The sequence below is a fragment of the Hippopotamus amphibius genome, chromosome 3 (genome assembly GCF_030028045.1).
Source record: "Hippopotamus amphibius kiboko isolate mHipAmp2 chromosome 3, mHipAmp2.hap2, whole genome shotgun sequence".
NCBI lineage: Eukaryota > Metazoa > Chordata > Mammalia > Artiodactyla > Hippopotamidae > Hippopotamus > Hippopotamus amphibius.
In genome coordinates, this window is record NC_080188.1 from 57,206,351 (window position 1) to 57,278,439 (window position 72,089).

Sequence of the window (72,089 nt, forward strand, 5' to 3'; positions counted from 1 at the left end):
TAAACAAAAAATCTTCCTATTTTCAGTTAAACATAAAGATCTTTTCTTTAAGGAGAAAAATATGCCAGCCAACCTACTAAATCAATTTTGTATTTGAAAGATTGAGAATAAACAATTATATAGTTTTGAAAAGATTCTATAAAAGCAATCAAACAATGAAAAACAAAGTTACAAACACTATAAAGAAAGAAGTTCCTGTTCATAATAGGTACATGCAACATATTTTGAATCAATAAACAGCAACTTTCTGATCTTGGTACTTGGTAGCATATATGATAATTTATTATTTTGATTTGCTAGAATATTACTACACTAATATATGGTTTTAAGAAAACACTGTAGAGAAGTTTGATTGCCACTTGTTTATTCCACATAAAGGAGAAAAGGGGGGGGGGCCTTCCCTGGTTGCGCAGTGGTTAAGACTCCATGTTCCCAATGCAGGGGGCCTGGGTTCGATCCCTGGTCAGGGAACTAGATCCCACATGCATGCCACAGCTGGGGAGCCCACATGCTGCAAATGAGGAGCCTGCTTGCCATAACTAGGACCCGGCACAACCAAATAAATATTTAAAAAAAAAAAGAGAGAGAGAGAGAGAAGGAGACAGAGTCAATGACATCCCAACACAATTTCTTTAGAAGCCTGATATGAGAAACCACAGAAAACACTCTTAACCACTAAGACATGCATTAGATTCTAAATGCATTTTCTATCATATAACACATGGAGAAAAAAGGAACAAAATTCTCAAGTTTACCATTTGCAAGAGTAGCTTATGCAATTTCAACAATCTCTTATCTAGGCATTTAACAGCATTGTAAGTTTAAAATGCATTTAGGAATTAAGAGAATGAATAATATTCAGAGTACTAAGTTTATTTGAACATTTAAAAATAAATTAGTTACACAGAATATAGTGAAATTAGTCAAAAAACAATATCAAGTAATTTGTTTTGAAATTGGCAGTACAACAATAAAAGCAGTGGCTTTCATAACTATATGGGAGAATCACACAAAAGCAACTAGAAATATTTCTTAAAGAAATATGCAAATTTTTACTTTTTTTTTTTTTTTTTTTTTTCATTTAGAATTTAGAATTTTAGCTCTATTTTACATCTTTCTGGTAGGTGATATTAACATCTGGAGTTAAAGGCACAGGCCTCACAATTAAGTAGCCATCTTCTTTGAATATTTCATCCTTCTTTTCCTATGAATATAATCACCTTTCAGTTGCATGATTCCTTCAGCCTGATTGATTCCACTATTAATCTTTTCACACCACTGTCAGGTCCTTCAGGGCTATGCTTCTGACTGCCCACACATAATGAAACAGCCAGCCACGTGTTCCACTTACGTCACTTTACCTCCCTTATGAGTACTTATATGTTATGGGTAGCTAGGGTACCAACTTAGTAATGTTAGATGACTACTGTACAGATAAAACCAGTAATGGAAATGGAACACCTTAATGCTATACACATGACAAAGGCAGAAACATGTTAAAGAAAAAAACATTTTAAATAATCTTAGAAACAAAAAAGATCCCCTCCCCCACAGAAATAAATATAACACACTAGTAGCCATACCTAGACAAGCATTATAATAAAAGGACTCCATTAGACATGAGAAATAGCTGAAGCCAAGTTTTGAGCCTTATTCTCCACATCCAGCCAGTTGTAGCCAGTCCAGTGAGTGCTACAAGTTAAGTGCTTTTGGGACTGACTGAAATACAGTTACAGTTGTATAAGAGAACACTAGTTCAGATCCAGCAATGACTTATGGACTTGCCCACAGGCTGACAGCAAAAAATGGCATAATTTGGGAACATTTAAATCTGCTTCATGAAAGACCTTTATCTGCTAGCTGACCCCTCTTACACTGTTTTCTTCTTATTTTTTTTTTTTTTGATCTAACATACCCAAGGCACTGGCTTCTGTCATGTGGCTTTTTGCCTTACTGTACTGACAAGCCTAGGCTGCCATTTAATAAGGACCATCACAGCTACCAGGCAATGAACTTCAGGGCTGGACAGATGGAGTAGTGTTCTTCACTGCCCCAGCTTCCTTGTGAACAAGATGACTGACAGCAGTAAACTTTTTACTGAATTCTAAGGCATGACTAAAGGAAAATTTAGGAAGGCCTAAAAAAGAGGTACCAAACTGCACTGCAAATACAAAATAGAATATTTTAATATTCTTCATAAATATTTATAAAAATATATACATATAATAAGTCACTTTATAATTCTGGTAAAACCATGAAGAGCTGTTAGATCGGCAGGTGTATCAATATCCTGGCTTCAATGTAATGTAAAGAAATATTTTCAATTAAAGTTCAATAAATACTGGAGAGAATTAAATATAACAAGAAAAAGAGTTTCAATCTTTCTCTGTTTTTACAATATCTTTTATTGGTAATGATGAGCTTGAAGTAATCAACAGTTCAACTAGTCTATAAAGAAAGGGTTTTTGTAAAAATGCATTCATGTTCTGATAATAAATAAATCCAGATTCTGTACAGTTTAGAAAAATTATGATGGTGGAAAATAGCAAAACAGAAAGATAATAAATGTTGGGTTCAAAATGAAATGATTAAGTCAAAGGAGGATGTTAAACATATTTTCGGAGTCCCCTCATCAGGGAGTCACGTGATGGACATCACTCCCTCTCAAGGTCTCTCAAATGGGCACCAGAATAATGCTGACTCTAAAGCCTTCTCTAATATCTCCTCTGGTTCAATTTTTGATTATGAAACAAATCCTTTCTGCATGAGATGAAAAAATAAAAGTGTAGATTTGTTCAGATGGAGTTAGTTCAGTTAGATCTTTTGGTGTCCTAACAAATCAAACTGAAATTAAGGGCTTCATATAGCATTCCTGTAAGCTTCTGAAAACACAGCCAAGGGGCACTCAGAAGAATTAAACATTTTTCCTTTTTCTTCAAATATCCAAGGAATTGAAAAATCAACACCTAGAAAAAAGCAAGGCATAAATTCATCAGCACCAAGTAGAAAAGATCTTCAAATGGAGCAGATCTGTTATGTGTCCTGATATCCTTGTGTTGATGAATAGGTTCCAATCTCCCCTCTAGGAAAAATCCACTGCCTAAGGTTAACACCTTTAGGCAAAAGGTAAAGCTCAGCAAATGACTTCATTTTACATTTTGACTCATCCACATTTAAAAAAAAAAAAAAAAAAGGAATTTCAAGGTTTTGGTAGTCCTTTAAACATATTTTTTTTGGAGGAAGTATAGTTTCAGGTTAGGGTGTTTTCCTTCCCTCCCTAGTTCATTATTTGTTAAAGTGGGAAGCATCGGCTTTAACTTTATTACTAGCAGTTCTTCAGCTACCATTTCAAAAGTTGCACTTAGTCACAACAGTTTACATTTAAATGAGACTCTAGTAGTAGTTAAAACTGTTCAAAGGTGGCCATTTCAAAATCCTGGTTGTCTTTCTTGCCTACCAGATATGACTAAATTGGTGGCTGGAACTCAAGTCACATACAGTCGACCACATTACTGGATCCATGACCTACATCTCGAATTTGGTTAGTTAAACAGGCACACACAGCTACACCTGCTCCAGCTCTGCAGTGAGATACAGATCCAACAAGCTCCCACCTGAAAAGATAGAGGAGAAAGGATGTTATCCTAAAACAAATCATGATTTACTTTACTCAAAAGACAAAACAAAAAGTCCCTATTATGGGACTGGTTTTGAAAGATAGTAAGCTATCCCCAAAGTTTTCTATTAACTACATGTAGCAACATTTTAGCACTCTGGAATAATCTGTTACTGGAAGATCCCACCAAAGCATAAAGGAAATAAAATTACCTATTCAGCACTGGATCAAACGCCTCCACTGTATTTAAGTATGCACTGCCATTATGACCACCGACTGCAAAGATTCTGCCCATCACTGCTGCGATCCCCACTCCACCCCTGGGAGTGGTGAGGGCCGCTACATAATCCCACTTGTTGCTTCGAGGATCATACCGCTCAACTGAACTCAGAGGAGAATTATCATCAAAACCTCCTATACAGAGAAAGTTTTTAAAATAGTATCACGTTTCACAGACTTTAACCATTAAATCTCAATCCAATAGCTTCTAAAAACCAATCTTTCCAAAACATTTTAGAAAACTCCATCTATCACTACTACCAACTCCTATTACACATTTTATATAATTCAAGATAATTTAAATAGTATTTTCCTCAATATTAGGATTAAAAACCTTAAAGTGAGAAAAACTAAAGTCCCTATATTTAAGCAGATAATTTAGGAGGGAAAAAAACCCCACGGACATTCATAGAATTTTCCCTTAGCCTCCTAGAGGCAAGTAACAACGTACTGAGATTCCGTCTCATGTATATATTAGATTTTATATGTATATATTAATTTAAACAGTAAGAAGGCTTGAGAATAGAATAAACTAAATTACTTAATCGATTTAGATATAAATCAGTTTTCCAACTGTTTCCCTTAGTACCATAATTGTAATCATAATTACAGAGATGGTGGACTATGATTGAATTTTTACCAATTTTTGCCAAAACTACATCTTCATGCCACATATTCCAGATGCTGACAGTCCTCTCTATAGATCATCTTAACAATGTTACTTACTATGTTTCTGAGTCTTAAACATAGAGACTGCTATTTTAACAGTTCTATTTCCTTTAAAAATAAACATATCTTTTTAGGCTCCATCTCAGTCTACATGAGTAATAGGTCTCCCTGATGACTAAGCCTATTTTCCTGAGGACAGGAAGTGTTGATATTATGACCAGTCTATTTAGAAACAAGATCAGGTTAAAAAAAAAATCAACAAAGTCAACTTCTCTAATGAGTTTAATTTTATTAAATCAACTGAGGTAAAACTCACTGATCTTAGTTCATAATTTAATGAATTTTAACAAATGTAATAGTATCATCATCACCACAACCATGATATAAAACATTTTTTCACTATAACAAAGGCTCTAGTTTTAATTATTGCTAAGGCTAATGTAGAAGATTAAGTTTTTAATACAGGGTAGTTACATTTTTCATGGCCCTCTTTTTCAATGGCTCCCTATCACTTTCCTAGGGAATGCATATAAATTCTGAACAAAGAACTCAAAGCAGAGGAATAGAAAAGGGAGGATACAATTAGCTTCCTGTACATACAGGTTACCTTCAAAGTTTTCTTATTCAAATCAGTTGTACCTGTTTTAAGTAGGACTTGAATGACCAAGAAGGTTTTTAAGGTTCAACCTGAGTCAGTCTTATTTTTACCATGTCTGTTCTACTTATAAAGGCCCAGAAGATTTAACAAGTAACAGCAACAATGACACTCCTACTGAGATATAACACACGTCAATGCCTATGCTACCTAGGCAGCTGAAAGAGGTAGCAATGGTGTAATATAACAACTCTGGGTCGTCACAGACCCTGTTTCAAATTCCAGCTTCATCAACTTATTTAGGCATGTGACTATGAGTAAATTATTCACTCTCTCAGTCTCTCACTACCTCAAAGAGCTGCTGTGATGATGAGGCTAGACTGAAAAGGTAAATTATGCTATTTCTCTTCTTTAACACACATAAGCACTGAAATATTCACTATTACTTCTATTACTTGCAGATATTTAAGTGCTAACAATACACCACTCTCATATCAAGAACTCTAAGTTTTGTAACACCAATTTATATCAACATGAGAAAGTGTGACATATGCTAGTGACAACCTCTCCAAACTCACCTCCTCTTGTAAAGGAAGGGATTACTAATTGCAATATAGCTACCCATTTACTGATATAAAGTACCAGACAGAGTTTGAGATGCTTAACATACATTAACTCGGATTCTTAAAATAATTCTTAAAAATGAGCATTATTATTCCTATTTCACTGCCCTTTAAAAGCCTTGCTACTGGAAATGTGCTGAGTGGACCAGAAATAGCACTGATTATCACTTGGGAGCTGTTAGGAATAAGAATCTGGGCCCCTCCCTTGCAATTTAACAGTATCTCCTTATTATTCACATGCATATTAAAGTCTGAGAAACTACTGCTCTATGGTTTCCTCCAACTCTATTATACAGTAAGTCAAAAAGCAGTATAGACATGATAACCGCCATCATGCATATGAAATATCCATTGGCTTGCTTAAAATAGTCAACACAATTCCCTTGAAATGAAAATGAGAAAAACATGTCTTAAATCTTTACAGATTTATAATAGCAAAGCACATTCAATCTGTGTCCTTACATTAAAAAATATACATATCTTATTTAAATTTAACCCCCTACCTTAGGTATACTTGCAACTCCTAGGTAAAAATATGGAGGCAGAGTTTTAAACATGAAAGATGAAGATATAAACAAAGAAGCATGAATATGAGCCTTAAGAATTCAAAAGCAAATCTCAGGACTGATTCCACTTGAGCCTAAATGCAATGTAATTTGTGTTACTGACACTATTGTATATCCTATAAAAAAAATTAAACTAGAGAAATATCCACTCACCAACAACGTATAAGCAACCATGGAGCTCACTAACTCCATTGCCTGCTCTTCGCTGACCCATTTCTTTAACTTCTATCCATTTATCGAGATGTGGATCATACCTCTCCACACTAGATAGAGAAGCTACTCCATCATTGCCACCTACTGCATAAACATGGTTCTAAATAAAGAAAAATAATAAAAACACATGACATTAGATTTTGAACTGATTTATATGTTGTCCTAATGGTAGACCAGAATGTGCAAGAGAGCAGTATTTTATGAAATAATCTGGTGTGTGATCAATATCTGCATACTGGAGATATGAATATACCAGACCTTCCCTTATTTGGTTAGGGATGTGATGTGATGCAATGCAATCCAGTGAGCAAGCTGCCACATAACTCACCACAAGAGCCACAGAGCCAACTCCTCCACGGGGAGTATTCATGGGTGCCACTGTACTCCACTGATCAGATTCTATGTCGTATCTCTCCACATCATTGAAGCAAGTGTTGTCATCTAACCCTCCAATTGCATAAATTGGACCTCCCAAGGAGGCCAAGGCAATTCCTCGCCTACAGAAACAATAAAACACTCTTTAGCATTCCGATCTGTCTCCAGAAAAAAAGGTAGCAAAAAAATTGTGCTAATGCACCCATTTATCACATTAAACATCAATGTGGCTTTTTCTCATTATTTTTAGATTTATCAAAGCTTCTGAATAGATGGCTACAGGGTTGTCAAATTGTGCGAGTCTATGCGAACAGGGCCTGCTGGAGTTTTTATTATGCATAGCCTACACAGGCTACTTTAAACGTCAATGAAATAATAAAGGAAAACCCAGCAAAAATACTACAAATGGAGTCCAAAACATTCAATTAGTAAAACACTCAGTTCCATAATTGAGAGGCTGATGAATTGACAGAGATGGTTTGCTACAGAGGTCAGAAGTCAATCTCATTACTAAATTCATGTAATTGCAGACCACATTTTGTTGCAGTGTTTCACTGTATCATACAAAAGAACATCAACTTTATATTACAGGCTTCACACCACATTGCTTTACTTCTCAAGGGCATCTACTTATCTTCTTGGAACAGAAGAGACTTAGCCCATGTTAAAAGCTAATTCATCATAATGGTGATTGGAAAAAATTATATCAATTTCTTAAAAAACACACTGCAGCAAAAGCTGAACTATTCTAAACCTTATCTGTCACTGACTTGGTATGTTCTTTGTATAAAGTGTATTGTTTAAACCTCTACTACCTTGCTTCATGTGTCACCCATTTGAGAAAGTGGTAGACATAGCTGACATTCATGAGTCAATACAGGTAATGCACTGAACAGTGACTGGCCGATATTCAGTGCTATGTATTAGCTATTACTATTTCTGGAGAGAGCTGCTGCTCTACTGAGATTCTAACACTCAGTTTACCAAAAGAGTATCCTAGGAAAGAATTCTTGAGGATAATGTTGTCACTCATTTTGTCTCCTTAACTTCTTTTCCCTTGAGTGTAAAGCAGTGACTTACAAAATACTGTGGTTATAAAAGCTTTCAGGTGTGGCTGAACTCACGTGTGTGCACGCTAGACTACACGGGTATTACACCATGGCAGAAGTGAGTGTGCCATACAGCTCCCTGCTCCCTCCACCCCCTCAACCACAAGAGCATAAGATAGTATTGGTTATTTCCTACTCCTCAAAACTCTCTTCTTTTGATTTTTGTGATATCACGTTTGAGTTTCCTCCTACATTACATATCTGGCTGGTACTTTTCAGCTTCCTTTATCAGTGCCTTCTCCACTGAATTATGCCTTCTTGTCACTGAATTATGAAGTTTCCTAAAGCCTCTTATCACCCTATACTCTCTTTATAGACAATTTCATTCCTTCCATGGATTTATGATAACTCTAATATATATTTCCAGACATACATCCAACTTCTACTTCAAATTTGTGTGTCTGGATCTTCAACCTTAACTTTAATCTGAAGTGAAACTTACTGTCTACCTCCCTGTGCTAGGCAGATCTTAAGATGTCTCCCACCACAATGTTCACCCTCTAGTTTTACTCCTATGATTCTGCTATGTCACATGGCAAAATGGAGATTACCTGAATGAGCCTAATCTAATCACATAAGCCCTATAAAAGCAGAGAGGCTTCTCCAGCTGGTAGCAGAAGACAGGTCAGAAACTCAAAGAATGAGGTAGATTCTGCAAGTCACTACTTGTTTCAAGATGGAGGGGAACACTTGGAAAGGACCTCAGAATGGTTTCTAGGAGCTGAGAGTGACTCCCGGCCTGCAGCCAGTAAAAACAAGAAACTCGGTCCTTCAGTCACAAAGAACTGAGTTCTGTCAATAACCTAAATGACCATAAAAGTAGTTTCTTCCCCAGAGCCTCCATTAGAGCCTACAGCTTACACCTTGATTTTGGTCTTGTGAGACCCTAAGTGTTTCGAAAACTCAGTTAAAATTGCTGGACTTCTGACCTACGGAACTGTGAGCTAATTAATGGATGCTGTTCTAAGCTGCTAAGTTTGTCATAATTGGTTACAAATAGAAAACTAATATACCCATTATAAGACAAACAAAAATTGTATCCTGTACAGTCTTTTTCCTAATGCAGAAAATGACACCACTATCCATATTCAGCTGTTTAAGTTAGAAACTGAAGGGTCATCTTTGCCCCTACCTTATTTTCTTTTTACCTCCCACATCTAATTATCATAAAATCTTGTTGATTGTACACTTCTGAACTCTCTCAAATACATCCTCTTTCCTCTATCTCAACTTCCACCACTTTAGTCCAAGCCACCATTATTTCTTTGACTGAAAATATTACAATAACCCTTTTGGTTTCCAACTGTTTTCACTCTGGTCCTCCTCAAATACCTTCTCCATTTCATAGCAGAGGATCTTTGAAAAGAGAAATCTGATTCTTTCACTCCCCTGCTATCAAAAAAAAAAAGTGTGTATGTGTATTTCAAAGCCCACCAGATTAAACAACCTTGACAAACCACTTAATCAGTCTAAACTCTTCTGTTCCTTCAGATCTTAGGTTAAGTGGGACGTCATTAAGATCTCCACTCTCAAGCATCCTTTACTTATGCTGGTGCTAACATTGTTACCCTTGTAATTGTCTTTATTTGTATCTTGCCTTTTAGAATGTAAGCTCTATGGAGGCAGGGATGCTGGCTGTCTTATTTATTGCTGCATCTTCAGCATGTGATATCTTGCAATGGGCACTTAACCAGTTTTTGGTGAATAAATAAATCAACCCCTGGAGATGCTCTGTTAGGATGATGGATTTCAATAAAATCATATCATAGCTTGAACTGACATCAGTATTCATTTTTGTGAAAAGATGAAAAGGGGAAAAAAAAAATAAAGAAAACCAGGTATTTAACATGTGAATATTATTTTGGAATGCAAACTGAAACAATGTTTTGGGGGGATACAAATTATAAAAGCAAATAACATAAGAAAATAATTGCATTTCTATTATTTTTTTACACAGTTGGAAAGCTATTGTAGTGCTTAAGGCATATTTTAGAAGATTAAAGAAATTCAACTGCTATTTTGTTAGACAAGTTTCACTCAATTCTCAACTAAAAACCAGCTTAGCATGATAAAGAGGCAAGAGTATAAAGATTAAAAATGTACTTAAGGATTTTCTCCCCCCATTTTAATTCATGTGCTAGAATTTAAACTATTTATTTGTTGTTACCATGTAGCATAAACCAAGCCCCACTAAAGTACTAAAAGGTCATTTACAGATAAGTAGCATATTTTAAGACTAGGTTTTTCCACTAAGATTCTTTCTCCTCATGAGTGAAAAAAGGGCCAAAAATCTCTTCTCAACCAAACTCTCTTCACACTTCTTAATTTTTCATATTTTCAATACACAAGAAAACTCAGTTAAAAACATTATGTTAAATTAATCAAGAATAAAAAATTAGAGGGCAATGTATCCCCACATGCAAAATTATCTTAAGCTGAGAACCACTAGTACACAGGAACACAACTATTTTTGAAACTTTTCTGAAAATCTAAAATTATTTCAAAATAAAAAGTTAAATAAATGCTCAGGTATAAGTCAAAACTATAACAATCATTATCATACTCAAAGACACGACTGTTCTAATTTTTAGGAAAATTTTAGAAGTTATAACAAAGCATCACATTGGATGCTTTAACAAAATGTATTTAAGAAGGTATTTAAAGTTTCTAAAAATGTAAAGTAAAAAATTAGCCCTTTCAGTTATAGGAAGCTTTATTTTCCACCAACAAATCAAAATAAATGTCCATGATGATCTACCTCTTTGTGTTCATTGATGCCTTCATCATCCATTTATTAGTAAGAGGATCAAACATCTCCATACTACCTAAATGTTCATTTCCATCATGTCCACCCACTGCATACACTTTACCTGTCAAGCAGAGAAGTACTTTCATTTGATTCCAAATAAATTTATATATAATCAATATATAATTAAAATAGCACAAAAAATTAGCTGTCAACCAGTATTCTTCTATTCAACATTATGATCAATGTCACTTCACTAGTCAAATGAAAATAAATGTAAGCTTTTACTTAATAAAATGCCTGAAACATGTTTTACAAGAAATTATTTAAATGCTCAAACACTATCCTGCCCTTAGGTTTCCCAACTGTTTATTACTTAGTAGATGAAATCACTAATCATCCTTGCAAAGGATGTTTAATAAAATGGAAAAAATGCTCTTATATAAAGAAAATGTAATGTCTTAATATATCAAACTTTTCCAAATGAAACAAAAATTGGAACTATTAACACACGAAAATGTTAAATGTAACTATTTAGGTGTTTGGGTTACAGATGATTTTTATTTATTAAAATATTTTCCCCCAAAAGCATTTGTACTTTCACAATCAGAAGTGACTTTTTAAAGCCTCCTAACAATTTATCCATGGTTCTGCAATTAATTCATTTTCAGTAACCAGTTAAAAAAAGCCTCATTTCAATAATAATAATTAGATGGGTATAGAAAGAAGCTGGTATATATTTATTACTTGGGTTCAATAAGTATTTTTCTTTAGTTCGGTTATTTTGTAAATACAACTCAGAATAGTTTAACTCCCTTTGCCCTTAATACTCATCTCCTCTTAAGCATCTATATGCAAGAGATCGTACACTGAGTATCTATGGGCATAAAGTAAGTAAACATTCACCACCCAAATAATTTGATATACTGAAACATATTTTACAATGTAGGAATTTTCTTATAGAAATTCTCAAAGTTCAAATATTTAAAAAGAGCATTGTGATGACATGATGTGATTTAACACAAAAGCAGACCCACCTTCCACTGAGATTACACCCACGTGTCGCCTTCGACTGTTCATTTCTGGTCCAAAGAACCAACTGTTTTTATTAATAGAATAGCATTCAATACTGCGAAAGGGGTTACCCGATCCACCTCGACCACCTACACAAAATAGCACACCTAAAGGTAAAGCCACAAAATAGAGGTTACAAATCACAGCTCCCCAATTTTCTTTCTTTCTTTCTTTTGTTCTTTTTCCCAGCTAATTTTATTTTTATTTTTTTGGCCACAGCACACAGCTTGTGGGATGTTAGTTCCCTGACCAGGGATTGAACCCAGGCCCTTGGCAATGAAAGTGTGGAGTCCTAACCACTGGACCGCCAGGGAATTCCCTCTAATTTAGAAAAAAAAAAGTGCAGATAAAAACTTTGGAAGTCAAAATTTTGATTGATGACCCCCCACAAAAAAAGTAATTTGGATACCATTTAATGTCATTATACTACTAAAAATCTAATTTTTCCCCATCATTTGAATGTTTCAAAGACTAGGATACGTCAGTTATCTCTGCTTACTCACATTCCACTACAAAATATGGTTGAGATCGTAACCCACCCTGAAAAATTGCTCTTTAATTAGGTCATGACAAAACCCAACAAACTCATAAATTTCTAACTAAATACAATTACATTTTATACTGATCTCTCTGGGTTTTTGGGAAACTCCTTAACTTTTGATTTCTATAATATCAAAGTCTCCTTTTGTCTCCAATCATTTCTTTCCTATGTTTTCTGTTCCATTCCCAGCCTACTTCTCATGTACTTCATGCTCACACAGGAAAAGTTCAATCCTTTTACTTAAAATTCCATCTGTATCATGCCTTCCAAGCTACATTTCTAAGCCACATTTCTGCTTGACGTACCAGAGGCACCTCAAACCCAACATACAGGGATCTCCCTTCCTCATCCACCTAAACCTCTTCCTTCCCCGAGGTGTCCTTTCTCTCCCTCGCTATTCCCACTGCCACTGTTAGTTCAGGCCCTCATCAGCTATTACTGCAAAATCCTATTCTATCTTATCCCTCAGTATTCTTTTTGCTTTCAGATTGTCAACAGAATAATCTAATTAAAAGGCTCTTTCAACAGCTTTTCATTACCTATATCAGTTCTTAAAAATTTTATTGAATGCCACTAAATTGTACACTTTAAGAATGGTTAAAATGGCAATTTTTATATGTATTTTACCACCATTTTTTTTTAAACAAATCAAAACTTTATTTTGGGGACTTCCCTGGTGGTCCAGTGGCTAAGACTCTGTGCTCTCAATGCAGAAGGCCTGGGTTCAATCCCTGGTTAGGGAACTAGATCCCACATGCCACAACTAAGAGCTCACATGCCCCAACTAAAAGATCCCACGTCTCAATTAAGACCCAATGCAGCCAAATAAATACATTTTAAAAAACAGTTTATTCTGATTCAGAATCACCAGGAAAGCTTTATAAAACACAGATTGCTGGGCCTGACCCCTCCTCCATCCCTAAAGAGTTTGATTCAGTGAGTTTGGGGTAGATCCAAAATTCTGAATTTCTAAGAAGTTCCCAAGTGAATGCTGATGCTGCTGGTCAAGAGGCCGCCACCTGCTTCACACTATGAGAACCACTACTCTACAAGATAAAGCCTTAGCAGAGCATAAAGGCCTTGCAGTGTCCAACCAGATTTTCCCCCTCTTCCCCTTAATGTTCAAGCTCCTGTTTCACCCATACAGTGATCACCCTCAATGTTCTGATAACAACTTTTGGTAACTATCATTCATGTAATATACAGTATTGAAATGATCAATTATGCTGATATCTGTCACCAGAGTCTAAGCGAGATTAAGATAATGTGTTAAGCGTTTATGCACTTATAAAGACAAGCACAGTGCCTGGTGTATCTAAACATTCAATAAATGTAAAATGAACTGAATACCCCTTTCTCTAACTGGCGCACAGAAAAACATTTATTATTCAAAACTAAGACTGAGGGTTATTTTCTCTATAAAAACCTTTCTGTCCCTTCCAAAGTAAAAATAACCACTCTTTTTCCTTCCCACTATACCTTGTGATTGTATCAAAGTAACTGTAATACTTTATTGCATTTACTTATTCATATGTCTATTTCCCTAGATCAGACTGAAAGTTCTCTCAAAGTAGGAATGGCTATATTCTATTTGTGTTTATATTTCTAATGCCTAACCCAGAACCTGGCACACAGTAGGCACTTAACAAATGTTTGCTGAGTGACTATATAAATGAATGACCAGAACTGTTTGCACTATCTTTTCCAACTAACTCAATATTTTAAGTCAGAGAAAGTTGAAAGAGACTTTAAAGATCATGCAGTCAAAATTATTTATAAATAAACTGAGGCCTTCAGAGATTAAGAAATCTGCCCCAAATTACAGATGTTTAATGGTATAGCTGGAATTATAATCCCGGAATGTAATCCCAATCACTGATTAGATTTTATTTAAGTGGACCCTAATATTTCTATTATATAGGTCACCTAGCAGCATGACATGGAAGAAAAAAAATTAAAATGAAGTGAAAAGATCAGGACACAAGTCCTTTCTCCACTGTTCTGTGTTGCCTTGGGCATCCTTTCAGCCTCTCTGATTCTTAGTTTCCTCATCCATAAAATGGGATAAAACCATCTTTCTCAGAATAAGGATCAAATTCTGCACTAAAACCTACTTTGTAAAGTTCATGCAATCATGTAAGAGATCATGTATATGAGGGTCTCATACACGTATATATGTTTAGCATGTGTCCTAGACTGTCAAGATCTTTGAATTCAAACCTGAATCTTTTTTTAAAGTTCATGATTTATTAAAACTAAGAAGAGAATTCAGCAGTTACCAGATACAATTTTTTTTTTACTTTTTTTTTTTTTTACAATTGAGGTATAGTTGCTTCACAATGTTGTGTTAGTTTCTGCTGTACAGCAAAGTGAACCAGCTATATGGGTATATATACATATTCCCTCTTTTTTGGATTTTCTTCCCATTTAAGTCACCATAGAGCACTGAGTAGACTTCCCTGTGCTATACAGGAGTCAAATCTGAACCTGAAGAATTAAATACCTTGACTCCCTGAAATTAGTTTCACAACTAAAAATATCTACACTTCAAAAATTTAATACTCGGGCTTCTCTGGTGGCACAGTGGCTAAGAATCTGCCTGCCAATGTAGGGGACACGGGTTCGATCCCTGGTCTGGGAAGATCCCACATGCCTCGGAGCAACTAAGCCCGTGTGCCACAGCTACTGAGCATGTGCTCTAGAGCCCATAAGCCACAACTACTGAGCCCCCATGCAACAACTACTGAAGCTTGCGCACCTAGCGCCTGTGCTCCGCAACAAGAGAAGCCCCTGCTCACCGCAACTAGAGAAAGCCTGTGTGCAGCAACGAAGACCCAACACAGCCAATAAATAAATAAAGTAAAATAAAAAGCTCCTGTTAAACACCCCTGGAAAAAAATTTAATATTTGAAATCAACCCATAAAAAAGGGAAAATAAATAAGTCGTCCTTTTCATGTAAAACTAATTATTTAGAAGAACGACTTCTTCATAGGCAGATCTACAACATTCAAATGTTATACTATCTAGATAAAAATCCCACTATTCATAATCATGTACTGCCTTTTGTTGTTTTGGGGCTATTCCACAGATCTCTTTATTTAATAACCACACTAGGTCACAGCAGATGTACAGTAAGTGTCTTCAGAGTACAGATTCCTGAATTCATAGACCACATTTACTTTCCCTTATTCCACAAACATGTTCTTTATAAAGAGTAACATAAGTGAATATAAAACTATTTTCTTGGGAAAAAATGAAGTCTGAAATTTATGGCAAATAAAGGCAAAACTGCATGCCTCCTCAAGCATAAGAGCTTTATATTCTAAGAGTCTAATATGGTCTGTTATACTATTAACATTAGATGTATCTAGTACCTATCTCTTGATGTGACAGAATGCAAAAACAAATATTTAAATATGTAATATGTGTTAAGCTCCATGCTTAGTACTAGGCATACAAAGCTATTAAGATACTTACCTGTCTTTAAAGGGCTCAAAACATGTCAAATAAATTTCAATGCAACATAGTAAAATAAGTGCAAAGAAGTGTCATTTAAGCAAAAATGACAGAGGAACTATTTCTGCCTAGAAGAATCAAAAAGACCCCCAGAGAAGAGATACTTCAGCAAGCTCTTCAGAGTGTACAGGTCTTGTTACAGCTTTTTAAAAAATTGCCTTATTGGTAAAACTCTGAAGTCACATATGGTAAGAATTCATATATAACCTAATTTGCCAACTATTACTTTAAGACAGATACTAACCATCTTACAATTAGGTTTGGGCATACATAACCAACCCTCAAATACAACAAAACTCCTTCCAACAGAGTAGATAAAATGAGTAATTTAATTACCAGCAGTATGTTTCCTTGGAGTAGTCCGAATGGAGTATTCGAAGTCAGGTACTGCTCTGCTACTCAAATGAAGGTGGTAATTCCTTGCTTCGTCCAACAAATCTCTACATTTTAGATTTTGTTTGACAATCTGTTCTTTTGCCACAACACCCATTAGAAAATCAACTGGCAACAGCGGCAAACGAACCTAAGATCGTGAATAGTTGCAGATATAAAACTTAAATTGCAGTTGGAGAGCTCATTCTCTACTTTCACTGCAGCAGGTTCTCTTTTCAAAACTCATTTACTTTCTAACATCTGAATGAAGTTCAATGTGTCAAGTTCTAAAGCAACTGCCAGTACTTCTGTACTAATGAAATCAGATTATATATCCTCCCCTTTTAAACAGACTGAATAAAACAATTCAATTGTCTTCAAGTTACTTATTCACTTCCAAAAATGGTACTGTCATAATCACAAGGCCACTTGCTGTTAAAGAAAAGGCAGAATCAGAACAAAATTGTGGTGCTTTGTTCTTTTGCCTTTTAATGCTAAGACCAAACATATGGAAATGTGATTTACTTCTTACAAACACACACACACACACACACACACACACACACACACACACACACACACACACACACACACACACACACCCTCTCTCATATCTGAAGCAAAGAGGTGTTGTTTTCTTCAACTTAGAAGGTTATATTCAGGGATGCACCCTCTCGTTCAGAAGAGGTACTCGCCATTCTTCTCTTAAAGATGCATTGATTTTTCTAGTGGATTAAAGGGATGTTCAAACCACATACTGTGATTCTGAGTTAAAGGCACACAAACATACACAAAAATAAGATACAGGTGCAAAATAAAACTTTTTGGTTTTGTTGACAAAGTTATTTTCAAAGTAATTCTAAGGTCAATTTGTCAGCTCCCTAAGAAACCCCTGTTAACAGTAAAAATAAACAAATAAATAATTTAAAAAGAGACGTATTACATATTTCTGAGGTTACAAAAGTAAAACTGTGGTGAGGGAAGAAAACAAAGTGATGTCTTATAATTCTTTCCAGAACAAATCTGTATGCATTAGGAATAAATGTACTTTTCATTAGCAAAGTAATTCAGTAAGTTTAGAAACTATTATAATAAACAAGTTATAAATTTAGAGCTGTTTCCTCAGAACCTTTTAGCATAAATAAAATATTCATTACTACTATTTCAAAGGGATTTTTTAAATATTCAGGTTAAAAAGCAGGTAATATTTCTAATTCAAATATAACACATTCACACCTATCTTTAAATGGTATAGTAAGTAGGAAGGTAAGAGTCAAGCGTTTTCACATTATGTTACATCAATGGATAACCTACACTTTTTATGCTAAATGGAACATGCTGACTTGCTTCCATATCATTTCCTTTCTATACAATCTTATTTGTCCCTACCTGTGCAAGTGTTTCATCCAACCATTTGGAATGATGCTGAGGATTGGCAAGAAGCCACTTGATGGCTGCACCATAGACCTGCTTTTCATTCTCAATATTTAGATCACTGGAGGACAAAAGCTTATGGAGATGCTGGGGTGACACACTTACAAAGTCTTCACACTCCACCACTTCAGTAAAATGCTCACAGGCATACTGATCCGCCATGTCCATTAAGTCTATTCGATTGTGACTTTCTGCAAAGGCTCTTACTGCCAGACAATTGGAAGGATGAAAATGTAACTTCATGTATTCACAACATGCTCTAGCCACCAGTTCAACCTGTAGAATACAGGCTGCATATAAGAGAGGCTGGACATTGTCAACAGTCAAAGTGAGCCGTGAAGAATAGACAAACTTTACCAAATCTTCTATTGCGTCACCATCAAAATCTCTGATCTCAATCAGCGTTTGTTTGGCTTCAGCCATTTCAGAGAGAAACATAGCTCTGAAGTAGGGAATAACACAAGCCAATACCAGTTTGTGACAAGAGATTAGCTTTGAGCCAACCTGTTCAAAACAAAACAAAAAGAAACTCAGTTTAATATCACAATTAGCCTGAGATCAGCATCCAGAGCACATGCTGTAGCAGGGACAAAAACTCCAGACAAGTTCAATGTGTTTCTCCTAACAATGTAATCTTTTGTCTTTTACTTTCAATCTAGGCCAATTTTTTAAAGTCAAGCAATTTTCTTCTTCCAAGGTAGAATCAAACCTTTAATACATGTATCTATAATGTATATAACATAATCTATGATTTATATTATCCCACATTTCAGAAGCATTTTGTGAATTAATAAGAATAATACCAAACATCACCTAGCACTTACTATGTATCAGGCACTACACATTTTTTTGGGTCTATGAATCCCTTCTTTTAAAAAACTGTTTTTTCCAATTTTATTGACATACAATGTTGTATAAGTTTAAGGCATGCAACATTATGAGTTGATACATGTATATACTGTGAGACAATTACCACACCAAGTTTTAGTAAACTATCCATCACCCTCATATAATTACAAATTTTTTTTTCTTTCTGATGAGAACTTTTAAGATGTACTCTTAGCAACTTTCAAATATACAATACAATACTGTTAACTACAGTCACTGTGTCAGGCACTGTTCTAAGTGCTTTTCATATATTAACTCAATTGTCCTAATGCCCCTATGAGTAGATATTATTATTATCCACAATTTATCAGTGAGAAAATTGAAGCAGAGTAAACAAATCAATATTTAGTACTTACTATGAGCTTAAGTGAAGTTTTTTCATTTCCTATTTAAATCATTCTGAAATATTTTATAGAAATGTAATAAAGAACACTGAAATCTCACTTTAATTGTTGAAAAATTAGATTGCTTCCAATAGTCTGCCATTACAAACACACTAATGAACTTTACTGTAAGAGAATCTTTGTTTACATTCTCTATTATTTCCTAAAGATAAATTCCTAAAAACAGAAATGCTACTTCAAAGGATAAAAACAATTTAGATACCTACTACTAAACTGTCCATTTCTGATTTGCTTATAATATTTGTGCCATATTCTGAGTGTTAACTTGTTAACAAATATTTGCCAATTCAATGCATGAAATATCTCACTGTTGGGACTTCCCTGGTGGCGCAGCGGTTAAGAATCCCGCTGCGAATGCAGGGGACACAGGTTCAATCCCTGGTCCAGGAAGATCCCACATGCCGAGGAGAAATTAGGCCCATGCACCACAACTGCTAAGCCTGCACTCTAGAGCCTGTGTGCCACAGCTACTGAGCCCACATGCTGCAACTACTGAAGCCCTCGTACCTAGAGCCCATGTTCCAAACGAGAAGCCACAGCACTGAGAAGCCTGCACGCCGCAACGAAGAGCAGCCCCCGCTCATCACAACTAGACAAAGCCTGCGTGCAGCAACGAAGACCAAACATAGCCAAATAAATAATATCTCACTGTTTTAGTTTATTTTTTACTAATATGATTAAATCACTCAAATTTTGGACTACTTTTATTTCTTCTATGAACTCCTTCTATGACTTTTCTCACTTGTAAGAACTCCCCAGACATTTAGAATATTAGTCATTTGTCATATATACATTTTAAAACTTCTCTTCTATAAGTATGCTTCAGAATTTTACTCACCTATGGATTTTTCCTTATGATTTCTTTTTATGATCAATCTTTTTCCTTATGATTTCTGCCTTAGGTGCTATGCTTGAAATGGGAATCATTCTAATAGTCCACAAATATTTATAGGTATTTTTTCTAGTTTTATGTTTTTCACAAATCTATTTCCATCTGGAAGTTTTTGGTACTGAGAAGACAGATCTTTTTTTATTGCAGGATAGTTGCTGTACAATATTATATGTTACAGGTGTACAATATTGTGATTCACAATTTTTAAAGGTTCTATTCCATTTAGTTATTATAAAATATTGGCTATATTCCCCATCTTGTACAATATATCCTTGTACCTTATTTCATACAGTTTGTACCTCTTACTCCTATCTTTTTAACACAGTAGTTATCCAGTTTTCCCAACACTTTATGTTAAATAATCAATGAGTACAAGTAATAGGATAGTAGTATATAAGCAATTATCCTGTTTTCTTGTAACATTTTGACTATGTAACACACTTATAGTTGTGTTTCAAATTATTTGGGAACTAATTTTAAAATAAGAACTAAAGAAAAAGGCCTGAGTAATATGACAATGTATAAAAGGTTTTGCTTATAAATGTCCCTTCCCCAACTTTTTTCACTAATGTAGAGGAAGAATGAATATCACTTATTTCAACAAGTACAAGATGATTGTTTCTGTTTGTTATACTATATTTACTTGCCCTAAAATGGGATCTGAAATCTGGTATTAAAATTTTAAAAAAATCTAAAAATATCCTTTTTTTCTTTTTTTTGGATTATCTGCACTGGCCACCATTTAGATTTAGTTTCTATGCAAATACCTGTAAATCTCACATGACATACACCTGCTCAATTAAACTTACACTCTATTACATAACAGTACTATAAAATAAGGTACGACAATTTCCAGACCAACATCGTTTTTACGTCTTCTCATCCAAGCTGTACAAATCTATGGCCCACAAGCTATTTTCATGTTGTTTATAAGGCTCTGTCCCTTTATAACTCTAGTTTAATTAGATTCAAATAAACCAAAATGTGTATATTTAATACACACACCCACACAATCATACCCCTATGTGCCCTTTTAGAATAAATACCAATTTTAACTTTAAAAAGATCTTTGAGCCATACATATGAAATAGGAACATCAAAAAATTTGAGCTGCTATGCATTAATTTTTCTTTGACACTATGCAGTCTCATTATGTTCTTAAGAGTTTATTTCTAAATTTTTCTTCTCTGGTACATAAAAATAACTATCAATTACCACAAACATTTTATCAGAAATTTTAAAATGAAAGAAATCAAAGTCTAAAGACAAGATGTTTAAAACTGGGTTAAAAATACAGAAACTATAAAATATTAGACATTATTATACAATCTAAAATTATATAAATAAATACTACAGTATATGTCCTTGATGATAGGGAACTTTCTAATTTACTTTTTCTATTAGATCAGTGAACATATGAATGATTCAAGATGCTCAAGGGAAAAGCAAATATGTCAAAGTGAAACCCAAGTAGTGAAATATTTAGAATATCAACATTAACATAATGATCCTTTATTTTTTAATACAAACCACTAATCAAAACCTTGAGTAACTTTCCATGGATTAGCCAATAGGATCAAAATACAATGCAACAAAGGCTTTTAGATTAGTAAAGCACTTTACTTTCAACATGGGAATTTAGTGGGGAAGAGTACACAGGGAAGTCAAGCATCCTTAATTTTTATTGCTGATTCAACATTTAGGTCCAACCAAAAAAAATATATGACAAACTAAGTAGAATTCTGTTTGAAAACAATAAATGACCATCTGCTGAATTATGAAGTAAAATGAACTAAAAATGACATAAAAAGAACAGTAAACAAAGAACATTAAAAATTTCATTAACTGTCAGCCCTGACTTACAAAAGGAACCTATCTTACATTAAAGGCCACTTACTTTTCAAGTTTTCTTTTGTCCCCTCAACTAAAATATATGTTTACTGTGTAAAATCAAGAAAGTACAGAAAAATATAATGGAAAAAATTTACCCACAACTTAGCAAATACTGTCAACCTGTTGGCATATTTCCTTTCAACTTTTTCCCATGCATTTTGAAACACAGCAGACTGTCCTGAACTTCGTTACCTTTTCCTAAGTTTCTAAAAACTTTCGACTCTTCATGCTTATTCTATACAGTGGATGTAACACAGTTTATTTATTCTGATATCAGCCATTTAGACAACTTTTCCATATTTTAAATATAAATGGTATCTTAGAGCAGGAAGTTTTTTCAGTATTTCAGAATACTTCCTTGAGATAAAATCTGAAAAGCAGAATTAATGAATCAATAAATGTTTTTAGTTCTTCATACATACTGCCAAACCATCCATGAAAAACAATGACCCAATTTAAAGATCCATCAGCAGTGTTTGAGAATAATCCCTTCAAATTTTCAAAGCAATGATGTAAATGTTCAATATGTTGATAACTGAACAACTTTTCAATTGAATTAATTTCTACTTCTTGCTATTTTTAGTACTTTAAAAAATCTGGCTATCCCATGAACTATTCTTTTGCAAGCTGCTGTTCTTACACAGATTTACTTCATTTCTAAGTGTTAATTGTATAATCCCATTAACATGGACTGTTGAAAACAATTCTACTACAATATTGTAAATCGTTACAACAAAAAGTATATATTAGGTTGAAATGTTTACAATTATGCCACTTAACAGTACTCAAGCTTAATGTTTGAGAATGACATTGAAATAAAAGTGCAGAAAATACACAGAACAGAAATAAAGACTGGAAGGAAAAAAGCCTATATAACTGAGTCTCCTTTTACATACATTTATAAGCTATATTCTAATTTTTCAGTTTAATCTTGTAATTTTGCCCCTTTAGCTCAATTAGCTACTCTTTTCAATAACCCACCAATTTTATTCACTCTGCATAGCTAAAAACATGTTTAACTGTGAAGGTCAAGGGGTTAAATGTATAAAACTCAATGTCTTGGCTTGTAGTAAACTACTGTATCACAATGTCTAGTCACATCCACTGTTCTACAATCCTATCTCTACATTTACTTTATTTTTTTTTTATAAATTTATTTACTTATTTATTTATTTTATTGGCTGTGTTGGGTCTTTTTTGCTTTGCGTGGGCTTTCTTTGGTTGTGGTGAGTGGGGGCCACTTCCTCGTTGTCGTGTGTGGGCTCCTCATTGCCGTGGCTTCTCTTGTTGCGGAGCATGGGCTCTAGGCGCGTGGGCTTCAGTAGTTGCAGCACATGGGCTCAATAGTTGTAGCTCACAGGCTTAGCTGCTCCACGGCATGTGGGATCCTCCTAGAGCAGGGATCGAACCTGTGACTGCTATATTGGCAGGCAGATTCCCAACCACTGCGCCACCTAGCAAGCCCTACACTTACTTTAAAAACCTACACAATGAAAACAATTTTTTTATAGCATTTTGGGGGTCAAATAAACAAGAATCTATGGACATAAATACTCAAATATCCCTTCTCAGCAATATTAAGAAAAATCAAAACACTGACTTATTTAAATGGACGAAAGTAGAAGTGATCATCATTGTATTAGACTTCTTAACATAGAATGCTTAAGGGTTAAATATAATATCACTTTCTCCTTTATCATTTTTATTAGATTATGCCTGCTTTCCAGTCAGGAGTTAACTGTTACATTTATAAGGATAATAATTTTATCATTTCTACCTCTTGGAAGTATACTACTATAATGCAGTTCAAACATTTTGTTTCTCTCCAATCTTTCAAAGCACTTTTTCTTACATGATCAGCTGAAAGTTTTGACAGCAAATAATTATAATACTTAAGAGTCTTGAACGTGTTCATCAGAATCCTATATTTGTTTAAAAAAATCACAGAAACATGCATTTGCAAAAAAAAAAGCCAAATAATACGATTGAAACATAATCAATGGTGGCATCAAGAGGTGATTTAAGGAACTGGCCTTCTCTAATAATCTCTATCAACCTCTTCAGGTAAAATTAACTGTGATCGTCAGTAAGGACAATGACATTTCCTTAAACTACATAAACCATAAATAAAATCATCTTTGTAGATGCTACTCTTGTTGATCTATGACATATAATCTCAGCATTATGAGTGCTATGCAATACCCTTTTCAAGACAATTTCCCTCTGCCTTTTCCCCAACCAAATCGTTGCCCTTAAGAATCTTCCCTCATACGTAATTTTAGAGCTGCCACAAGATATATCGTTTAAAAATATTTTCACTAGGAAAAAATAACTCCTATGAAACAACGGACAAAGGATTAACCTCCAAAATATACAAGCAGCTCATGAAGCTTAATACCAAAAAAGCAAATAACCCAATCCACAAATGGGCGGAAGACCTAAAGAGACATTTCTCCAAAGAAGACATACAGATGGCCAACAAACACATGAAAAGATGCTCAACATCACTAATCATCAGAGAAATGCAAGTCAAAGCCACAATGAGGGATCACCTCACACCAATCAGAATGGCCATCATCACAAAATCTGGAAACAACCAATGTTGGAGAGGGTGTGGAGAAAAGGGAACCCTCCTGCACTGTTGGTGGGACTGTAAGTTGGTACAGCCACTATGGAAAACAATTTGGAGGTTCCTTAAAAAACTACAAATAGAACTACCACATGATCCAGTAATCCCACTCCTGGGCATATACCCAAAGAGAACCATGATCCCAAAAGAAACTTGTACCATAATGTTTATTGCAGCACTATTTACAATAGCCAGGACATGGAAGCAACCGAAATGCCCATCAACAAATGAATGGATACAGAAGATGTGGCATATATACACAATGGAATATTACTCAGCTATAAAAAGGGATGAGATGGAGCTATATGTAATGAGGTGGATAGAACTACAATCTGTCATACATAGTGAAGTAAGTCAGAAAGAGGACAAATATTGTATGCTAACTCACATATACGGAATCTAAAAATGGTACTGATGAACTCACTGACAAGAACAAGGACGCAGATACAGAGAATGGACTGGAGAACTCGAGGTATGGGAGGGGGCGGGGGTTGAAGGGGAAACTGAGACGAAGCGAGAGAGTAGCACAGACATATATATACTACCAACTGTAAAACAGATAGCCAGTGGGAAGTTGTTGTATAACAAAGGGAGTCCAACTCGAGGATGGAAGATGCCTTAGAGGACTGGGGCGGGGAGGGTGGGGGGAACTCGAGGGGGGGGAGTCAAGGAAGGGAGGGAATACGGGGATATGTGTATAAAAACAGATGATTGAACTCGGTGTACCCCCAAAAAAATAATAAAAAATAAAATAAAAAATAAATAAAATAAATAAATAAAAAAGTATTTCACACACACACACACAAAAAAAGAGATGCAAATACAAATCACCCATAATCTCCTAATGAAGAAAAAATATAATGTTTGTCTTTTAGGAAAAAAAAAAAAATATTTTCACTAGTAAATAAACGTAACAATATATAAAGAAGTTTTACCTTTCCCTGGAATGACCTCAAGATTACATATAATCTCCTATGCGAAGCCTTTCCAATCACCTCTCAGACATAATTAACAGATTCTCTCCTGTGCTTCCATAAAAATATCATAAAATGACAATCACTAAATTGTATTTTAGTTAGCTATGTACATGCCCATCTCCAGCTAAACGTCAAACTCCCATGATGCAAGTACAGCAAGCATATTATTCAGGTTTATTTTACTAGGGTAAGACCTTGGTGAATATCTGTTAAATGAATTTGTTTTTCCAATATAGGTGCTCACTATAAAATTAAAAACATACTAATGGCCTTACGTATAAACAATAAAACAAATTTTGATAACTGTCTTTCTAAAATGCTTGCCCTAGGGGACTTCCAGGGTGGCGCAGTGGTTAAGAATCCGCCTGCCAATGCAGGGGACACAGGTCCGATCCCTGGTCTGGGAAGATCCCACATGCTGCGGAGAAACTAAGCTCATGCGCCCCAACTATTGAGCCTGCGCTCTAGAGCCTAAAAACCACAACTACTGAACCTGTGTGCTCTAGGGCCCAACTGCCACAACTACTGAGCCCACATGCTACAACTACTGATGCCCAAGTGCCTAGAGTCCATGCTCTGTAACAAGAGAAGCCACCACAATGAGAAGTCTGCACACCACAATGAAAGGTAGACCCTGCTTGCCACAACTAGAGAAAGCCAACACACAGCAACAAAGACCCAACACAGCCAAAAATAAAAAGTAAAATAAATACATGGCTATATTTCACATAAAGCTAGTAAAATTAATGGTTTTCTTCTCAATACCTTAGGACCTAGAAATATATAAGGACACTAAAAGTAAAGAGAATGTAGGTCATTTATTTATAGTACAACATTATACTTCTGGACATTCTGGGCCCAAAACTCAGATTTATGCATTCAGTTTACAGACTTTTGCTGAGTTTCCCCTGATCTGATTCTCCAAGGATGTCCTCAATACCCATAACTCTGAGCTCTAAGAACCTAACTGATCAGCAGCAGAAAGCAAAATCTAAGAGATGCCAAAGTGGCAAACTTCATGTGGAAAATGCTGCATGGATGCACATAACTGCTCAAAAGAATTTAATATTACACTGAGAGATAAGAGTAGTAAAAAGTACTTTAAATAAGCAATGAGAAACAGTCAGAACACAGGCTCTTCCACAGTGCTTTATCAATTTTCCAATTTTATTAAAATTGTCCTTTGTAGCAGAGCAACATGATTCTATAAGCCTCAGACAAAGTTTACTAAAGACTTTTTCATCCAAGTCTCAAAAACACTCTACTTCACTATTAGGTATAAATAAACAATCTCACCTAAAGATGGTAATATTGAAGTAGAGATTAAATTACAAGCAGATCTTGGAGATACTGCAAGTTTGGTTCCAGACCACCGCAATAAAGCAAATATCTCAATAAAGCAAGTCACACAAATTTTTTGGTTTCCCACTGCATATAAAAGTTATGTTTAGACTAAAAAATGCTAACCGTCATCCTGACAACTCAGGGTTGCCACAAACCTTCAATTTGTTTAAAAAAAAAAAAAACACGCTTTATCTGCAAAACACAATAAAGCAAGGTGCAAGAAAACAAGGTATGCTTGTACAACAAAAGGAACCACACAGTAAAACACTAGTGCAGTGTGGGAAGACATTCGGGAACCTTTCTGAAACCTTGAAAATGTTAAAGTATGTGGGCCGAGCGATGGGATTCAGAATGTCCTGCTTGAGCAGTGGAGGAGCTAAGGGTGCGGGGCGTGGAGACTAATATCACCCTATTTGGCCCTGAAGGATGGCTGGTTAGCCAAAGACGGGTAAGATTCCTCAGAGGAGGAACAACCTAAGACAGGCACAGCCGCAGAGGGGCCAACAGGGGTGGTGCATAGAGCCTTCCTTATATCACCGTGTTTGGCCCTGGAGGATGACTGGTTAGCCAGAGACGGGTAAGATTCCTCAAGGGAGGAACAACCTAAGACAGGCACAGTCGCAGAGGGGCCAACAGGGGTGGGGCACAGATCCCCAATATCTGAGAGAGGTCTCCTGCCCCCAGGGCTGTTTTGCTCTCCAGGCCCAGCTCAAATCCACACCTGCTCAACTCCGACCCAGGAAGCAAAGATAACTGCCTCAGTCATGTGAGGCCTTTGATTGTTTATGGGTGTAACCTGAGAATGTTAGCAGAAGAACTCAATAAAAGCAACCTGGGATGAGTCAGCAAGGCTCTTGATCCGAGAGGTCTTGAGCCCCCCGGTCCCACTTTTCTCTTCAGTCTGTGTCTGTGTCTTCTTCAAGCTTGCAGCACCCGTCACTCACCTCGAGTCGCCGAGCTGGTCTCGGCAGTGCAGCTACCTACACAACCAAGAATTCTGACTTCTAACCAATATCAAGAGTAAGTGAAAACATTAAGATTTTTTTTTTTTTTTGGCTGTGCCAGGCAGCCTGCAGGATCTTAGTTCCCTGACAAGGGATCAAATCCCCTGCAATGGAAGCATGGAGTTCTAACTACTGTACTACCAGGGATTTCCCAACATTCAAGATTTTTAAATTCACAACTTAAAAGCTAATTCCCTGGTGACCCAGTGGTTAGGACTCCAGGCTTTCACTGAGGACAGTGCAGGTTCAATTCCTAGTTGGGGAACTAAGATCCCGCAAACTGTGAGGGATGGCCCCACCCCACTCCCCACAAAAATAAAGCAAAAAAAAGCTTATTTAGTCAACAGCCATTTGTTCATTTCATTTCACAAATAACTCTGTTGTTTTAGGGGTCCAGAATTTTCAGAAGTGAAACTAAGAAATAGTGAATATCAACATTTAATTAGCATAATAATTCTATCTTATCCTAAGCTCTCTTTACTTACCCTCCCTTATGTCCCTTCCCCTTCAATAAAGAGTTGAAACTAAAATCATTCTGACTGTAATAAGTAAAGCACCAAAAATCTGCCTTATGTGGTTACAGAAACCCTGATTTTACATAATACACTGAAGAGGTTGAGGAAAGAAAAAAAAGACATTCTCACCTTCAATGTGACATCACAGAGTTCTCCATTTTCATAAAACTGAAGAAGAGAACCATGAAAATCTTTCCAAGCTTCATTTGCCTCAAAGATAAAGGAGTCTTCTCCATCACCATCACCAAGTGAAGATCTGTTCTTTATTTGCTGGTGCTGTTGTTGCCTTTTCCCCTTTGTGAAGCGATTCCTAGGTTGTTTTGCATTCACAGATTCTGAAGCCATTTGCAACACTCTTCTTTTAATACAGCTCTCTTCTCAAACATCCCATTTATTCTTTTGTAAAGGATAGGGAGAAGGCAGATGCAGTCCACTAAACTTCAGACATTTTTCAAAACCTACTCAACTGCCATTGTCCAGTTTGCTGAGACTGAAAAAATAACAAAACACACATAAAACCCCTCAAAAAAAGATTACTAGAAATTATAGTTTACCAATACTACATATGTAAAATGACCATATAAATCATTGTTGAAAAAAGAACAAGTGACTTTGTATTTTTACTCTAAATGTCACATAAGCCACCTCAGCTAATTATATCAGTGAAGGGACTCCTTTAAAATCTAATTGAAAAACTGTGGGAAGATGGTGGAATAGAAACACAAGGAATCTGTCTTCCCACAGAGACAACAACTGCACTGACAGGATCTGTCTGATGTAACTATTTTGGAACTCTGGAGTCTGCTGAAGGCTTACAACTTCCAGAAGAAGACTCAGTCAGTAAATTACAGTTATTTTGGTCAATTTTAGCTCTTTGTACAGTAGCAGCTGCCCACCCTCAGCCATGTGGCAAGCAGCTGTGCATGTGTTTCTGGAGCAACTTGCACAGAGTTTGCAGGAGCCACAGTAGGCCAGAAGGACTCTGTCCTCTCAATATCAGGGATCTCTCCTCTGATTGCTGACTACTGTTTCTGATCACAATGAAAATTATCAAGTCTGAGGAACAGAAAGATTGAAGACGCATGAACAGCACCTAAGGGATCTGTGGGACACCATCAAACAGACCAGCATACATATCATGCAGGTCCTAGAAGGATAAGAAACAGAGAAAGGGGCAGAGAGAATATCTGAAGAAATACTGGCTGAAAAGTTTCCAAATTTGATGAAAGACATAAAAATAAACATCCAAGAACCTACAAGAAAAATGAACTCGAAGAGACCTAAGACATTATAATCAAACTTTCAAAAAGCTAAAGACAATCTTGAAAACAAGAAGAGAAGTAAATCATCAAATACAAGTGATCCATCGGTGGTTTACAATTGTGTTAATTTCGACAATTTTGTAAATTTTTCATTTTTCTTTTTGTTATTGATTTCTAACTTCATTGTGTTGTGTTTAAAGAAGATACTTGGTATGATATCTACCTTTTAAAATCTATTGAGTCTTAATTTGTGGCTTAATATGTGGTCTCTCCTAAGAAAAAGAGATAATAGGGCTCAAAACACTATATTCAGAAATGAAAACGGGGACATTACTGATTCTAAATAAATAAAAAGCTTATATAAGAGAAAATAATGAACTGTACACCAACAAATTGGATAACCTAGATGAAAATGTCAAGTTCCTAGAAACACAAAACCTATCAAGACTAAAACACGAAGAAATGGAAAATCTGAATAGACCTATAATTAGTAAGGAGATTGAATCAGTAATCAAAAATCTCCAAACAAGAAAAAGCCCTGGACCTTATGACTTTATTGGTAAATTTTACCAAACATTTAAAGAAGAACTAACACCACTCTTTCTCAAACTTTTCCAAAAAACTGAAGAGAGAAGAAACACTTCCTCACCGATTTTATGAGGCCAGCATTACCCTGACACCAAGGCCAACAAGTATGGCAAGGATGGGGAGAAACTGGAACCCATGTATACTATTGGTGGGAATGTAAAATGGTACAGCAACTGTGGCAAACACTGTGGTAGTTCCTCAAAAAATTTAAAATAGAATTACCATATCATGCAGCAATTCCACTTCTGGGTATATATCCAGAAGAACTGAAAGCAAGGTCTTTCTTTTTAATTGAAGGATAGCTGATTTACAATGTCATGCTAGCTGCAGGTATACAGCACAGTGATTCAATTATATACATACATACACATATATACAATATATATTCTTTTTCAGATTACTTTCCCTTACAGATTACAAAATACTGAATATAGTTCCCTGTGCTATACAGTAGGTCCTTATTGGTTACCTATTTTATATATAGTAGTGTGTATATGTTAATCCCAACCTCCTAATTTATCCCTCTCCCCTCCTTTCCCCTTTGGTTTGTTTGCTATGTCAGTGAGTCTGAAAGCAAGGTCTTGAAGAGATATTTATACACTTATGTTCACAGCAGCATTAATCACAATAGCTGAAACTTGGAAGCAACCCAAGTGTCCACAGACAAACACACGGATAAGCAAAATGTGGTATATACATACAATGAAATATTATTCTGCCTTAAAAAGTAAGGAAATTCTGCAATATGCTACAATGTGGATGAACCTTGAGAACATTCAAGATATTATGCTAAGTGAAATAAGCCAGTCAAAAAAAGATATACTGTATGATTCAATATGTGAGGTAAAAGTAGTCAAAATCATAAAGACAGAAAGCATAATGATGGTTGCCAAGGGCTGTGGGGAGAGGAGAATAAGGAGCTTGTTTAATGGGTACAGAGTTTCAGTTTCACAAGATGAAAAGAATTATAGGAATGGATGGTGGTGATGATGGCATAACAATGTGAATGTATTCAATACACTGAAACATGCACTTAAAAATAATTAAGATGGGGACTTCCCTGGTGACACAGTGGTTAAGAATCCGCTTGCCAAAACAGGGAACATGGGTTCAATCCCTGGTCCGGAAAGATCTCACATGCCACGGAACAACTAAGCCTATGCACCACAACTACTGAGCCCGCATGCTGCAACTACTGAAGCTGGCATGCCTAGAGCCCATGCTCTGCAACAAGAGAGGTCACCACACTAAGAAGCCTGTGCACCGCAACAAAGAGTAGCCCCTGCTTGCCCCAACTAGAGAAAGCCTGCATGCAGCAATGAAGATCCAAAATGCAGAAAAAAAAATTAAGATGGTAAATTTTATGCTATGTGTATTTTACCACCCCCCCCCCACACACACACACACAAATCTGATTTGAGGACAATTCAATAGCACATGACTTTTAGGATGCGGAATGCACTATCCCCAAAAAGACAGACTATGAGCTAAAAAAGTTTAAGTTTAAAGATTGTTTGATAATGCAAAGCAAAAATAAAGGGTATTCTGGCTGAAACAGGTTCATCCTAGGTTTTGAAATCAGATCATGGTTCCACCATTTACCAACTGAATAACCCTGGGCAAATGACAATCTGCTTAAACTTCAGTTATCTTCTCTGTGAAAGAGCGATCACTTATCTTACAGAAATATTCTGGGGATTAGAGACATGGTGTTGCTAAACACAGACACTTGCATTATAAAAATCTCACTTTATAAAGTAAAACTCATTATCGGAGCATATCTGATGACTATTCACACCACCATAGTTCTACGCTACAATTCTATTTTATTTGTGACAGTAACAAAGAGATTTTAAGTTAAAATATGTGATTATAGCACTTACTGGCTGTGTGACTTTTTTTTCTTGTAGGCTTTGGTAACCTCAGTTTCTTTATCTGTAAACAGGTACACCTATCAACTTCATAAGACTATTCTGAAAATTATATCAAATGTAATAATGGATTTACACATGCTTATGAAATTATGAACCATGTTGCAAATACTGGTATTATTAGCATGGAAGCTTCAGTTATTATGCAGTTTCTGAAAATGATAAATATCTTAGCTAGTCTCTTCCTATATTAGCCTCTTTATTGTTAATTGCAACAACTATTTCCAGCTTTTGACAGGAACCAAAATGGTAAATGTAAGATTATAGGTTATAATTATTAATATCCTTTTTTTGGCCATGTGGCATGCAGGTTCCCCAACTAGGGACTGAACCCACGCACCCTGCATTGGGAGTGCGGAGTCTTAACCACTGGACCTCCAGTGAAGTCCCAGTAGTTAATATTTTCTTAAAGTTACTGTAGTGGACATGTGATGGTGACCCCCATTGAGTCATGCCTTCATATAATCCCACTGAGTATGAGAAGAACCTGTGACTTGCTTCCAAGCGATAGAAAATGGAAAGGTGATGGAGTGTCACTCTCTTGATGGTTACATTATATAAGATTGTGTGAACAGACTAGAGTGACAGGCTTTCCTGCAAGCCTTGAAGAATCCAACTGCCATGGCCAGGTAGCAGGAAACTACAGGCAATCCCCAGGACCTCAGAGAGGCCTCCACCTGACTGTCAGTAAAAAGTCAGGGTCCTTAGTCACACAACTGCAAAGAAATTCTCTCAACAAATGAGTTTGGAAGTAGATTTTTTTCAATAGTTAATAAGCCTCCATACGATAACACAGACTGGCCAATATGCTTACTGCAGGCCTTTGTGAGATCCTGAGTAGGTGACGCAGATAAACTGTGTCCAAACTCCTTACTCACAGAAACCGTAAGATAATGAATGTGTGTTGTTTTAAGCCACTAAATTAATGGTCATCTGTTAAAAAGAATAGAGAACTAACACAGACAACTTCTGCTAAGTCTAAAATTTTATCTGAGGAAAGCATGTGCAGATGTCCTAATAGGCAGCAACCACAGTAAAAGCTCACATTTCTGATGCAGAATAAACAATGAACAGATGGGACAAATAGAAAACAAATACCCCAATCAGTAGTTGAAAGCCTTTTCAGTGAAGTGTCAGATAGTATTTCAAGCTTTGAGGCCATAAGGTCTCTATCACAACTACTCTACTTTGTCACTGTAGCACAACAACAACCACAGACAATAGTAAATAAATCAGCATAGCTATATTTCAATAAAATTTAATTTATAAAAACAGTTGGTGAGTGTGATTTGGCCCCTGGGTCATAGTTTGCCAAAACCTTAGAAGGATGGCTGACTTAAACCCAACTATATCAATATTCATGTTAAACATAAACAGTCTATACACTCCCAACTAAAAGGCAGCAAACTCAGGAATACTACTCAGCAATAAAAGAAACAAGCCACTGAAACTTATCACATTATGCTGCATGAAAAAGAGCCAGTCTCAAAAGGTTACATACTATATGATTCCACTTATATAGCAATATTGAAATGACAAAATTATAGAGATGGAGAGATTAGTGGTTGCCAGGGGCTAGGGAAAGATGAAAGAATAGGAGTGGCTGTGGCTGTAAATGGGTACCACAAAAGATATTTGTGATAGGACTATACTGTATCTTGACTGTGGTAATTTAATGGCCACATGAATCTACACGTGATAACGTATAAACTCATAAATTAGTGCATGTAAAACAAAGAAATCTGAAAAAGGTAAGCAGACTATATATTAATGCCAATTTCTTGGTTGTGATATTGTTACACAAGATATTAACATTGAGGGAAACTGGGTGAAGGGTATACAAGATCTGTTATTTCTTACAACTGCATGTGAATCTACAATTATCTCAAATACAAGCTTAAAAAAAAAAAGAAGACAAATTGGATAAGAAAAAGTGAAAAAAGTGAGACCCAACTATAAGTTGCCTACAAGAAAAGAGCCACTTCAAGTATAAAGACACAAATAAATTAAAATAAAAGGATAGAAACAGATATACCATGCTAACAGTAATCACAAGAAAACTGAAGCGGCTGTATTATCAAACACAGACTTCAGAGCAAAGACAATTACTAGTGGTGAAAAAGACACTATATAAAACATGGATAACAACATGCAAAAGAATAAAGTTTGACCCTTACCTTACACCATACACAAAAGTTAACCCAAAGAATATTAAAGATCTAAATGTAAGACCTAAAACTATAAAACTTCTGAAAGAAAACATGGGGAAAACACTTTATGACAATGGACTTGGCAATGATTTCTTGGATATACCACCAAAAGCACAAGCAACAAAAGAAAAAGAATAGACAAATAGGACTATATCAAACTTTAAAACTTCTGCACAGCAAAGGAAACAATCAACAGGGTAAAAAGGCAACCCACAGAATAGCAGAAAATATTTGCAAACCATATATCTAATGAGGGATTAATACCCATAATAAAAAACTACTGTAACTCAACAACAATTTTAAAAAATTGACAATTCAATTTAAAAACAGGCAGAGACTTCCCTGGTGGCGCACTGGTTAAGAATCCGCCTGCCAATGCAGGGAACTGGTGTTCAATCCCTGGTCCAGAACGATCCCACATGCCACAGAGCAACTAAGCCCGTGTGCCACAACTACTGAGCCCACATGCCTAGAACCCATGCTCTGCAACAAGAGAAGACACCACACTGAGAAGCCCAGGCACCACAACAAAGAGTAGCCCCCGCTCACCACAACTAGAAAAAGCCCATGTGCAGCAACAAAGACCCCATGCAGCCAATAAATAAATAAATTTATTAAAATGGTCAAAGAACTTGAATAAACATTTCTCCAAAGAAATACAAACGGCCAATAAACATATGAAAAGATGCTTAACATCCCTAACATCATTGGAGAAATGCAAATTAGTCACGAGATACCACCTCACACCCATTAGGATGGCCACTTTCACAAGAACCAGAAAATAACAAATGCTGGCCAAGATGTGAAGAAATCGTAATCCTTATGCACTGTTGCTGGGAATATTAACAGAATACAGATAGCATGTAAACAGTATGATAGTTCCTCAAAAAATCTAAAATAGAATTACCACATCATGCAGCAATTCCACTTCTGTGTAAATACACAAAAGAACCGAAAACAGGACCTAGAATATATATTTGCATAACCATGTTCACTGCAGCATTATTCACAATAGCCAAGAGGTAGAAGCAACCTAAATGCCCATCAACAGATGAATGGATAAAGAAAAAGTAGTATACACAAAGAATGAGTATTATCCAGTCTTAAAAAAAGAAGAAAATTGTTATATGCTACAACATATGGACCTTGAGGACATTTATGTTAAGTGAAATTGGCTGTCACAAAAAAGACAAATACTGCATGAATCCACTTATATGTCGTATCTAAAGCAGTCATATTCTTAGGAAAAAATAAAATGGTGGTTACCAGAGGCTGAAGGTGAGGAAAGAGTTGTTCAATGGGTTTAAGCACTTCAGTTTTGCAAGATGAAAAAGTTCTACAAATCTGTTGCACAACAATGTAAACATAGTTAACACTTAAAAATGGCTTAGATGGGAAAATCTGTTGTGTGTTTTTTACAACACACACACACACACACACAAAGACACTACATACTGATAAAAGGGTCAATTCACCAAGAAGATATAATAATTTTAAGTGGTGGAGTCAGGACTCAAACCTAGCCAGCAAGCCTCCAAATGTCTGTGCTGTTAACTCCTGCACTACTGTTCAGAGAAAACTGCAAGTTAAACAGAATTACAGAACAAAAGAAATACAGGAAAAATCAACATCTAATTCTCCTCTGTAAAACCAGCTATTTTTTCTAATTCCTCTGCTTTTTGCAAGTGGCAACACCATTTTTTCAGTTGTCCTAATTCAAAACCTGAGCCATACCTGACTCCTTTTATGACTTACATAACCCATCAGTTTCAAATCCCCTTATTTTTACTTGGGAAAAATCTCTCTCCCATTCACGTCTTTCTTCCTACTCTCACTGAACTCTACTCTCTTTCACTGTATTCTAATTCATATCTTCCATTAACCAATCACCATGCCCCTCTGCCCCATCCCTAAACATCTATCAAGGGCAAGGCTGTCAGATTTATTTAGCTGTGTCACTTCCAAACTGTTTAATGTTATGTATTTCAACAGCTTATCCAGGACTTCCTAGGTCACACAGTGGTTAAGAATCTGCCTGCCAATGCAGGGGACATGGATTCGAGCCCTGGCCCAGGAAGATTCCACATGCCGCGGAACCACTAAGCCCATGTGCCACAACCACTGAAGCCCTTGCACCTAGAGCCCGTGCTCCGCAACAAGAGAAACCACCAAAATGAGGAGACCGTGAGCAACAATGAAGAGTACCCCCTGCTCTCCACAACTAGAGAAAGCCCATGTGCAGCAACGAAGACCCAACACAGACAATAAGCAAATAAGTAAATTTAATAAAAGACAAAACAGCTTATCCAGGCATTCAAGGTTCTCCTTGCTCTGACTCCAGCCTGCCTTCTAATCTTTTCCTCCATTAATTTTTTTTTCCATCATTGGCCATACATGGCCTGCTTTTATTTACTTTTAAAAATCTGATGAATATTCTTGAAACCACTACCATTCCCAGACCAAGAAGTAGAACATTAGCAATAACTTACATCTACCTCTGCACACCTCTCCTCCTCCATTAATTTTTGACATAAAGTAGGGAAAAGGAGGGGAAAGACTATTTACTAAAGTACTATGTGTCACATATTTCTCCAGAAATCTTACATTATACATTTGTCCCTCAGTATCCACAGGGATTGATTCCAGGACCCCCCTCAGATACCAAAACCTAACGATGCTCAAGTCTTATACAAAATGGCATAATATAGTTGGCCATTTCCATAAATGCAGAATCTGCAGATACAGAGGACTGACTGTCCTCTCTCATTTAAGCATCACAACTACATTATAGATGGCGTAAACATCCCTGACTTGCCCTGTCACACAGGTAGAAAATGGTGGGAGCTAGGGGTTTCAATTCAGTTCTGATTAAGCCCATTCTTCTTCTACTATATCACAGACTTCACTATCCCATCTTCCTCAAATATATGTACAAGTCCTCAAGCTGTTCCTCATGGAGGAATGACGTGAAGACCTTGCTTATTAAGTACTGCCTCTTTCATGAAGTCTTCTCTAATTCTTCCAATGGATGTGATATGCCTTCTATGAACACAAACAGTACACTATACTTCTCTAATTCATTCACTTTTCTTTCCTGTGTTTCAGACTTACGTGCTTAATACACTGTGAACTCTTTTGAAAAGAGTATGTCTCAAAAACACCTATATCCACATGAGCTTGGGTCATACATATGTGACTGAATCAACCTGATTCTTGTGGGCTGGGTGTTTTTTTTTCCCCCAAATATTATTTAAAAACAAAACAAGACACTGGGTAAACTCTTCATTCATTACTGGTTACTCTAATGAGTCTTCTCTCATCTAGAACTTCTGTCATACTGCATCTCGTGTCCTAAGTGTCTGGGTACTATGACTACAGGCAAAATTAATATCTTATTTTTACACTTTACTAGGTTTAAATACATACAATTCAAAACTATCACACACTTCTCCCCTTATATCAAACTACTCTAACTTCTGTCTAGCAAAAGTCTTTATTATGGTTATAAAATTATTTCATTTGTCAGAGGAGTGCTCTATGAAAAGGACATTAACAAGAATTCATTTTTATAAAATTATTTTTACATTTGATGTCAGATTTGGGCAAGACACAACAGCTCAAAAACTTCCTATACTAATTTCTTTTAAAATGGTCTGTTTAAAGAATGCAATGTCTTACACTTTTTAAAAAGTCTATTATATATAATAGAACACAAAGACAGGAGCGGGAGAAAAAACTTATCCTAAAACACTTCACTCTATAGAGCTTAGCTGAGGGACTTCCCTGGTGGTCCAGTAGTTAAGACCTCACCTTCAAAAGCAGGGGATTCAGGTTCAATTCCTGGTCAGGGAGCTAAGATCCCACATGCCTGGTGGCCAATAAACCAAAACATACAAAACAGAAGCAATACTGTAACAAATTCAATAAAGATTTAAGAAAAGAAAGATAACATCCTAATTCTTTAAAAGGGGGGAAAAAAAGACTGCACATTAATAATGAGTGAAAGTGTAACTCCACCTAAACTAACCCAGAATTTCTTTTAATGTATTAAGATTCTGAAAAAATACTAAGAGATTAAAAACACCAGAAAAAAAGAGAGATGGTCCATGGAAGTTTGTTTGTATCACACCCTAGCACATTATGGCACTGAGGCAGACAGGAAGTTGAGGCCATTTTTTTGTTGTTGTTGTTCCTCTAAGAATCAGTAAACTCCTATCAACCAACAAAAAAGGAAGTTGTGAAGAAAAAAGTACTTCAAAGAGAAGATAGGTTTTACTGGTTCCCTGCAGAAAATATATAACAAAAATAATGTATTTTTACATGAAAATACAACAACTTACAATGAATCACAGAAAAGAGGCCCCACAGTAAAAGCATAAAGGTACTATGTTAAGACAGCTCACTTTATTCTCTTTTTTCAAACTTCTTTGCATTCATAATCTCACATTTTAGCGTGTACTGTCACTATGAAATACTATTATTCAGAATACTGTATTAACTCATATTATACTGTATTATTCTCAGAGAGCTTTACAGGCAAAGAGTGACTTTTATATTAAATATCAATTAGAAAAGTACTAAGCAGTAAGAATTCCAAATGGCACCCCCCCCAAATGGCACTTTGATTGAAAACACCTCTAAAAAAACCTCAGTGCTTTATAGTTACTGATGCAGTACCTACTACAAGCAGCAATAGTGCTATTAGACTAATTCTTTTTAAAAATGACTTTAGCTTGTATTCTTACAGTTAAGTTACACCAAGATTTTAAGTGATATAAAACATTTGATTAATTTCAGAGCTATATCTGAAAATTGACAGAGAATGTGTGTATATTTACACCAAAATTAACTCCTGTGGATTTGTGAAATAAAATGGTAAATCCCACCTTATGTTGTATAGAGGAAAACCTGACTGAATGTAATTCTCCACACACTTAATGCTATTTCACACTTATCTGCCTCTGTTTGGCTCTCTTTTTTGTTGTTGTTCGGCTATCTTCTCATTTTGAAATGCCATTTATCAACATCCATTCTTATCAACTGACTCTTACTCATTTTTTTTTTAAGACTCAGCTGAGGTTCATTTGCTCAAAAAGGCCAGCCCTGAAAATCTCCCTCATTCCTACTTTGGATTGGGTGTACTTCCTCTGTGCTCCTGTAACAATTTAATCACATCTTTTTCATTGTACTTATAAAGTAGACATACCATACTCAACTTTTTCATCGAATTTATAATACTTGTAATAATTGCCTATCCACTATTAGTCTTTCCCATAACACTATGTAAGTCCCCAAAATGTAGGCACTTTCTACTCACTCCTACTGTTCCCATGTTGAGCACAACACACAGTAAACAGAGGTACTAAAAATACTTTTGGAATGGATGAACAGATTAATTATGAACCCTTGAGACTATTTTCCTATTATCCAAATCAACATATAATTATTTTAACTAAAATAAAATTGCATCCTGGATATTTTAATCACAATCACAAAGAATATCATTTAGCAAAGTCATTTTTGAATTATTTCAGAGATAAATGTTTCTTAAAATTTTTATATTTTTACTTTTATGTCAGAAAAAAATTAAGCTACACCCATTATTTCCTTTCTATTTACAAAAGCAAAATGTAGAGATTTTAAATTTTGAATTAAATGGTCCAAAAGAAAATATATTATGCCAATAATTAAAGGAGAATCTGCTGCTTTGACAAACTGAATCACAGCTTCAGTAGTTCCTACTAAAGTAAAGGTACATGCAACTTCCAAGAATTTACTACTGTGACTTAAAAAAAAGGTTTTTCTTAGTATTAGCGTATTTAGATACAACTGTTATTTGTTATCAGAGTCTGCTTGTTAAATACTATTGTCATTTCCAGGGTCTAAAAACAGCATTTTCACTGCATTGAATATTTTGTAAGATGTTTCTATTTTAGGGTCTGTTTTATTAAGAAGGCGTTCTACTGATGCTTCACTATCCATAATCATTTCCTTGTTTGAAATGGACCACTTAATTTATTAGTTATAATAGCTTAAAAGTCCAGTATAAAACAGTTTAAAAAAAAAAAGACTTCAAGTTTATTTAAATATGTGAATTGCACTTGCAAACTCTTAAGAGGAGCCCCTATTATTTTTACTTAAGAATGTCAGAGAAGTCAAAGGGTTGTACTCAGATAACAGATAATTACTTGAATAAAAACATGACGCCAACTAAAAAATTAATTTACCAATAATTTGTTTCCAAGTATCAAAAGATGAAATATTTCCCACTCAATACATGAAATAAAAAACACAAAGCTAAATAATTATTACTTCAGGGAGAGCCATATTGGTCACGCACAGTCTCTCTGAGTAGAGCACACTGCTAATCTTACAGAGTCTGGGAGCAAGTGTAGCGTTCAATGGCTGGTGGGACTTTCAGAGGCTTGCAAAATCTTGTTTACTAAGGGAAGTTTTTGATTCACTGCACTGACTTAAAATCAATGCTAAAGAACTGTCACTTATTGGGTAAGCAGATTTGAAACTGGTTCCAATGACTGTTACCATGGCTATACAAGAATCAGTCTTCTCTTAGGAGTTTTGGAACTTGGTTTTATTTTTACAAGATGAGCACATAAACTAACAAACACATACATACTAAGGATATATACTAGTCACGTGGTTTTACAACATTTCAAGAAATTTCAATAAAAAAACTGTTAAGGATAAACACCATTTGTCTTATATTAATCAGTCATCATGTGTTATATTGCAGGTTCTGAAAATTCAAAGACGAACAGGAAAAACAACAACCAAGTGCTTTATAGCAGTACTATTCAAAGTAGGTTTGGTCCACAAACTTTTTTCTTAAACAGGTCTGCAATGAGGTAGGTACAAAAATGGAGTGTCCAGAAACTCATAGCAAAGTTATGTTTGACAGTAATTTTATGTCTATAGAATTTCATAGAAAAATTGAAGTTTATATTTTGTGTGTCCTTTTCTTCATTTCATTTTTCCAGTAATTCATTTATTTTTGTTGGTTCACAAACTAGTTTTTCACTACAGCATCTGAAAAGCACTACTTTACGGGCCTCAAGAAAGGCAGGTAGGGACTCCCCTGGTGGCGCAGTGGTTAAGAATTTGCCTGCCAATGCAGGGGACACGGGTTCAATCCCTGGTCCAGGAAGATCCCACATGCAGTGGAGCACCTAAGCTTGCGGGCCACAACTACTGAGCCTGTGCTCTAGAGCCTGGGAGCTACAATTACTGAGGCCAAGCGCTGCAACTACTGAAGGCCATGTACCTAGAGCCTGTGCTTCACAACAAGTCACCACAATGAGAAGCCCCTGCTCACCACAACTAGAGAAAGCCCACATGCAAAGACCCAAAGCAGCCAGGAAAAAAAAAAGGCAGGTAGCCATAATAGGTGAGGCTGTATTATGTTTTGCTACCAAGATACATGCAAACTAACATCTATTACACACCAAGAAAGTACCTGCATCAAAATTTTAAGAATGGTGTTAGTGGCCTAAAAGAAAATCCCTCAGAAGATGATACAGCACACTTAAGAAAGGCTGCATCTTCAATCCTCTAGATGAACAAAGAGACTATATAGAAAAACAAGTCATTCAAAATGCTTCAAAAGTCAGACCCTAGGGACTTCCTAGGTGGCGCAGTGGTTAAGAATCCATTTGCCAATGCAGGGGACACAGGTTCGATCCCTGGTCCAGGAAGATCCCACATGCCTCGGAGCAACTAAGCCCATGCACCACAACTACTGAGCCTGCACTCTAGAGTCCGTAAGCCACAGCTACTGAGCCCATGTACCACAACTACTGAAGCCCATGCGCCCAGAGCCCATGCTCCACAACAAGAGAAGCCACCGCAATGAGAAGCCTGCACACCACAAAGGAGAGTAGCCCCCGCTCTCGGCAACTAGAGACAGCCCATGGGCAGCAACAAAGACCCAATGCAGCCAATAAATAAATAAATTTAAAAAAATGAAAACATTTAAAAAAATACGTCCTCCCCCAAAGGATGAATAAGACATGACATAACTCCCACCATTAAGGAGCTTGAATCATCTAGATGGGACACAGTTGATAATAATAAAATAGTAAAGGCAATAGTAGAGAGATATACCAGATAATATGGGAGAACCTAAACTAGCCTTCCTGATCAACAGGGCTCCCCACTGAATGCAACAGCTCACGTGTACTCAAAGTTCCCATTCCACTTTATCCAGCTATTAACCAAGCTTCATATACTACTCCCTAAAATTTTCTCATATTGTTGGCTTTGCTTCTCCAGCCACACCACTTCAGTTACAGGCCCCATCATTTCAGTTATTATTACAGCCTCCCCACAGCCTCTTCTCTCACCAATACATCCTTCTTACTGCTGCCAGTTATCATTCCCAAATTCAAATCTGATCACATCACCTCAATGCTTAAAAATTTCCACGAATGGGACTTCCCTGGTGGCTCTGTGGTTAAGACATCATGCTCCCAATGCAGGGGGCCCGAGTTCGATCCCTGGTCAGGGAACTAGAGCCCACATGCATGCTGCAACCAAGAGTTCACTTGCCACAACTGAGCCAGCAAGCTGCAACTAAAGGAGCTCATCTACTGCAACTAAGACCCAGGACAACCAAATAAATAAATAAATACTTTTAAAACAGGAAAAGAAAAATGTAATGGTAAGTAGAAAAAACTAGGTACAAACTGTACGATCTGTATTTTATAAATGTATATGTGATAGGTTTCTAACGAACTACTGTTTTGGAATCAACTAATGAAATAATTCCAAAGCCTCTATTTTTTACAGAGAAATTTGTGAAGGAAAATAAGGAAATCTAAGTTTAAAGTTGTCTATGGAACTCTGTGTCATGGGCCATACAAAGTATAATCCCAAAGCTCTTCAAATTCTAAGAAAAATGACTAAATGTTTACTGTTATTATACTTAGCATGCCTGTTTTAACTAGATTAAATATTCTTAAATATTCTTATATATCATAAACATTATAATACTTTAAAGTCCCTTATATAATTATACTATGGTACACTTGTTGATTTTATAGGACTTAAGAGGTAGCATGGTATAGGAGAAAAAACAGTGAATTAGGTATCAGGAGAACTGGATTTTAACCAGCTGCATTATTGGGAAGTTACCTAATCTCTCAAGTCTCAATTTCTTCATTTATACAAGAATAGCATTGGTCTAGGTCAGGGGTCAGCAATCTTTTCCTGTAAAGGGCCAGAGAGTAAATATTTCAGGCTTTATACATCATCCAGACTCTGTCACAACTACTCAACTACGCCACCATAATAGGAAAGCACCCATAGATAATACAGAAAATAATGAGTGTGGTTGTGTTCCAATGAAACTTTACAAAACCAGAAGCAAGCTGGGTTTGGTCTACAAGACCGTAGATTTGGGTAGTTACTGTTTATAGTTGTCCCTTGGTATTCTGGGGGATTAGTTCTAGGACATGGCCCTTTGTACCCAAATCCGAGGACGCTCAAGTCCCTCATGTAAAATGGCATGGTATTTGCATGTAACCTATGTACACCCTCCTCTCATACTTTAAGTCCTCTCTGGATTATTTATAGTACCTAACACAATGTAAATGTTATGAAAATAGCTGCTGGTGCACAGCTAACTCAAGTTTTGCTTTTTGGAACTTTCTGGATTTTTTTTTTTTAATATCTTCGATCTGAGTTTCCTCTAATCTGCATATATGAAATCTGCAGATACAAAGGGCCTACTGTTCTACTTTTAAACTATGACAGTACTTTTTTCCTATTTAAAATTACTTAAACTGCTGTGTTTCTTTTTAGAGAAATCTATACTTACATCTAACACAAGGCACATAAACTAGTGAGCCAGTTTTAAGATTCCCTACTAGTTGTGTAACCATGGGCAAATCACTTAAAATCACTCTGAGCCTCAGCTTCCTGTAAGACTGTTGGGGAGGATAAATGAATATATGTAAAGCACTTAGCCCTTTTATCTAGTTCACAGTAAGCATTTAATAAATGGACATTATTACTCTTATAAACTATGTGATCTTCAGCCCCTGGTGAACACAATGCTCCAATCAACACTTTTTCCAGCAAAGAAATAAAATATGCTATATAATGATCTACATTCAGTCTGCATTTTCCACCACACCAAAAGATGAGAACTGGCTATATTACTCTAAGTTTTTCCTTTTTAAAAAAATAAACAACAGTCAGCATTACTTGAGTGCTTACTATTTACTTTGTATGTATGACTGCATGACTTTGGTTAAGTTACATAACCTTTTATTAGTCTCAGTTTCTTCACCTATAAAAATAAGGAAAGTAACAATAGAAAGTTCATAAGATTGTTATAAGGACTAAATGAGTTAATAAATTGGCACAAAAGCTATATAAGTAACTGTTATTACCTGAGTTAGACATTTCACATTTATTCATTCTACTCCTCAGGACAACTCAAAGAGGTATTATTCCTTTATTTATAGTTGGCTCAGAGGGCTTCCTAGGTGGCGCAGTGGTTAAGAATCCGCCTGCCAATGCAGAGGTCACGGGTTCGATCCCAGCTCCAGGAAGATCCCACATGCCGCGGAGCAACTAAGCCCGTGTGCCAAAAAAATAAAAAAATAAAAAAAAATAAAAAAATATAGTTGGCTCAGAAAAGTTAAGAAACCTACCCAAGGTCACATAGCTTTTAACACCCAGGACTCAACACAGGCTTGCGTGACTATACAGCCAAAACTCTTAATGCTAGGCCAAAGATAGCATTAACTCTATCTTTGTGCAGGGAGCATAACTACATCTTTGCATGGTATGTATAGATTATAAGAACTAAAATATGGATATTAATAATATTCTCCCCATACAGAAAGTGTTTTTAAATTTTTTTAAAGTTCAGGAGTAAGAGAATACACAAAAAATCACTGATTTTTTTTTTTAATTGAAGTAGAGTTGATTTACAATGTTGTGTTTGTTTCTGGTGAACAGCAAAGTGATTCAGTTACACATATACCCATATTTTCTTTTTCAGATTTTTTTCCCTTATAAAATCACAGATCTTCTTAACATGATAGTACTTCCACAGGTAAAATTTTTGCTAAAACAATTCTTTTCTGCATCCAATTAATTTAACTCAAACTTTCATTACTGAAGAAATACGCAATCCTCTGCATTAAAATAACTAAAGATGCAGCACAGTGACTTTACATGTATATGTGTGGGTGTATATAGATACACTATGCAAATACTGACATTCATCTCTAATTGATCTTCAAGATCTATACAGACCTCTCAGATTATTTTTATAAAGTGCAAATCTAGAGAGCTAAACATAGTTCTGCTACTTCAGTCTACAAATCCCCAACTATTTATTTAGAACCTTGGACTCTGAAAAGCACTCAGCTATCAAATGAAAATACCAATATCAAAGGGGAAAAGAAAAAAAAAACTCAGACAAAAAGACATTACTCCACTGGATAGATTCATTCATAAGTTTGTATACCATCACTTGATCCACCTCATACTCTTCAGACCTTATGACTGCTACTGGTAACTGACCCAGAAACAGAAGTTGACTTCACACTGTAAAGTCTTATAGCCCAGCAACCTATCACTAACAAAGAAAATAGGGCAGTATGATATACCTTACTTCCAAACTCTATTACAGGAATGAACTCTAACCTACTTCTGAAATTCCCAAAATGCAAATAAGATTAATTTTAAATGTCACAATTAAAATCAGAAATTAAAATCTAACCTACATAAGCTGGTTGTAAATTTCATATTCCTTCCAAACTAGCAATGCTGAACGTTAAAATAATCAATTAGGATTCAACATAACTTCACATTCCATGTTACATAAGAAGAAATATTACACCATAAATATACCATGTAAGTATCATCATCTAGCTTGGAAGAGGAAATAATTTTCTTTAGCATTTGGTGTTTTGTTGAGAAAAAAAAAATCCAGATTTTAGAATAAACAAACCAAGTTATCTTTTAGCATTTCAAAACAGTATTCTAACATGCTGGATTGTATTAGGGTGCCATTCTTTGCCATGCATTCTACTGCCCATCAAGGCTGGAGGGGTGGGGGAGGAGTAGACATTATCTGCCTAACAACAATGGATCAATCAGTGGTGTGTGCTCCAGGTATAAGCAGCGGCACGCTTATTGGTATGAACATAATACATCAAAAATATCAACTTCTATTCATAGAGAAAAAGGAAGCACTCACAGTGCTTCAAAAATTATCTGTATACACCTAACAAAAATTCTGTTCACTTTCTCAAAAAATAATTTTAAAAATAATTTGCAAAATATCTAGTAAAGAAACCGCCTTAGGCTAATGCTTGTTATCTAAATGGTTTAGCTAAAAAGGGTCATTAACTCCTCTTAAACATACGTTGAAAGCTGTGGGTCTTCTCCCCAGAAAACACAAATTTACCCAGAATTCAGACTCTTGGAAGACCATTTATGGGCACATCCATGAATCCAGGTTAAGAACCACAAACAAAGCAGAAATTTTCTCAAGGTCCCTTTGACCCTCTTCCATAATTTTACCTCTGACTCACAAGAACCAACTAAATTATTCATAACTAGACAATGAACTCTCTTGTACAGCCAACCCTTAAAAAAAAAAGTTTGATAGTACTTACATAAGCAGTATTCAAAAGAAAATAAACTATACTGGCAGCATTCTGAAATACAGCATGTGACTAATGATATCGATGAATATGATAGTGCATTACACTTTATAAAATGACTTCACATTAAAAAAAATTAACATTTTTACCCCCTTTTACAGCTAAGCAAATAGAGGTTCAGAAAATAACCTGCCATGGTCACACAGCCAACAAGTGAAGAGCTGGTATTCTAATCCAGATTTGCCTAGTTCCAGAACTGAGCTCAACATGTTATTATATCTGATGCTTCCACAAAAGCCCCTCAGACAAAGAAAATAGATTTTTTTTTTTTAAAGCCTAATGGGTCACATTTTAGTGTAGTTATATCTTGAATACTGGCATTAGTAAAAAAGAAATATGTATATTTTGAAAGTTCCATTTCCTCTTGCTTCATTGGTTTACATAAAACATGTTTTCAGAAAAGTGAAGAAATGGTCAAGCTAATGAGTTTCAGGACTGTAAAATATGACACTCTATGAAGCATTTCTTCTCTCTCATCTCTTTAATTCTTCATACACAAAAATAAATGACTGCTGAAAATTCAAATATCAGAAACCAGTTTATCCAATGTTTTAAAACACAAAAGCTAACTGAAATTAATTTTTAGGATGTTCAAAATAGCCCCTTTAATCTCAAAATGACAAACCCACTTTCAGTTCTCTACAACTCTTTAAGAGTTGATTTTTTGAAAAAGGGTCATTTGTCTAATCCCATAGTATGTACAACACCAAGAGTGAACCTTAAGGTAAACTCTGGACTTTGGATGATGATGTATCAATGTAGATTCATCGATTGTAACAAATGTACCATTCGGGCATGAGGATTTTATCAGTGGGGTAGACTGTGCATACATGGGGCAAGGCAGGGGGCATATGGGGACAGAGGGTATATGAGATCTCTGCACCTCCCACTTAAATTTACTATGAACCTAAAACTGCTCTAAATATAAACTATTTTGATAAAGGGTGAGGGGTCTAATTTATCTACCTCACTTTCTTCTTAACAAATGAGGAAAGGGTGTTTTTAAATATTACCCTCACTGGCTGTGAATTAAATTTCCTGCCAGGATACAGAACGTGCAATTGTTACAGAATATATTACTATCTTAGAAAATAACAGTAATCTTATCAAACACTAAAAGAATTAGCAGCCTTAACTTGTCAACATGATAAAACTAAATGCAATAGTTGAGTATGGTATCCTAAGATTTCTTTTGATTTTTATGTTCATACTCTTTGTACCTTAAGGGAGATATATAAAGTGACTAAAAGTTTGAGGTAGGTCATGGATTGACTGACAAACTAAAGTCGGTGCCCCTAGGAAGGAGGAGGAAAAACAGCAGCCAATGAAAAAAAGCCACCACTAAGTGGAGATCCTCTGCTAACCCAAGTCTATCCTCTGGCAGGATCAAAACTCAAGGGAGATGGAGGAAAAGGATTTCCTCAGAGAAGGAAAATGAAGACCACCAAGAGTCGAAAAGTTATCAATCTATACAGGAAAAACAAAAACAACAACAAAAAATGCAAAAGAAAAAAAAGTGCAACCAGCAGATAAAACACCTGTGTCAGCCCAGCTTCTTTCAAAAATCTTTTCCCAAAGAATCCTCCCAACATGGTAACTATTAGCATCAAGGTAAAGGGCCAAACATAGTTATGCTAATTAATACAGATCAAAAGGAAAACTGAGAAAAGTTCAACTGTCTACGAAAAGTCATCCAATCCAACACTGCCAAGTGGGAAAACACATAAAAAGTTTTTCAAACTCGGGCACCCAAAAGGTAGCACTGCGCAAATTCAGTAAAGGACCCAGCCCCAGGCCAGAAAAAGCGAACCGTGTAGATCAATCGCCTCCCGCAGGAAACCAGCAAGCTAACTAAGCCCAGAACTGAGTGAAAGGAGGAAAGAGCAGGCATCCGCGGCTGTAAAACAACTCCATCGAGCAGCTGCGTGTTTTGAAAGAGGCTGCAGTTTCTCGTGTCACACCGGGAGGCACTCTACGATCCGGTCTCCGCCCCCGCGGATGGTCCGCCTGGCGCGGGCTGCAAGCCCCCAGCACCCGCCAGTCCCACCCGCAGCGAGCCCCGCGAACCGGCCAGTCCCGACGGGCCACGAGCCCCTCAGCCTGGCCAGTCCCGGAGGTGGGGTGGCGGGGGCGGCTGACCCTCCCGGCGGGCAGCAGGCCCCCAGAGCCAGCATCCCGGCCCGCGCGGCTAACCCCCCGGCGGGCCGCTCGTCCCGCGCCGCAGGGCCGGGAGTGAGCCTGCCTGCCCCGCCCCCACAGGCCGCGGGTCCCGGGGGCGTCGGGCCGCCCTCCCCGAACCCCGGACCCTGAAGCCGCGCCAGCCGCACCGCACTGCTCATGCCCGGGGCCCCCGCGACGCACCTGCCTGCCCCTCTCCTCTTCGAAAGACCCAGAGGAGCGAACCAGGGGGCCGCTGGCGAGACTGACAGAGTCAAAGGCTGGGGTTTCCCTCGGGGAACGCGACCCCGTTCCTCCCGCCCAAGGGGGCGACAGAAACCACGCAGCGGCTTAATGGGCCCAAACCCTCTCAGCTGTGGAGTTTGGGTTACTGCGCGCAGGGCTGGAGTTTCCCAGCGCCAAAGGCGCGAGCTGGGGCGGCGCTACGATTTGGGGCTGGGGTGAGGGAGGACCTGGCTGGAGCTGACAGCCCCACACAAAGGAAGAGAGTGAGGGGGAACGAGCGTCCGGTTACCTCAGTCCTCAGCTCGTCCCTCCGCTCGGTGTCTCCCGGCCTCGTCAAGGCTGCAGCCGCGCCACCAGGTTCCCGCAGCTCGGAGCGGCGCCGCACCAGCCCCTCGCGAGCACTTCACGGACGCGCGCTCTTTTGCGCGGCCCCGCCGAGCCCAGCCGGCGCCTGGCGTCCTCTCGCCCGCGCCTGCGCACAGCACTCTGGGAAGTGTGGTTTCCAATTACCTCCTGGGGGTCCGCCCCCGCCCCACGTGCTCTCCGAGCCCAGCTCCGCGGGGGTAGCGGGAGTTTCACCGCAGCCGGAGCGCTGTCCTGCCGGATGCTGGCAGGCCAGGGCCTAGGGGACGTTCTAAAAGCACGTTTTTAGACAGGTCGCGGCATAAATACCTGTGGAGTTACCCGTTTCTTCACTTCTGTGGCAGTACAATAAGCACCCTCCTGATTACGGTGAGGGTTCTGAGGGTTTATGTCTTAAAAAAAAAAAAGATGAAAAAAAGGCTTCTACTTTAATTGCTGTCAATTTCTCCACAGGCCCTACAAAGGATATACAAAACAGCTGGTTTTTGTAAGTACATACCCACAGTTTATAAGCCCACGGAAGCAGCTGATTGACCTAAGCACTGGCTGCTGAAAATCATTGCAAGTAAAAATGATGTTGAGGTAAACTCATTTTTCAATGAAGTCAATGAAATGTAGGAGAGGGGAGGTAATAAGAGAGAAAAAAAATTGAAGGAGGCTATTCCTCTAAATGTGTCTTTGTGTTAGAGCAACTTCTAGCTTTCACAACCCTAGGAATCTGTTTCAGAATATATTCAATCCTAGGAACATTTATAATTATTAGCACATAGCTTTGGATTGATTTTGCTAGCAAAGTGTTTGCTTGTTTGTTTTAACATTAGAGTCTTATGTAAAACCCCCAAATGACTATTTGAATTTGAAATTTCATTTCTAAGGAAAAAAATCAGTTACTTTTTTATATAGCATGAATAGAAATCTCTTATACTTCAGCATATTTCCCCTCAGAACATTATATTTTGCAAATTTAATGTAAATGTACTTAGGGACTTCCCTGGTGATCCATCAGTGAGGAATCCACCTTGCAATGCAGGGGCGGTGGGTTTGATCCCTGGTAGGGGAAATAAGATCCCACATGCCATGGTGCAACTAAGCCGGCTCACCATGACTACTGAGCTCACGTGTCTCAACAAGAGAGCCTACGTGTCTCAACAAGAGAGCCTGCGTGCCACAAAACTACAGAGCCCACGCACTCTGGAACCCAAATGCCACAACTACAGAGCCCATGTGCCCTGGAGCCCGTGTGCCACAACTAAAGAAGAGAAAACTTGCACCCCCCCCAACTAGAGAGAAGCTCACGTGCCACAAGGGAAGATCCCGCATGCTGCAACTAAGACCCAACGCAGATAAATAAATATAGTGTAAATGCACTCAGAAAAATAGAGCAAGACCAGTTTTACTGTGCGCACACACACACACACAAAAGAGATTGTAAAATTTGTCTGGAAGCATGATGTAATACTAAATAAGACCATGTTCTAATAGAATTTTTTTATAATCTGAACCTCTTTAACTGCATGTGCAGTATCTTCTAAAAAATGCTTATAGAACAGAACTGCTCTGTTTTTCTCTGCTAACTGATACGCAAAACTACTTGTAGTTACTAACAACATCAAAGAAATATATGCCATATTTCAGTATTGTTACCATCTATTTTAATGACAACTATTTAGTGAGCATCTACTATATGCCAGACGCTGAGTTAGGAACTGTGAAATACATAGTGAACAAAACCAAATTGTGCCTGCCCTTGTGGAGACTTAAGATCTAGCGGACGAAACCAAACCAAACAGATAATGAGAAATGAAAAGGTATGCAGAGGGTGGCAAGGGGAGTGGGGAGCTTATAAGGTATACCAATCTAGAGCTTTTTGTTGGGAGAGGGAAGTCAGGCAAAAATTCTGAAAATTAAATGAAAGTCTCAAAGCGAGTAACAATAAACTGGAAGGGAAAAAAATCCTTCCCTAAAATGTGATATAGTCACAATAATGCTCTCAAATAATTATTTTTAAAAATAAATATCTTATAAAACAAGATACATCTTGATGGGATTCAGAACATGCTACCCCAAAATATGGCACCTTGGTGCAGTGAATATCTTAAACTGAAGGAATTTGAGAAAACAGCAGAAGAGGAAGGTCACTCTGAATTCCCCCCTCACTCTTCTTCCCCAAAACAGGTCATCAAACTCCCATTTAAAAGGTACCCTCCATATACCAGGAGAAAAGAAGACATTCATATCGCCAGAGATGGAACTGAGGGCCGAGAAGTCTGTATAAACATACCTAAGATAAGCTAACCCTTGTCTTTCCAGTTACTTCTTCACCACTTACTAACCCTAGCCCAAACACCACTGTCTTCTCAGTTCACACATTTATCGTTTCTTTGTCTAAAAGGTGTAAAAGGTTCCTGCTCAGGTCACTTCTATGGGTCTTCGTTCTCTTGAATATACACGAAGGCTACCGCATACGTGTAAAAATTCAATAAAATGTGTATGTTTTTATCCTGTTAATCTGTCTTTATCCGTTTAATTTTCAGAGGTAGACAGAGACCCTAGGAGAGTCAAGGAAAACTTCCTCTGCTACAACCTCACTGAAAGAAAAGAACACACATTTCCTAAATATGACAAAGACATCTTCTTAGCTTTTATTCATTCTTCCCCAGCTCCATTTGAAAATAAACAGGACTAGCCTTAATAAGTAAGGACCTTTTGTTAGAGACGCCTTCCCTTCACTAAAGTTCCATAAAGTAAAACTGTAAAAGATCTGATATCTGTTGGCTCACTGTCTGTTGTACTTTGGTCCAAATAAATTGCTGTGTTTTAACCTCAATTGACATTTGCGTTTTAAGTCTTTATCTCTAATCCTGGAATAAAAGGCTTTATAATCTCCAAAAGAATTTCAGATGTGGCCTGCGGAGGGATTTGGAAAGATTAATGAAGGGGACCATTTTATTTTCATTTGTAGTGGAGGCCAAGCTTTCAGTCAGTGGGCAGTTCCCTGGAGAGCTGCCTGACTCTGAAAACTTCCTTAGGGAGTCTGAACAAGCAAGACCACCCCTCCTGTCCAGGTCAGGGTCACTGGTTTGCAGTTACCTTTCTTTCCACCCCTCAACTCCTGTTTTATCAGTTTCCCTTAACAACAATCACTTGCTGCCTCCTGCCCCACGATGTTACTGGATGGGTGCATTTTCTGGCCTCGGCCTAGTGGCCTCACAACCTATTTGTGACTTTATGATGGTTCTTCCATGCATTACCCCTACCGTTAATCTGACACAGGTATCTCTAAGCCTTGCTGACCTTTTTTCGCTCTCATCTCTGAAATATTTAACTTTCCCTAATCTCTCTCTGGGCCTTTGAAACTGCTGTGCTGTCTCCTTCTTCACCTGATTAACTCCTACTCGCCATCCAATATCAACCTAGATACTGTTTTCATCAGGGTACAGTTATCCTCATTACAGTTCCCCTCCTCTCTATTCCGGGTTAATGCTTTCTGTATATGCTCACATTAAAACCTATTTTTGCCCCTCAGGTAGCACTTATCAGGGAGCATTTTAATTAGATATCTATTCTTTCATTTGTCTGAAAACTCCTTAAATAGAAAGAAGCAGAGTACTTGATATAAGGTGGCTGGTTAGCAAATACTCGGGAAATAAATGAACGCATATCAACTTAGTACAATAAAGAAGTACCCAGCAAATATTTTCTATAAAGAAAATATTTTAGGCTTGCAGACCTTCAGGTCTCTGTTACAACTATCCAACTCTGCTTCTTAAAGCATGATGGCTAATTCTCACTGGTGGCTCCAGAATATCTATATAACAGGGAATTGGAGTTAAAGATTTGAATGGAAGGAGTAGGAGTGCAGCTTTGGCTAGAGGACAATTCTTGAGGATATGTTTACATAACAGGTACATTGTTCTTGTTTGGAGAGATTATTTATTTTGGGTAGTTTGGGGGCGGGTCAGTAGATGGAGCTAAAACAGAAGGCATCCTTGTATAGCCACTGCCAGTTTAGTTTGTGAAGTAAATTATTTCTTTTGAAAATTACCTGTGTTGGTGAATTTTTAAAACATTTAATTCAGGTTTGCTCCCCCCCCCCCCCCCCCCATTTTTAACATCTCACTTTGGCTATTCCATCCTGCTCAAGTTAAATCACTTTCCATTTTCCATGAACCTGCCTAGACATGGTTGAACTTTCAAGCTGCCTTTGTGGGGCGCTGTAGAGCCTTCTCTAGAGCAATATATGACACCTCAGGATGAGATCAATTTGCCTCCAGCCCTACAACACTCCAGAAGTCTGCTGACTTTAATTATTAGAAAAACACATTTAGAGAAACTTTGTTTTCCAATGTTTGAAACGTGTGCAATACACTTCTGAGCAAAGTTGTATCCATATGTATGGTAGAAAGTGGTACAATGATACAAATGTAATTGTGTTTCAATTCTAATACTATTAGAAATGTATGGTCTCTGTGAAAACTACTATAGAGCTATATTACATTTGCTTTCTGATATCACCTTCATACTTTCAAAGAAATCTATCCCTGAAAGGTTTTGGGGGTTTTTTGTTTGTTTTTTGTGGTTGTTGTTTTGATTTTTTTTTTTAATTGCAATGCAGAATGGCAGCTACTGCTAGCTGCTTAAACAGGATCTTCCTGCTTTCTTCATTCAAAAAAGAACCCCAGGTTTGTTTTTTTGGTTTTGGTTTTGTTTTTTTTAATAAATGTTTGGGTTTTCTTTTCTAATTTATTTTTTAAAGTTTTTTTTTAATTATTTATTTATTTTTGGCTGCATTGTGTCTTCATTGCTGCACGCGGGCTTTCTAGTTGCAGTGAACGGAGGCTACCCTTCATGTGGTGCTCGGGCTTCTCATCGCAGTGGCTTCTCTTGTTGCAGAGCACAGGATCTAGGTGTGCAGGCTTCAGTAGTTGTGGCATGTGGGCTCAGTAGTTCTGGCTCGCAGGCTCTAGAGCACAGGCTCAGTAGTTGTGGCACACATGCTTAGTTGCTCCACAGCAAGTGGGATCCTCCCAGACCAGGGCTCGAACCCATGTCTCCTGCATTGGCAGGCGGATTCTTAAGCACTGCTCCACCAGGAAAGTCTCCCAGTTTTTTTTTTTTTTTTTGAAGGGATGACTAGGTACCCAGCTAACAGATTATTTGTCAGGCTCCCTGACAGACTAAGTTCTATGGGACTTTAGGGATGGCTGCTTAAAGGGAATTGATTCAGCTGGAAGGTACCGCTCTTATCCTTCTTCTTTCTTCCTGGAAGTAATGGCTTGAGTTTTAGCAGCCACCTTGGACTATGAGGTTATTTGAGGGTGGAAGTCATGTACAGGATGGTGGAAGAAAGAAAGAGCCTAGGTCCCTGATGACCACTAAGCCACGAAAAGTGTTCTGCTACAAGCCTTTCAGGGTTAGAAGTTCCAGTTGTGAAGAGGATAATATTTGTATATGATCAACAAAATGTGGCTGCTTCTAATTGTTAGAACCCACACAGTGGCCTGCCCAGGCTTGCAGGCTTTCTTTCCTTATTAATTAGCAATTTAGGACTGCTGTTTCACTGGGCCAGTGGAGAAGGGGGAACAAGAGTCAGAAGACATAAAGAGATTAGAGGTGAAAATCATTCACTGAAAGAGAGAAACCAGGGTTGAGTAATCACACAGGGTATGTGAATTTACTTCACTAGGCCTTGACCATTTTGCACAGAAACCTTAAGACAGTGCTTTGAGGTTATCAGGTTGCAACCTTGTGATAATGATGTAATTCTTTCCCCTAAATGGTTGCTGGCTGTCCTGTAACCACAAACTCATGCCCTCATAATCTTTGCAGGGATGCTGCAGAAAGAAGCTCAAATTTTCAGATCCTCTTTGTAAGTGATTCTCTTTGGGAGTTTATAAGCCAACTTTGCAAAAGAGACATTGTTACAATTGCATTTCCTTTTCAAGGAAGCAGAACCAAAAGAAAAAAACTTTCAGCCGATTTCCTCAGAGGCAAAGGTGGATTAGTAGAATAGAACAACCTGTTGTTCAGCCTACCTGTGAAGTTTCAGTTGCTACTTTTATGCTCAGTTGAGCCTTGAGTCAGAAGCCCCGGAGGGTAATTGGATATGTGCCTACCTGGTAGGAGGTACCACAAATATCCTCTTGCTTTATGTTCACAACTGCTGAATAGAAAACAGATGAGGCCAAAGAGGGCTCAGGATAGAAGATATGTGATCACCTTTGTTGCGTACTGCACTGGCAAGCAGTTATTTACATGTCAGTCAAGAATTTTTAAACTTCACTCAGACTATTGTCCTTAAATCTGGACTGCCATTTTTCTTTAGAAAAATTTTACAAGAAATGTTCATCTACCTGCCTCTACCTCTCAACGTGAACCCTTTCGTCAAGCTCTGCCAAAAGTACCCCCCCCACCCCCCACCTCCTGCCAAGAAGCCCACTCTCAGGCAGGCTGCTGGCAGAAAACTCATGGTACATTTAATGAGCCATTTGAGGCAAATTTAATAAAGGTGTGGACAGGTTCTAGGAAAAGCTAAAAGGAACATGCAGTACTCCTGTGCTGGTAAGAGAGCAGTTACCAGAACCAGGAGAGGAGAGAAAGCTGTGTGCAGAGAACTGCTGACTATAATAAAGTCTTGACGACTCTCTGCAGGGAGGATGCTAGGATAGAAATACCCTAATCTCCCTCTCCTTCTCTTTGACTTCAGGTAACAACCCCTGCCAAAGGCAGCTTCTGGAAGCCAGAGGACAAGAAAGTCTGTTAATTTTGCTCATCAACAGGGCTTCCCTGGTGGCGCAGAGGTTAAGAATCTGCCTGCCAATTCAGGGGACACGGGTTTGAGCCCTGGTTGGGGAAGGTCCCACATGCTGTGGAGCAACTAAGCCTGTGTGCCACAACTACCAAGCTGGTGCTCTAGAGCCTATGAGCCACAACTACTGAGCCTGCCTGCCACAACTACTGAAGCCCACACACCTAGAGCCTGTGCTCCGCAACAAGAGAAGCCACTGCAATAAAGAGTAGCCCCCGCTTACCACAACTAGACAAAGCCCGCGCATAGCAACGAAGACCCAGTGCAGCCAATAAATAAAAATTAATTTAAAAAAATTTGTTCATAAATATAGCTTTTTTGGCATAAAGTTGGATAGAGAAGGGTGAAGAGGGATCTAGAAAGACAGCTGGAAGATATTCAGCCAGCTGCTCTGATATTTTTTGCTCATGCTGGGCTTATCACCTAGAATGCCCTCATTTTCAACCGTCATATAATCCGCTGATCTGGTCTAGGATTCAAGTGCATGACCTACTTTTAAATACAGAAATGCCTCTCTCCTGCCTCTCTCCTCGGTTAGCATTTTTAGCTGTATGGTTCACACTGACACTCAACTACACACATCCTTTATTGCCACTTAAATGTTTCAAATGTCTGTAAGATATCCTGTTATACTATAAGCTCTGTGGACGGGAATTTATGAGTTGTGCTTCTTTCCTATCTCCATCACACCCTAACACAGTCTCAGCACAGACCAGTTGAAACAAATTGTCATCTTCTTAATCCCGCCCTCTTTTTGTCCCCACCCCCTACCTGCCGCAGCGGATGCTTATACCTTCATATTACTTTGTGGACACTCGAGGGAAAAAATCATTTAAAATCAACATTAGAAAATAAAGGCAAAAAAATAAAATAAAATCAGCATTAGAAAGCACAAGAAGTATAGACATGTCTGTAGGGGTGTTTCTGAAGTTGGCTAGTAGAGCATGCAGGTCAAAGCTAGACTTCCATCAGCAGGCACCTGCAACTCTTTGCCTGATGGCTTTTTCTATCTACCTCGCCAGCCCAAAGGCAGGGGAGGCTAGAAATGCTGGGAAGTTCCGCTGTCTCCAACCTCCCCCCAAGGAGCTCTCAAATAGTGATTGAAGGGACTTGGTGAAGTCATGCTACCTCACCGACCTGATGGGGGGGGGGGAGGGGCTGGCAACACTGAGGCACTTTCTACAAGGGTTCCCAGAAATTCCCCTGAGGTTTGAGCCCCAGCTGCCCAAAGCAGTGATCTGCATGATAATTCACCCTTAATTATCTTCCTTCCCTTTCTTTCTCTCTCTCCCTCTCCACTGCTGCCAGTGCTTCTTGGAATCACCTCCCAAATGAAATACTGACTGAAATTCTTATCTTCAAGATTACTTCTAGGGTAGAATGATGTGATATCACCAGTGATATTCAACCCACTTGTAGGAATATACAAGGATCTACTTTTTTTTTAATAAAAATTTTTATTGGCTGTGTTAGGTCTTCGTTGCTGCACACGGGCTTTCTCTAGTTGCGGTGAGCGGGGGCTACTCTTCGTTGTGGTGTGTGGGCTTCATTGCAGTGGCTTCTTTTGTTGCAGAGCACAGGCTCTAGGGGTGCAAGCTTCAATAATTGTGGCACACAGGCTCAGTAGTTGTGGCACACAGGCCTTGTTGCTCCTCGGCATGTGGGATCTTCCTTGACCAGGGCTTGAATCTGTGTCCCCCGAAGTGGCAGGCAGATTCTCAACCACTGTGACATCAGGGACGTCCCTCAAAAGATTTTTGACATCTTATCTAAGTGGCTCCTACCAGCAATGTATGAGATTGTTTATTTCCTGACACTTCTATCAACTCCATTTTCTTCTTTAAGCCTTTGCCAATAATTAATTTTATTTCTTTTATTGATAACAAGGATGAACTTTTTAATATTCTTCTTGCTCATTCTTTTCCTTTTTTTTATGATGTGCCTTGTTTCTGTACATAAAGACAATTGTAGGAAGACAATGCTTCTGCAATACTAGCTGGTGGTTATGATCTCATCCTCATAATGATGAGATAATTATAATAAAATTATCATAATAAAAGGATTTTTAGTAATTGGTTGGTTAGTCTTCCTCCAAGAACAGGCCTGTCTAAAAAGGGCCTCTGAGCTTTCCTTGCTTCAGATATCTAATTTACACTTAAGTTTAACCTCAACCCCTGAACCAATAACCTTTCCCATCAGTCTTTCCAGTAACCTACTGCATCTCACCATTGGCTTTCCTATCAATATTCAATTTCAGCATGTTAAGTCCTGACTTCCAATCTGTTGCCATTCCCAACTTTCTCAGTTCCATCTAAACTCTCTTGGCCTCCAAAATTACAGCGCTGCTATGTACACTTGTGACATGTACAAGCGTACATAGCAAATGCAAGAGTTTCTCTAGAGGTGGAATTGGTGATTTCAGTGTTCGTGACTTCAGTGTCACTAGATAATGCCAAATTGTCTTCTAGGATTTACACTTTTAAGTTTCTGAGGATTTCAGTTGTCCCACACTCTGGCCAACACTTAGTTTTGCCAGATTTCTTAAGTTTTGACAATCTGGTAAATATAAAATAGTATCTCCTGGTTTTAATTTGAATTTATCTAGTTATGAATGAAATTTTAATGTTTCACATTTTTATTACCAATTCAGATTTCCTTTTCTGCAAAACTCTTTTTTTTTTTTTTTTTTGATAGGTGAGAAGTGGATTCTTTAGAGAGAAACACACTCCACAGACAGAGTGTGGGCCATCTCAGAAGGTGAGAAAGGCATCAGGGTATGGGGTTGTCAGTTTTTATAGGGGTGGGTAATTTCATAGGCTAATGAGTGGGAGGAGTAGTCCTCCTTTCAGGAGGGGGTGGGAATTTCCAGGAATTGGGGCCACCGCCCCAGGAATTGGGCCACCGCCAATTAAAACACTGTCAGTAACAGTGTTTGTTTTGAATTATCAAAAACAATTTATTATTGACATAAAATGTTGGTTGATTAAAAAATAATACAGACTATATGCAGAAACCTTGCTCTGTATCAGGATATGGAGATGAATAAGAAGCTGCTTAATTCCTATAGAAACCTATGACTCAGTGGGAGAGACAAATAATATATAAAAAATTTAATTACAATTTATAATATAGAGTGATAAGCACATTTGTGTAATGTTCAAGATTCTGTGGTAGCACATTAATCTTCATTGTGAGAGATTCACAGTGTTTTAAAACTTTTTGGCAAACTTCCCAAATATCAAATTTTAATTGTTTTAAAATTTAATCAAATTTTAATTAAGTAAAATTTTATCAAATTTTAATTAAGTTCTTTTAATTTCCAGCTAACTTTGGGGTACTTCAGAGGGTCCCTGAGGTATCTTAAAGAGAAATATTTAACTAAGATTATTTGGTATGTTAAATGTGATTATTTGTGATTCTGGTTATTGTAACCAAGTTTCTTTATTGATTATACTGTAATCAGATGTTTAACCATGCCTTTTAAGTCTTTTGTCATTTATAGATATTTTTGTACTCTGATGCTGTTACAAAAAGTGCTTCATCATCAAGGATATTCATAGAAAGGCTATGGAAGCAATTACAACAGCTCTGCACCAAGATGATGGCTATGCAAGGATTCCAGCCTATACTGACTTAAAACAAGGAGCTGTCTTGCCCCTGGAGATCCTAGATCAGGCATCCAGAGATTTTACTCCCTGACAGCCAGGGTCTAGGCCCCTACTCAGCTTTGAAGCAGTCACAGAAGATAGAGATCACCCTTCTCTTTCCCATAAGAATATGGGAGTAAAATCTCTGAGGGGGGAATAAAACAGGAGGGAAGGGGGCAGGGCACAACCTTTGAAAGAATGATATAGTCAGAGGATGTGACCTAAACTGATTAGACCTGAATGGGTCCAAGATGGCGGACAGGTCGACTTCCACTAGATCTTAAGCCTCAGTATACGTTCACTGTAACACATCTGCAAGCTAAATGACACACCCCCAGGTGCCATAGTAGTTCTCAGGCTGACCATAGGGATCAAAAAGTGGGCTTGTTACCGAGTCCAAGCTTGCTCTGCTCACTGCAGGACAAGCCAACGAATTGGAGATGAGGTGTTCAGGCAAGGAATACGACTTTTTTTTTTCTTTTTAGAAATGAAAACATCTCAATTTATTATTGCATATCCAAGAAAGGAATACGACTTTATTTGGAGACCAGCAGACGGAGAAGATGGCAGACTAGTACTAGTCTCCAAAAAACCATCTTATCGGGGTCTGGATGCCAGTTTCTTTTATAGAATCAGAGAGGGAGAGGCTGTGAGGAAGTAAAGTAAAAGGGCATCAGTCTTGCAAAACATCTTCGGGAATGACCAGCCTCTCTGAGGGGATGTGTTCATTTCTCCTTTCCTGCAGCCCTTCACAGGGGGGCGGGGCAGATTGTCTGCCTGTGAGCTGAACAGAGGCACTTTAGTTTAACATTCAGGCAGAAGGGCAGGGTTCCCTGAGGCAGGCCATCGTGTATGATTATAACAACAAAAGCAGTGAAAAGCAAAGGTTAAAGTCAAAGAAACAGATCCAACATGGAGTCCAGATTTAGCTCTTCCCTGTTACACAAGAAGGTTGCACCAGTGTCTATAAGAAATCCCATCAAGTGGCCTGCGGTATCAATGACCACCCAAGGCTCGACATTAGTTATGTAAATGGTATCTTTAGGTAGAGCCACTTTCGGCCTCGGTTCCCTACAGTCTTCTGATTGCAAAACCATCAATGGCCGAGGGGCCCTCCGGCGCTCTCTGTTGTCTGGGGCATTCCCTCTTCCAATGTCCTGGCTGTTTCGGCAAAATTCTTGTTCAATTTTTTCCTTACCTTTTTATTGGATTTTTGTTCCTTTTTCTGATTAGTTTTTAGGAGTAATTTTTAATATTCTAAATAGTAATCTTCTGTTCATTAGCTGCGTATTAGACATCTTCCAGTTTGTGGCTTGTCTTCTTACATTTTAACGGTATCTTTTGATAATCAGTTTATTTATTTTAAGCTCTTCATTGGATGATAACCAGTTTTTAATTAGAAGGTATTGATAATAAAATTTATCAATCTTTACCTAATGGGTTGAGCTTGTTATATCTTCTTTAAGAAACACTTTTCTATTTCTGAGACATAAAAAAAATTTCTTCTAAAACTTTTGAGTTTTACATTTTATATCTAAATTCTTAGTCTATTTGAATTGATCGTTGGAAATAAAATTGTTATCACATTACCATTTATGCTTACACCATAGCCAGCCTATAGAAGATACTCAGTCTTTTCCCACTTTCTTTATTCTTTGATTATTTTAAATAAATGTTTTTTTAAAAGTGTGTATTTCAAGCTAAATGAATCTTTTAGAAGCACTCCATGATGCATTCTTTGTTATCATTTAGGTGTTGCATAAACTACTTTAGTACACAGGCAAGCCAACAAGTTACCACAATCAGCATTAAATTCTTGGATGTACCACTAAATTTTAGAGTGGGATGAGTTGGGTCCATATTGTAGATGTAGAGATATTTTTAAGTATTTGATCTGCTAAATGAAGAAAATGTAAAATTATCCTTGTGTCATCCTCTGAGATGAATTGGATGAGCTACACCCTTGGGGGGGAGCACGGTTGTTATCATTTAATCATCATCCATCATGATCTCTAACTATAGCAAATCAAACATTAAAAACTATGAATGGCCGGTTAGCTCAGCTGGTTAGAGTGTGGTGCGAATAATGCTAAGGTCGCGGGTTTGATCCCTGTACGGGCCACCCTCTTTGATCACCTTCACAAGAAGGTTGCATGCTGTTTGGGCTTCCCTGGTGGCTCACTGGTTAAGAATCTCCCTGCCAGTGTAGGGGACACAGGTTCTATCCCTGATCCAGGAAGATCCCACACGCCACGGAGCAACTAAGACTGTGCACCAGAACTACTGAGCCTGCGTTCTAGAGCCCACGAGCATAACTACTGAGCCCAAGGACCACAACTACTGAAGTCTGTGTGCCTAAAGCCTGAGCTTCACAACAAGAGAAGCCGCAGCAATGAGAAGCCTGCACACCACAAGGAAGAGTAGCCCCTGCTCATCACAACTAGAGAAAGTCCGCCCATCAACAGACTCAACACAGCCAATAAATAAATAAATTTATTTTAAAAATTATGCTCTATACTTCATGTTGTATATTTAAATATGACCAACCTCCTTAATGGAATATGAAGATGTATGATAAAATACGGAATCTCTCTCTTCAGGTTTTTCAAACCCTACCAGCTCCTAATATATCTCCAGAGGAAAGCCAGACCCATTCAATGACTTGGCACCAGGATTAAGCCAAAACTCGTCTTTGGGGTAGGCACAGTGGGAGGACATGAAGGCACCATAGTAATAGTTGTAAAACACTTGAGCTCCCTCTGCTGGAATATATTGCTTAAGGAGTGAAGGAAGTGATCTGCTTCCAAGGTAGAAGAAATGGAAACAAAACGAAACAATCTAAAAATTAGCTTTGACACCAGCTTAAAGGGAAAGATTAAAACAAGAGTAGACTTCTTTCTTAAAAAAAAAAAATTATTTATTTATTTTGTTGCCTGGGTCTTAGTTGTGACAGGCAAGCTCCTTTGTGGTGGAATGTGAACTCTTCATTGCAGCATGCCTGTGGGATCTAGTTCCCTGACCAGGGATCCAACCCAGGCCCCCTACATTGGGAGCATGGAGTCTTAATCACTGTGCCACCAGGAAAGTACCAAGAGCAAACTTTCTCCTGGAGCTTTTTTTTTTTAATTTTAATTTAATTTAATTTAATTTAATTTAATTTAATTTAATTTAATTTTGGGGCTTTGTTGAGTCTTCATTGCTATACGCAGGCTTTCTCTAGCTGCAGAGAGTGGTCGCTACTCTTCATTGCGGTGCATGGGCTTCTCACTGCAGTGGCTTCTTTTGTTGCATAGCACAGGCTCTAAACACATAGGCTTCAGTAGTTGTGGTGCATGGGCTTAGTTGCTCCATGGCCTGTGGGATCTTCCCAGAACAGGGATCAAACCCATGTCCCCTGCATTGGCAGGCATATTCTTAATCACTGCGCCACCAAGGAAGTCCCTAGAGTTTTAATTTTGTAACATTTGTCTTCTTCCTTCTGTTGCAGAAATTGGTCCGTCAGCACTTGGAGAACTCAGGTTTATTAAGCCCGCAGCCCCAGGCGAGCTAACGCTCCAAAGTTCTGGGCTCCGAACTCAGTGTGAACTTTACTTTTATAGAGCACATGTTTACAGAGCATGGAGGGTTCCAAACAGAAACTTACAAGAGCAGGTGCAGAACATTCCATTTTTTAGCAAAACATCTTAAAGTTACATTGGATTGTTAGGTCATCCTCTTTTTCTGTTTTTCTCGTGCAGCAAGCATATTTCACAAAAGCAAAACAAGCATGGAATTATTTTAGCTGAGTGTAAGTTTCTAATTTTCCTCTTCTACTTTAAGGATATTTGCCTTATAGTACAAAAAGCATTAACTTGATTCATTAATTGATACCTTATGGGAGCAGCCTCAGGGAAGAGCATAACATCATTTTAGAATGCTGATGACTGAAAATACATTTATAGACTAGACTTGTATTCATTATGTAACTTTTGGAAAGTCATTTAACTTCTCTGTACTGCGTCACTCTAATTTTAAAATGAAGATGACAATAACAACCCCAAACTTTTTGACAACGGAGGGTAAATGAGAAGCCAAAGATGTAAAACAAACTTCCAAGGTGTCACATATTCTCATGGCTGAAGTCCCAGAACTGGTCGGTAAACCATGTTCCCAGATGAATGGTGTTGAGTTCCAGGCACTGTGTCAGGCCCTGGTAACACAGTATTGAATAAAGAATGTCCGTCATCCTCTTAGAACTCACAGTTTAACAGCTTATGGGAGGACACTATATTAACACAAACGGTAACAATAAAACATGGCAACAATAAAAGAAGAATGTACTAGAAGGTTGTAGAGACACAATTTTCTAGATGGTCAGAAAAGGCTTCGAAGAAAAGTTGTATTTGAGTTGAGACTTGAATGATAAGGTACTTGCCAGTACATATTTCTTTCTTAAAATTTTTGTTTATTTAGCTGTTCTCAGTAGGAGCGCTCTTCCAAAAATGGTTTTTAAAAACATGTTAATTAGGGGACCAGAAAGTTAGCCTAGTTCTAATTGATTTCACTGGAAGGCTTAATAAACAGCATACTGATGCAACTATAGGTTAAGTAAACAAATCACTAGACTGAGATAAATATATCAGCATGGGAATAAGGAAAATATTGGCTGATGTACAGGGAGAAATTAATGGTGTGATAGATTATAAGTAATATACTTTTGTGTGTGTGTGTGTTTTCTTTGTTCTTTTTTTATAAGCAACATACTTATCATTTGTAGTTTAATTCCGAAAATAATGTTAGGCTTGATAGTCTTTAGTTGGTAAATTAAAGATTATAACACAAATTTACCATTGGTAATGATAATGACTTCTGTTCTTGCTATCCTTACCAAAAAAAAAAAATCTGTGTCCTGATAATACTTTAAAATCTTTGAATGCTAAACATTAGTTTCTGTTTCATGCATTTAGCCTTTAATGATTTCTCAACAGGCATATTCTTAGAGCAGGAAAAAAAAATTTATAGCTGCACTTGCCTACATTAGAAAAGAAGAAAGACTGTAAGTCAATAATCTAATTGTATACCTTAAGGAACTAAAAAAGGAAGAGAAAATTAAACTGAAAGCAAGCAGAGGGAAGGAAATAATAACTGACTGGGATTATATAAAATAGAAAATATAAAAACAAAAGAGAAAATCAAAGAAATCTAAAGCTGTCTTTTTGAAAACAATCAACAAAATGATAAAGCTTTAGCAAGACTGACCAAGAACAAAAGAAGGAAGACTCAGATTACTAAAATCACAGATGAAAGCATGGACATTACTACCAACCTTATGGAAATTTTAAAAAGTTTATAAGGAAATACTATGAAAATTATACGTCAGTTATAGGTCTAGATAACTTATGTGAAATGGACAGGTTACTAGATTTGTCCCAAATTCCCAACTCATTCTATGAACCTAGTATTACTCTGATACCAACAAAGACATAAGAAAAGAAAACTATAGACCAATATCCCTTATGGATATAGATGCAATAATCTTCAATAAATTACTGGTGAACTGAAGCCAGTGTTATATTAAAAAGATTGTACACCTTGACCAAGTGGTATTTTATCTCAGGAATACAAAGATAGGTCAACATATGAATATCAATCATTTTAATATGCCATATTAAAGAATGAAGGGGAAAAAAACTACATGATCATCTCAGTAGATATAGAAAAAGTACTTGACAAAAGCCAACACCATTTCATGATAAAAACATACAACCAGGACTTCCCTGGTGGTGCAGTGGCTAAGCATCCACCTGCCAATGCAGGGACACGGGTTGGATCCCTGGGCTAGGAAGATCTCATATGCCTTGGAGCAACTAAGCCCGCGAGCCACAACTATTGAGCCTGTGTGCCACAACTACTGAAGCCCATGCACCTAGAGCCCATGCTCTGCAACAAAAGAAGCCACCGCACTGAGAAGCCAGAGCACCACAACAAATAGTAGCTGCCGCTCACCACAACTAGAGAAAGCCAGTGTGCAGCAAAAGAGACCCAACACAGCCAATAAAATAAAAAAAAAAAAAAAAGAAACACACACACACAACCAACTAGATGCAGAAGAGAATTCCCTTATCCTGACAAAGAGTAACTATGAGAAATCACAGCTAATGTCATACTTAATGGTGAAGACTAAAAGATTTCCCTTAATACCAGGAACAAGGATGTTCCCTCTTGTCACTTCTGTCCAGCGTTGTACTGGAGGTTTACCTGGGGCAATTAGCTGAGAAAGAGAAATAAAAGATATCCAAATTGGAAAGAGGGAAGCAAAAATTTCTCCATTCACAGATGACATGATTTTCTATGTAGAAAAACCTAAGGTGTACACGCACACACACAAACTATTAGAACTAATAATAAAGTTCAGCAAATTTGCAGGATACAATACACAAAAATCAGTTCTATTCCTATATACTATAATAAAAGATCCAAAAATGAAATTAAGACAACAATTCCATTTACAATAGCATCAAAAGAAATATGAGACTTGTACATTGAAAACTATAACACATTGTGGAAAGAAATGAAAGAAGACCTAAATAAATGGAAAAACATCTCATATTCATAAAGTGGAGGATTTAATATCATTAAGATGATAATACTTTCCAAGTTGATTTAGAGATTCAACATATCCCAGCAACGTTTTTTTTTTTCCCAGAAATTGAAAAGCTGATTTTAAAGTTCATATGGAAATCCAAGACGCACAGAATAGCTTAAAAAACCTTGAAAAAAACAACAAAGTTGGAGAATTCACATTTTCCAATTTTAAAACTTACTACATGGACTTCCTCTGGTGGTCCAATGGTTAAGATTCCGCACTTCCACTGCAGGGGGCACATGTTCAGTCCCTGGTTTGGGAACTAAGATCCCATATGCTGCATGGTGCAACCAAAAAATAAAAAGCACTTACTACAAAGCTACAGTAATCAAGACGGTGTGGTTCTAGTGGAAGGATAGACATATTGGATATTCACATGTAGAAGAATGAATTTGGATACCTATCTTGTACCATACACAAAAATTAACTCAAAATGGATTGACAATCTAAATGTAAAAACTAAAGCTATAAAACTCTTAGAAGAAAACTTAGGCATAAATCTTTGTAGCTTTGGATTAAGCAGTGGTCTTTAGATACAACATCAAAAGCACAAGTAACAAAAGAAAAAATTTTAAATTGGGCTTCCTCAACCCTGAAAACTTATGCGCTTCAAAACTTTTTCACATCATCAAGAAAGTGAAAAGAGAACTCACTGAATAGGAGAAAATATTTGCAAATAATATATTTGATTAGGAATTTGTATCCAGAATGTATAAAGAATATTTACATCCCACAGTAAAAAGACAATCCAATTTTAAAATGGGCAAAGGACTTGAATAAACATTTCTTAAACAAAGATATACAAATGGTCAATAAGCATGTGAAAAAAATGCTTAACATCATTAGTCATTAGCAAAATTGTGAATCAAAATCACAGTGAGATGCTACTTCACACCCACTAGGATGGCTATAATAAAAAATACAAACAATAACAAGTGTTGACAAGGATGTAGAGAAATTGTAACATTCATACACTGCTAGTAGGAATATAAAACGGTGCAACCAGCTTGGAAAACAGTTTGGCAGTTCCTCAAAAAGTTAAAAGTAGAGTTATTACATGACACAGGAATTCCACTCCAGGTATTTACCCGAGAGAATTGAAAGCTTATGTCTATACAAAAGCTTACATGTGAATATTCATAGAAGCATTATTCGTAATAGCCCCAAACTAGAAACAACCCAAATGTCCATCAACTGACATACAGTGGATAAACACAATGTAGTATGTCCATACAAGGTATATTATTCAGCCATAAAAAGAAATGAAGTACTGAAATAGACTAGAACATGGAGAAATCTTGAAACTATTATGCGAAGTGAAAGAACTCAGACACAAAAAGCCACATATCTTATGATACCATTTAAATGTAGTGGCCAGAATAGCCAAAACTATAGAGCCCAAAAGTAGATCAGTGGTTGTCAAGAAGTGGAGAATGACTACGAATTATATAGTGGTGATGGTTGCACAACTATGTGAAAATACCAAAACCCACTAAATTGTGCACTTAAAAAATTAACAACGATGACAACAAAAACCCAGAAAAAAAAACCAAAACAACTATCGTAGCCTCAACAGCATTTTAAAACTTTGGAAGTAGCTAATAATACACTAACTATTGTTAGCATTTGAAATCCATTGCAGATATTAACTCATTTAGTCCTTATCACAAACCTATGACATGGTCCTATTACTATCTCCACTTTTTAGAGAAGGAAACCTGAACTCAGAGAGGTTACGTACCTTGCCTAAGGTTATACAATTAAGAAAGGGACAGAGCTAGGATTCAAACCCAAGCAACCTGACATGGAATCCGTTCAACCAGCACATTATTTGGCTTGTCATTGTGACTACGCAACAAAGGTCCACAGGAACTGGTAAACAGGAAATATGTTTATAAAAATATAGTTCATGGTGACAGATATTATTGTGCCTTCTAGAGTATACTGGAAATTGTAATCTTTTTAAAGAGACGAATACAACAATTTTTTATTATTAATTATCCTGTATTAGGAAAGGCCCTTTCCCGGCACTTACATTTCAGATGTTATCAGCAGCGTGCAATCTCAAAAGCTTCCACAGGATTTCTCTTTGAAATGTGTGTTTTTATTAAATCTTTGAGTTCTATTTGCAGCACTCAATAGACTTTGAAATATTCACTTTATTTTGAAGTAGCAGCTGGAAATAAACAGGATGGGGCATTTGGCTCTGATAGTTAACAAGGGCTGAGTTTCTTTTAATGCTGCCAACTCAAGCAGACGCAGTGAGACTTGCGCTGCAAGCTGCTGTTAACAGTGGGATTCAGTTCATACTGGCGAGTCTGGCCAAGGTCCACTTTGTTTCTGCACAGAGGGGAGTACTTCAGAGCAAGTGAGGGCTTATTCTCTGCCATGCCAAGATTAATCTGCTGTATGTTCACTCATTTTCACGATTAAGACTCCCAAAAAGAAGGTTGTCTTTTGTCCCAAAGAGAGCTGTTTGGTAGAAAACATCTACATACATCTAGTGCAGTCACTGATCATCTTGAAAACAGGAAAATCTCCATGTGAAGTCGTAACAGGGACACAAGACTAAGGGCAGTGCCTAAGTGCTACAGATGGCCATGACTGTGACTGTTTCCACTCTTGCCCACCATAATTCATTGTCCACACAGTAGCCAGAAGGAGAATGAGGCTAAAAAAATTGAGATGACATGTAACTTTACTAATGGCTTTCCATTGTACTTAAAACCCAAAATTCTTATAATGGCCTATAAAGCCCTACAAAATCTAGCCCAGGCTGCATATCTGAGGGTGACTCCTACTTCTAGTTTCTTCAGCAGCAAATTGCAAAGAAAGAAAGAATGGGAGGGAAAACTGTAAGTTTGAAGAAACTTTAAAAAAACCTATAAAGCACATGCAATATGTACCTTCTGGTTGGATTCTGAATTGGACAAAACTATAAAAAATTATGATGTAATTGGAGTGACTTGAGCATGGATTGGATATTTGTATTAAGAATTGTTAGTTTTTCAGATGTAATAATGGTATTGTGATTATAGTTTATTTTTTTTAAAGAGCTCTTAGAGATATATACTAAAATCCAAGTGGAATAGTATTATATCTGGGATTTTCTTCAAAATAATCTAATGAGTTGAGGAGTGTGGAAGTAAAAATAAAATAAGATTGACTATGAGGAGATAATTACTGAAGATGGATGATGAGTACATGAGATTTTTACACTATCCTCTTTACTATTCTTAGGGCACTTGACTTTTCTGCCAACTTGCCATTTCTATTAGTTATCTCCAAACCCAGGACACTATCCATTGTTCTCTTCATCAATTCCGAAAGTGTAAAAAAACAAACTCTGTTGATTGGGATTACTGTAAATTTCTACCTGATCACTTTCATGTCCTCTTAAATTACTCCCACCTTTTCTACTGTGTGTCTGCAAGATTTACCCACATTCTCAGGCCCTTGGATCCTGTGACTCCTCTGCTCCAACAGAAGATGTGGTCTTCTACTTCACCTTTGAAGGCCTAGGTCATCCAGCATTGAATCTTTTGCTTCCTCTTTGCCTTCTAAAAATCTTTCACCTTATTTTCCTGAAATTTATCCTGTTTAATTCTTGGATAAATTTTACTCTGGATCTTTTTTATTTGATTGATCTTCTAGTATATGTAATACTTGTCCATTTTAAGCATAATTCAGATAGGATCAAAATCCAGAATTCAAGGATGAGAAGTGTATATTATTGCAAAAATCTTTTTGTATACTTATGTATGCAAATATGTATCAAAGATCATAAAACCTGTTTTTTGGGGTTTTTTTTTTTTGGCCATTCAGCCTGGCATGTGGTATCTTAGTTCCCCAACCAGGGATTTAACCCATGCCCCCTTCAGTGGAAGCATGGAGTCTAAATGGAATCCTTTTTTTTTTTTAAGCTCCTTATTGGAATATAATTGCTTTACACTGTTGTGCCAGTTTTTTCTGTACACCAAAGTAAATCAGGTGTATTTTATACATATATCCCCATATACCCTCCCTCCCACGAATCCCTGCCACCCTCCCTGTTCCAGCCCTCTAAGTCATCACCCATCATCGAGTTGATCTCCCTATGTTATGCAGCAACTTCCCACTAGCTATCTATTTTAAATTTGGTAGTGTATCTATGTCAGTGCTACTCTCTCACTTGGTTCCTCCCCCCGACCGTGTCCTCAAGTCCATTCTCTACAATGAAAGGAAGGATTCCAAGGGAGTAGGATTAAGGGTGGGTGGGGGAGAGATGGGGACTTTTACTTTATGCTTTATACATTTTTTTATTTATAGAATTTTTATGATCATATTTTTGCCTTTGTTATTTAAAATGATATATAACAATTACAAATTCTGTATTTAGTTTTGAAAAGTATAGTATCACTGGCCATTTGAGTTATTAGAACCCTAGTTTTCATGTCCTAGGAAGATGAAGAATGTGTTCAGTATGAGTCATGGCCATCACTAAGAACCGTACCTGAGGCTAAACATGACTAACTACAGAACCCATGTTTTAATTGTGTAGAGAAAAACTTAATTCAATTCTAAATGTCTTTATTATGTTAAATGTCCATTGATTCACGTCTTTCTCCTTTGTTTGACCATTCGCTCCTTGAATGCAAGGGTGAATCTTAATTTTAGATTCCTCTAGCCATAGTTCAAATCTCATCCTTTCATGAAATTTCCCTGCCTATCCTTAAGTAATCTTTCATTCTTTACATATGTACAGTGAACAGAGAGCACAAATTTTCCTGAATAATCCAGATTTCAAATTCTTGGACCGTTTTTCTTCTCATAAACTTCTCAAAATGTCCTAGCAATTCCAGAATTTCAGTATCCAGGCTGCATCTCCTAAATATCTCTGTGGCTCTGAGAAGAGGCACAGTATACGTTCTATGTTTTAAAAACAGGCGACAACATGACATCTTGGAAAGAATGTAATCTTTGAAGTAAGACATCTGGAATCCTCAACTCGGTCTTTTCCTAATGGCATCACCTTGAGTAACTCTGAGTATCTGTTTTCTTTTCTGAAAACCTAAGGACTGTAAAACCTAATATGAAGCAAAGTTGTGAGAATTAAATGAAATTATGTACATAATTCACTTGTACAAAATTTTCATATGTACATAATTCACCTACTTCGGTATCCAGCACATAGAAGATGCTTAATAAATAGCATCTTTTACTATTTGTCAAGAATCAGAAATAGAAGTATAGCAGTTTACTCTGGCTATGAGTCACTCAGTTCTTATTGCTCT

At 37.2% G+C, this 72,089-nt stretch overlaps 1 protein-coding gene and 1 long non-coding RNA gene across 8 annotated transcripts; one reads left to right on the forward strand and one right to left on the reverse strand.

The window, feature by feature from the left end:
* Positions 1-788: 788 nt before the first annotated feature.
* KLHL8 (kelch like family member 8) lies at positions 789-49,806 on the reverse strand. Of its 7 annotated transcripts, XM_057727424.1 has the most exons (11): positions 49,663-49,806; positions 28,405-28,765; positions 17,685-18,233; positions 16,260-16,446; positions 11,829-11,972; positions 10,804-10,915; positions 6,890-7,058; positions 6,502-6,661; positions 3,829-4,030; positions 3,458-3,614; positions 789-2,966 (listed from the first exon to the last, which is right to left on the reverse strand). In XM_057727424.1, exons 2-10 carry the CDS (start codon positions 28,618-28,620, stop codon positions 3,491-3,493), a joined length of 1,863 nt encoding a protein of 620 aa, XP_057583407.1. In that variant the 5' UTR covers positions 28,621-28,765; positions 49,663-49,806; the 3' UTR covers positions 789-2,966; positions 3,458-3,490. The 7 variants fall into 7 exon arrangements, with proteins under 7 accessions (XP_057583407.1, XP_057583411.1, XP_057583412.1 ...); XM_057727425.1 differs by having other exon boundaries at positions 791-3,614; positions 17,835-18,233; XM_057727423.1 differs by having other exon boundaries at positions 791-3,614.
* Positions 49,807-49,967: 161 nt separating this feature from the next.
* On the forward strand, positions 49,968-51,962 carry LOC130847834 (uncharacterized). The gene is made up of 3 exons (XR_009052487.1): positions 49,968-50,105; positions 50,190-50,318; positions 51,912-51,962. It is a non-coding gene; the product is annotated as an uncharacterized LOC130847834 (long non-coding RNA).
* Positions 51,963-72,089: the final 20,127 nt, after the last annotated feature.

What these genes read in the sequence shown, in the direction of transcription:
- KLHL8 (XM_057727424.1), bottom strand. Translation starts at nt 28,620, where the DNA reads ATGGCTTCAGAATCTGTGAATGCAAAACAACCTAGGAATCGCTTCACA. An exon ending in TCTGTGATGTCACATTGAAG is followed by an intron (nt 18,234 to 28,404) that starts GTGAGAATGTCT and finishes TGTTTTGAACAG; the next exon opens with GTTGGCTCAAAGCTAATCTC. An exon ending in TTGGCTCTGTGGCTCTTGTG is followed by an intron (nt 6,662 to 6,889) that starts GTGAGTTATGTG and finishes TTCTTTATTTAG; the next exon opens with AACCATGTTTATGCAGTAGG.